This window comes from Polypterus senegalus, chromosome 2 (assembly GCF_016835505.1).
Source record: "Polypterus senegalus isolate Bchr_013 chromosome 2, ASM1683550v1, whole genome shotgun sequence".
NCBI lineage: Eukaryota > Metazoa > Chordata > Cladistia > Polypteriformes > Polypteridae > Polypterus > Polypterus senegalus.
This window is the reverse complement of record NC_053155.1, coordinates 123,205,443-123,277,531: the sequence shown is the minus strand read 5'-3', so window position 1 is coordinate 123,277,531 and position 72,089 is coordinate 123,205,443. Positions and strand designations below refer to the sequence as shown.

Below are 72,089 nucleotides of genomic sequence, written 5' to 3'. Positions count from 1 at the left end.
TAAGGGTCACATTAAGAGCAAGTTCCCTTTCTTTTAAAAAAGGTTCCAGCTTTTCTTTTTATTAGGCCATCTATGAAAAGTGCTGTAATTCTTCCATAGCATTCGGGTTTATCAGTGGTGTCATATTTAAAGTGTGCTAGCTACACCGCCAGTTTAATGTACCAAAGAGGCATCCTCAATAGGTGCCCAAATCTTGAATAGCTTCTCTTAACCCCTCTCATCTTTACTTAGTGATTTCTCAGTTCCTTGCTGACCAGAAAACTTTTAGAATATCATCATTGTTGACAAATGACCTAGCAATCTTCATTTAATATAGAAAAGTTTGTTAATTACCACCCCATGCTTATAATTGAACTCCTTGTTTTATTGGCTAGACATTTTGCTGTCAATTTGTAGACATAAAGACACTGAGATGTGTGATTTGTATTTTTGTCATACATTGTAAGTTAATTAATCACCAAGTATAACAGCATAACATTTTCAATATCATCCGAATTAATTTAAAACCTCAGCATTTCTGCAACAATGGATGCAGGGCAGTGCTGGAATGGTCTTCTTGGAATTTTGTAAACTGCAATACACTAAGAATTGATTGAATTAGGAAGGAGGGGATTTCCCCTTGGGGTTTCGGGCGTCAAAATACAATAACAGTTGATCAATCAATAGATGAGGAGGGGAGGCTTGGATATATGTGATGTGAACAGAACACTCAAAAATACTGATGGTACACAACAAACATGTCTTCTTTCAGCTGCTCCCTTTAGGGGTTGCCACAGCGGATCATCTTCTTCCATATCTTTCTGTCCTCTGCATCTTGTTCTGTTATACCCATCACCTGCATGTCCTGCTCCATAAACCTTCTCTTAGGTCTTTTCCTCTTCACTGGCAGCTCTATCCTTAGCATCCTTCTCCCAATATGCGTAGCATCTCTCCTCTGCTCATGTCCAAACCAACACAATCTCACCTCTCTGACTATGTCTCCCAACTGTCCAACTTGAGCTGACCCTCTAATGTACTCATTTCTATTCCTATCCATCCTTGTCACATCCAAATGCTAAAAAAATGAGAAGTGCTGGTACTCCATACAGATGCATACAACCTACAGTACATTCAAGCCCTGATGCAGAACAAAAACAAACAGTAGCTGAATTTCCAGGACATCACAGAACCTACTCATCTTCATGGAGCAAATTTACAATTGAATTGTGAAAGAATAACAAGAGCACCAGGCCCACACACACTGGGAGAATGTGCAAACTTGACACAAACATCTGGGCACAGAATTTGAACCCAGGGCACTAAATCAGTAAGCAGCACTACATCTCCCAAGACATAGAAAGAGTGTCTCAAATTATCTCATGTTTGACATAAATATAATTTGTGTTTTTACTTAAATAATTTGGTCTCAGTCATAACATTTCAAAATCATTTCTAAATCCATGAACAGTTTTATTTAGCACTGCACAGTATATTCCAAAGACTTTGATGAGTTTAACAAAAAAAAAATTAATTCAAAAACAAATTAATTCAGTAATTTCTTCAACTCTGAATGATTTTGTTGTGAAAGTTATTTCACATTATAAAATATGAAATTAGAAATGTCGAGTCGTTACTTTTCAAATTTGCATCGCTGAATTTGTTCATTGTAACTGGAAGAAAAATGGAATAAGCGAACCAAATGAAGTTAGGAATGTGCTGTGTAGGTGCTTGTTGTCCCTGGGACAATGCAGCCGAATTAAGTTAAATGCAAAACCAGGATTAATTATACTGATTTAGACAGACACACAAGTGATATTTACTGTGCATACTGGTAAATGCCTTCAGGAGGTCTGGTTTACTTATATTATTTTAATGTGGGTAGGTTTTTCCCTGCAAACAATACTATGACCATTTTTAATCCTAACCGTCCATCATTCTTGCACATAAGCAATAACATTAAACTACTCTCCTTTCAGACACTCACTCATTTGCCAAACTCTTAGTGCAATGCAGCGACGTGAGGGACTGCCAGTGTGTGTGAATGTGCATGCAAGTGATTTTACGCCCTATTCAGAGCTGGGTGTTTGCATTCAAAGCTACCCCTATTAGAAAATAAGAACAGAAAATACACAAATGGGTGGAGGTGCAGTTCTTGTATTTGATATTTACTGAAGTCAGCAAATGCAAAAGGTAAAATGATTACAGCTGTCTACAAATAAATAACGACAAAGAAAGTGAGAGGGGTTCAGTGATGGAAGGGGACTGTTGTGGTTTATCTAATTATTTAATATATGATTTTCACATTTAAAATTTCGTTGACTATATTTGATAAGAATGAAGACTTTTTCGCTAGAAAGTAGTAAAATCTGGTATAATCAGAGCATGAATCACACTAATTATGAGCTTGCACAAGAAGAAAGAGCTTACAAAGTACAGCATAATTGTAAATGCAGGTATATCCTAAGCTGATAACGAGAATATTATATGTATTTCCTTCTGCCAGAAGTATTAAAGAACTCCTGACCTCTTAATATTTAAAGCGAGATCCAGATGTTCCAAGAGGAAACTGTTAAATTAGCCATAAGGGCAAAGGGTGGGAAAGACAGAAAGACTGTGAAGTGATATGGAGTGAGGTTTTGAGAGTATGTAATTTTATAAAAAGTTGAAACAGTGTCCTTGTAATGCTTCCAAGGCTATACCCAGCCTATAGCGCAAGCATAAGAAATCACAAAACCCAATAATTCAATATGAAAAAACATATAAACCTTCAATTACTGCCCTCTCTATTGAGCAGACAAGCCACAGATTTCTCACCCCAATCCCTTGGCCACACTATACACCACTATAAACCAGTATGGACAAGATCACAGAATGTCTGTGACATTGATGAATATGTTTGGCCACCAAGAAATAGTTACATTGCACCCCTGACTTCCAAACTGACATGCCTAGAAGACAGGTCTCAAAGAAATAATAGTGACATATTATATGTTATTGTGACTTTACAAAATACAGGCATATGGTATTCCAATAGAAAGTTATTGAAGAAAGAAACTGTAATCTATACTAATAAAAGGCAAAGCCCTCACTGACTCACTCAGTCATCGCTAATTCTCCAACTTCCCGTGTAGGTAGTAGGCTGAAATTTGGCAGGCTCATTCCTTACAGCTTACTTACAAAAGTTGGGCAGGTTTCATTTAGAAATTCTACGCGTAATGGTCATAACTGGAACCTATTTTTCTCCATATACTGTAAAGGACTTCAGCTCGATGGCCGTGGGGGGCGGAGTTGCGCGTCACATCATCACGCCTCCCACATAATCACGTGAACTGACTGTGAACGCAGTACGTAGAAAACAAGGAAGAGCTCCAAAGAGCGCTGAAGAAAAACGCATACAAGCTTATTCATAAGTGCAGCTACTGTGGAAACAAAGCACGGTGTAAACCGTAAGTTTAAATTAAGTTTATGGACACGCTTCTGCTGCCGTTTGTCATGCCTTCGTCGAATACTTTATTCGCGAGATACAAGTTTAATGAGAAGACACGAGGTATAAACGAGACTTTGGATCACTTTGTAACGGAGTTAAAATTGCTGTAGCAAGAAACTTTTAAGTGCCGGGTCTTAGCTATCATTAAATAAAGCTGTGGACATCGCAACATCACACAAGAGAGCAGCTCACATGAACCGACTGAACGCAGTATGAATGATCACTTTCATGCATCAAACCTGTTCAAAAAACACATTACACAATTGACAAGGTAGAAAAAGAATATGCTCCGAGCTGAGCTCCACAGCTAAAGCTGTCTTGCAGAAGCAACTTCGTCACGCTGCCACCAAATACTCACAGAAAAATCCTCAAGTTAATGCACATGCTGTCTATAGAGTTTCTCCACACTCAATGTATTCCTCGCATCCCAGTCACACCCTCTGATCTCCCATTTCAATTCAGATGCCTCCAATTTCCAGTAAGGCTCTGCTTCGCGATGACAATTAATAAGTCTCAGGGACAGACCCTACAAAAGGTTGCCATTGATTTCAGGCAAGATTGCTTTTCTCCTGGACAACTATACGTTGCATTCTCAAGAGTGAGCTCGCACAGCTTGGTCATATTACAACCGGAGTGCTGAACTGACAACGTGCTATATAAAGAGAACTATAACAATCGTAATAAACGAACAATAAAACAGCGGAGAACCCGTGGATTAAATAAAAAGGCAGCTTCTTTGGCGAAGCAAGAAAAAAGGATGGCCTTATATGTCGTTCATTTTTAAAACAGCGGAGAAGCTGTATAAATTCTGCTTCACAAAAAACCAGAGGAGCGCCTTATATGAGCAGGCAGTCAGCTAAAGAAGGGAATCAATAAATATCTATAATCAAATTAAACAAACAAAAAATAGCGTACAAGCCGCGGATTAAATAAAGGAAATGGGTACCTGAACAGTAAGGTAAGTCTCGAATAGCTACACAATAACTATAACAATCGTAATAAACGAACAATAAAACAGTACAGAACCGCGATGCAAGGAGAAACGACGGCCTTATATGGTGTTCGTTTATAAAGCAGCGGAGAAGCTGTGTGAAGGCAGCTACACAAAAAAACAGCAGAGCGCCACACTCTGAATGTATTCCTCGCATAAACCGTTATACCCTCTGATCTCCCATTTCAATTCAAATGCCAATTTCCAGTAAGGCTCTGCTTCGCGATGACAATTAATAAATCTCAGGGACAGACCCTACAAAAGGTTGCCATTGATTTGAGGCAACATTGCTTTTCTCCTGGACAACTATACGTTGCATTCTCAAGAGTAAGCTCAGTGCGCAGCTTGGTCATATTACAACCGGAGTGCTGAACTGACAACGTGGTATACAAAGAGATCCTTAAAAAATAGTTATTGGTATATTTTCCCTCAGTTTAAAAAGGTTTTCTTTTCTTGTTAATAAAAATTTAAAAGCAGTACTTTGTCGCTGCGAAGCTCAGGGATTTTACTATATACATAATATATATATACGAGTATGTAGATATGTATATATATATATATAAAATATGTACAGTATGTATGTATGTGTATATATATATATATGTAGATATGTATATATATGTGTGTATATATGTAGATATGTACAGTATATATATAGATCTGTATACAGTGGTGTAAAAAACTATTTGCCCCCTTCCTGATTTCTTATTCTTTTGCATGTCTGTCACACAAAATGTTTCTGATCATCAAACACATTTAACCATTAGTCAAATATAACACAAGTAAACACAAAATGCAGTTTTTAAATGATGGTTTTATTATTTAGGGAAAAAAAATCCAAACCTACATGGCCCTGTGTGAAAAAGTAATTGCCCCTTGTTAAAAATAACCTAACTGTGGTGTATCACACCTGAGTTCAATTTCCGTAGCCACCCCCAGGCCTGATTACTGCCACACCTGTTTCAATCAAGATATCACTTAAATAGGAGCTGCCTGACACAGAGAAGTAGACCAAAAGCACCTCAAAAGCTAGACATCATGCCAAGATCCAAAGAAATTCAGGAACAAATGAGAACAGAAGTAATTGAGATCTATCAGTCTGGTAAAGGTTATAAAGCCATTTCTAAAGCTTTGGGACTCCAGCGAACCACAGTGAGAGCCATTATCCACAAATGGCAAAAACATGGAACAGTGGTGAACCTTCCCAGGAGTGGCCGGCCGACCAAAATTACCCCAAGAGCGCAGAGACGACTCATCCGAGAGGTCACAAAAGACCCCAGGACAACGTCTAAAGAACTGCAGGCCTCACTTGCCTCAATTAAGGTCAGTGTTCACGACTCCACCATAAGAAAGAGACTGGGCAAAAACGGCCTGCATGGCAGATTTCCAAGACGCAAACCACTGTTAAGCAAAAGAACATTAGGGCTCGTCTCAGTTTTGCTAAGAAACATCTCAATGATTGCCAAGACTTTTGGGAAAATACCTTGTGGACTGATGAGACAAAAGTTGAACTTTTGGAAGGCAAATGTCCCATTACATCTGGCGTAAAAGGAACACAGCATTTCAGAAAAGAACATCATACCAACAGCAAAATATGGTGGTGGTAGTGTGATGGTCTGGGGTTGTTTTGCTGCTTCAGGACCTGGAAGGCTTGCTGTGATAGATGGAACCATGAATTCTACTGTCTACCAAAAATCCTGAAGGAGAATGTCCGGCCATCTGTTCGTCAACTCAAGCTGAAGCGATCTTGGGTGCTGCAACAGGACAATGACCCAAAACACACCAGCAAATCCACCTCTGAATGGCTGAAGAAAAACAAATTGAAGACTTTGGAGTGGCCTAGTCAAAGTCCTGACCTGAATCCAATTGAGATGCTATGGCATGACCTTAAAAAGGCGGTTCATGCTAGAAAACCCTCAAATAAAGCTGAATTACAACAATTCTGCAAAGATGAGTGGGCCAAAATTCCTCCAGAGCGCTGTAAAAGACTCATTGCAAGTTATCGCAAACGCTTGATTGCAGTTATTGCTGTTAAGGGTGGCCCAACCAGTTATTAGGTTCAGGGGGCAATTACTTTTTCACACAGGGCCATGTAGGTTATTTTTTTTCTCCCTAAATAATAAAACCATCATTTAAAAACTGCATTTTGTGTTTACTTGTGTTATATTTGACTAATGGTTAAATGTGTTTGATGATCAGAAACATTTTGTGTGACAAACATGCAAAAGAATAAGAAATCAGGAAGGGGGCAAATAGTTTTTCACACCATTGTATATGTATATATATATGTAGATGTGTATATGTATATATATACACTCACCTCAAGGATTATTAGAAACACCTGTTCAATTTCTCATTAATGCAATTATCTAATCAACAAATCACATGGCAGTTACTTCAATGCATTTAGGGGTGCGGTCCTGGTCAAGACAATCTCCTGAACTCCAAACTGAATGTCAGAATGGGAAAGAAAGGTGATTTAAGCAATTTTGAGCGTGGCATGGTTGTTGGTGCCAGACGGGCCGGTCTGAGTATTTCACAATCTGCTCAGTTACTGGGATTTTCACGCACAACCATTTCTAGGGATTACAAAGAATGGTGTGAAAAGGGAAAAACATCCAGTATCGGCAATCCTGTGGGCGAAAATGCCTTGTTGATGCTAGAGGTCAGAGGAGAATGGGCCGACTGATTCAAGCTGATAGAAGAGCAACTTTGACTGAAATAACCACTCGTTACAACCGAGGTATGCAGCAAAGCATTTGTGAAGCCACAACACGCACAACCTTGAGGCAGACGGGCTACAACAGCAGAAGACCCCACCGGGTACCACTCATCTCCACTACAAATAGGAAAAAGAGGCTACAATTTGCACAAGCTCACCAAAATTGGACAGTTGAAGACTGGAAAAATGTTGCCTGGTCTGATGAGTCTTGATTTCTGTTGAGACATTCAAATGGTAGAGTCAGAATTTGGCGTAAACAGAATGAGAACATGGATCCATCATGCCTTGTTACTACTGTGCAGGCTGGTGGTGGTGGTGTACTGGTGTGGGGGATGTTTTCTTGGCACACTTTAGGCCCCTTAGTGGCAATTGGGCATCGTTTAAATGCCACGGGCTACCTGAGCATTGTTTCTGACCATGTCCATCCCTTCATGACCACCATGTACCCATCCTCTGATGGCTACTTCCAGCAGGATAATGCACCATGTCACAAAGCTCGAATCATTTCAAATTGGTTTCTTGAACATGACAATGAGTTCACTGTACTAAAATGGCCCCCACAGTCACCAGATCTCAACCCAATAGAGCATCTTTGGGATGTGGTGGAACGGGAGCTTTGTGCCCTGGATGTGCATCCCACAAATCTCCATCAACTGCAAGATGCTATCCTATCAATATGGGCCAACATTTCTAAAGAATGCTTTCAGCACCTTGTTGAATCAATGCCACGTAAAATTAAGGCAGTTCTGAAGGCGAAAGGGGGTCAAACACCGTATTAGTATGGTGTTCCTAATAATCCTATATGAGTGTATATAGATATGTGTATATGTAGATATGTAGATATGTATATGTATATATGTTTATATGTGTGTGTGTCTGTGTGTATATATATATATATATACAGTATGACAGCAAAACTCATAACAGTGACAAAACAATTACATTGACAATCATGTTACGTTATTTTTAAAATGTTTCCTTTTCTTTTTCATAACTTCTTTAACACATTACTTCTCCGCTGCGAAGCGCGGGTATTTTGCTAGTTATCTATATTTATCAGTCTGTATGATTTCTTCTGGTGAATAAAAGATGTCAAATAAAACACACAAACACACATATACAGGTCTGAATCGCAATTACTTCCAGGTAACAGTTGTGGTAGGGCAGCCAGTTGGCAAACATGTCCCCTCAGTTGAGGTCATAGATATGCGACATACTACCTGGGAGGACATCGTCAATGTTTGCCAAGTGGCCGACTAATCACAAGTGTTACCTGATAGGTAACCATCCAAATAATCAGATTGAGATTCAGACCTATGAATATAATACTCCGATCTTCACCCTGTCAAGGAAGTGAACCAGCTGCCATGGTGCAACATTAAAGGCTTCGCCTCAGGTGCTGACATCTGAAGTTTGATCCCTGTTAGGGGAAGCAAAGGTTCACACACCTGATGAGCCTCAATTAGGGTGAAACACGTGTCATGCAATCTTTGTATTATTTTCCAGGTACTGTATCACATATATTACCTCTAATAATAAGATTTCTCAATTATACTGCCTAGCACACTGTTTTTATGAGGCCTAGAAAATACCTAATGTGTCACTAGATTAATCTATTGGGTGACTTCAACCCAATAATCACTGAAACCAGGAATCCAGTGACTCTTCTAATGATATGAACCTAAGGAGTGGGGTTGCAGCCATATCTTCGTATCTGGCATGTTTCAAGTTATCCTTCACCACAGGAAATGTTGTTATTGATGACCAGATACAAGCTATTGAGGCAATTGACAACATCTGTTCCACTGGTATATTCTGCTTATAATAGCTATTTATGTGCTGTTTTTCCCATAAGTCACTTTGACCTTTTTGCTTCTTTTAGCATCCATGATTCCTCTTCAGGCCTTTTGTCCTGGTTCTCTACTGATAGACATACTTAAAAATGTATGGCTGAGATCAAAGTCTAATTCCCTTGTCTCTCCTTTGCATCAGGCCTATGCTAAGGATCCATTATAATTTCCCTGGTCTTGTTTCAAATACAACTCCTCATTTACACTTGCTTGAATATATGTTCACCCATACCATTGGGCTGGAGTTCTTTTTTTCTTTTTATATATTGATCAATACCACCATTTTATCTTGGGAAGTTTAATGGTGTTTTGATTCTTCTTTCTCCTCACTTTCACACTAAAAAGCTTTCATGCTTTTTGTGCTGAATTTGTCCATGTTTGATGTTGCATCACTTCATTTACTTATCTTGTTGTATGGTTCCTAGATGGTTACTGCTTCAGACTTCATCTCACATTTTTAACAATGTGGTCAGGAGATGAGGAGTGAGAAATTTGTGGATTGTCTGTCCTATAAAGAAGACATCTTTTGAATGTTTATATGTGTATTCAGGTTGAATTATTGGTTTCGGCAGGGTGTTAGAAGGTGGTAGAAGAACGTTTGTCACAGTCTGATATTGCATTTCAGTTTTGTATATGTTGGTTCATGATAGGAGCCCTGTGCACGATTTCTTATGTGCCTATCCTTCTTTATACCTTCATAGGATATAGCCGTACTAGACTTGCCAGCATTTTCTTCTGAAGCTGCCTTGGCATACAAAGCAGTTCACTTGTCTAGCAACCTCTGGCTTGTGAAGACAGCAAAAATGTCTGATGAATCCTGAATTAAATAATTTATGTTCGCATTTGGGAGGAGATATATGAAAAGCAGAGGGAAAACTGAGTCATATGGTGTCTTCACACCTTTATTTTTTCATTATGCATGAAGATACTGAACTTTTGCAATCAAAGTTGCAATGTAATATTTAACCAACATGCAAGTAGTCGATTATATATATTAAAGAACAGAAGAGTTGATTTATATTTTTATTTGGTCATCATATTATGACATTATCATGTTGACATACCTCCCTCTCCTTTTATTGTATGCCTTGGCTGTGCATTTATGAGCAGGAACTGCAGTTCTTGGAAGAAGCAGTAGCTCGGATCTAATAAAGGCTGAGTTTGTGTGATTATCTTGTTATTGAAGTGAGTGCAGCATTTGTTGCAGTGCTGAATCATTACTTGTTTTGCAGCACTGTGTTTTTCTTAGTACCTCTGTGGTATCTCTGGCCTTGGCCTGATCTGATTTCCGTTTGATTTCTTTCCATTTTCCAGGAACATGGCTTTTGAACTGACTTCATTTTAAAGTCTAAAGTGATACTCATCTCTCCATGTCAAGAAATGATTATTGCATAGTCTAAGGCAAACAGTTTAAAGGTTGGATCTTGCCCTAAAAATATTTTGGACAATTTTAAATGAGATTTTTATACAGTATATATTTTTATATTTATATGTATATATCTGGAGGGGGGAGTTGATATCTTTCTAACCTGAGGTATCAACCAAATTTCCCTGGGAACAAATAAAGCTTTTTCTGTCTATCTAATCTTCACTGCTCATGTAGATATTTCAGGACTATCCTGCAGGCTACCAAATTCTAATATTCCTGAGTATCTTACATTAGTTTTGACCCAACTGACATTACATCCATTTCCTTAATGTTCGCATGGTGAGGAGATTAGTGTCGAGTTTACCTGGGGCCTCATGTATAACGCCGTGCGTAGAACTCACACTATAACATGGCGTAAGCACAAAAGCGGGAATGTGAGTATGCACAGAAAAATCCAGATGCAGGAATCTGTGCGTAAGCAGACTTGAAAGTTCTTCCGCTACACAAATCCCGTTCAGTGTGAAAAGTAACGCACATGCATGCGCCTGCTGTGCTGCCCCAACTCCTCCCAGAAGTATGCCTCTTTGAATATGTAAATCCAATATTAATAGCCCTTAAGCTCAGCGTTCTGTGAAAAGACAATGGCAAAACCACAACGAAAAATAGAACATACCAAGTGGAAGCAAGGAAAAACATACTATTTGTTGGTTTAAACAGTGGTATAAACAAGAAAAGGAAGCTGATTGAGAGACATAGCATGTCGGAAAAACTCGAAAGCTCAAGTTCACAAACTCGCACAGTGCCTGAAATAAAAAGGAGTTACATATAAAAGTCGCCGTGAAATGGCGAGTCGTAGCCCACCATTTGTATGTCATATGAAAGCTTATTAGGGTACAAAGAAAAAAAAGGCACGCAGTGGGGGAAAAGCACGAAATGTCAACTTTAATCTCGAAATTTCCACTTTAATCACGTAGTTTATTTAGTCATTAAAGTAGAACATCATATACTTAATCTTAAAATCATTAGTTTCTCAAATCCCATCGTAACTAAAGTAGTACGTTAAATGCTTTGTTTTGTATTTAATGTTTTATGTGATCTATGTGTGTGACTTACTACATGCTTCTTAAACCGACTTTCTCTACCTCCGATAGGACACAGAATCCATTACATTCATGATATTACAGCTCTCTGAATAACTAAAATACTGAGATGTATACATAATATCATTTTCATGATTATAGGAGTTAAAGCATGTTATTAAACATGGGAACACGGTGGCACAGTGATTGTTCATGCCTCACACAAGATTCTTGCTGCGCTGTGGGTGACCTTCGAAAAAATAATTTATTGCAGCAGTACTCTCTCTTTCAAACATACTAACCTCCAATTCCTGTCCTTCCTTTTCTTTTTCCAAATACCCAATCACCACACAATCAGCTCTGTAATAGACATTAAGCCATCTGTAAGCATATAATGCCGATTCTTCAAAACTTTTAAGGAACATTGAAATAACTTCATAGTACATGTTTAATTATTCTGTCCTTCACACCAGTCCCAGTGAAGCATACAGGAACAATCCGTGAACGGAGCACCAGATCCTTGCTAGAGTAGCGACGCCGTGTCCTTTAATTATTATATTGTGAATTTCCCCTTGGGATTAATAAAGTATCTATCTATCTATCTATCTATCTATCTATCTATCTATCTATCTATCTATCTATCTATCTATCTATCTATCTATCTATCTATCTATCTATTAACAATATAGATTATTTAAATGAAGTTTAAATGAAGTTTACAGATAAGTTTTATCTGTATAATATAATAAACATATTTTGCTGCATTTCATCTTAAAAATGACATTGTCATCATATATAAATACCAGCTTTATAAAGTGACTCAGGTTGTGCAATATTATAACTGAATCACAAGTTTACAGTGAGGTAATTGTACTTATAAGTATAAACAGTTCTACAAGGAGCAGTTGATGGACTGATTGAGTGCATTTAGAGCTCTTGGGATGAAACTGTTTCTGAACCGCGAGGTCCGTACAGTAAAGGTTTTAAAGTGTTTGCAATGTGAGAAGCAGTTCAAATAGGAAGCATGGCTGAGGCAGAGTGTGCTTGATGCTGTATACCTTTAATTCTCTTTCCGATCAGCTGCTCCGAGTGGTGCAGTGAGAGTAACATGGAAAAAGATGATCTGCTGTGGCAACCCCTAACGGGAGCAGCTGAAAGAAGAAGAAGAAGGTGCAGTGACAATAACAACGCTAAAGCAGCTATGGTATTTAGAATAGTTTGACCATTCTGTGGACCATTATATTGTTGCAGGTTAATTACAATCACATGCATTAAACTATTAAACAATATGTGCTTAATTTAAGTGTATTTATAAAGCCGTTATCAGTAATGTGGATCTTAAAAAGAAAGATAAACCACACAGGAACAGTAGTATTGCTTTGACGCTGGGTGCCGCCAGTCTGCAAAACCGAGCAGAGAACTTGTGTACGACAGGGTATGAGGTACTGTGGAAATGTGCTTGGCTTTACGCTAAGTTTAGGTTTTATACATCGCGATTTGAACGTGGAAACGTTCTTACGCAACATTTATTTGCGTACGTACCGTTTATACATGATGCCCCTGGTTACCAGTTGCCAACTCACCAGTTATCATCACTACCAGTCTTGAGACTAGCAGTGGGTCATGGTATGTCTTTTCCAGGCGAGGTTCTCTTTGATTTAATTAGAACATTATTGAGGTTTGGTAATGGATTATTCTTTGTCTGACCCTGCCGTTCTGATCAGCTTGTATGGGTAATGGTAAAAGGAGCATATACCACCAGGAAGCATAGGTCTTAGGGTCAATGAGGTGCACATTAGTCTCTACACCATGCGAAGAATACAATTTTAGGAAGGAAGTGTTTCAGCTAGATGGTTAAAAGAGCAGTATCATGGCCTTCTGCTGGCAGTCTGTCTGTCTGTCACAATGGTTCAAAAATTGAGTACTGTCTTGTAAGAATCCATTAAGCCACCAAGCCTTTGGATCATTTCTCCAAACTTAGTCAGATCTGGTGAGCCAAGAATTCAACATTAGACAAGAATTTTGTACTGTGATTCTGTTTTTCCAGATGCACCAGGGACTTTTGTTGTAATGATAATAACGATGAGCTGTGTACCTTTGCCTTCGCTCTTATTTATACCAAGAAGTTAAATGAACATTAAAAGTCAAGTTAAGTGCTATTTGTCTCTGAGGTTTTAGTGTTTCGTCATATGTCATCCATTTCGAGGTGTGTGTGTGTTCTATGGGAGGACAATGAAATTAGCAAAAGCTGTGTGATAAAATGACATTTCAGAGAGACTGTGCCACCTCCAATTTAAACCTTCATTATGCATTATATTTTGCTTTGATTCCTAAATGGTACATTCGAAAATTAATTCATATAATAAAAAAGAGAACAAAATTAAATGAATATAGAACAATATATGATATATGTGCAAATGCACTGTCACATTAAATTGCAAAAGTTCTGTTTGTCTGAGGTGGTCTTGAGTCTTCCTGTTTTGAATTTTTTTAAGTTTCTAATTTTGCGTGTTCACTTTATGGTAGAATACAGAAAAGAGGCAGTTGTAGCTCTGAGCTCCAAAGAAACCACAAGTAGAGGATTTGGTTAAAAGTACACATTACTGAGGTAGGTAGTGATATTTAATTTTACTTTTGTGGTACTGCATGTTGATAATGGCACTGTAATAGAGAAACAACAAACAGACTTCTTCTGGTTGTGCAGGAATAGTTGGCATTCGTAGTAGAGTGTCCATAAAAACACTTGGAAGGTAGATTTCAAATCCAAACCTTTAATTAGCAGATATACAGTACCTGTACATATGACAGTGTGGGTGTGTGGTCTACAATAAAAATAAAGTAGATCTATTCTTAGTTCTCAGATTACACATAAAGGAAAATCATGTTACAAATCTTACACAAATATTACTCATACAGTTGCAATACTGAAGTTGTTATAAGTTAAGATATAACTAAAGGCACTAATGAGAAACGTTTTAGTGTTAATGATGAAATTACAAGTGCAACTATTATTATACATACCAAAAAACAAACAAACAGAACTTATGTTGCTTCGCTTGACGCACACTATTTCTAAGGAACTCTCTAACTTCATGAAGTGCAAATACTTAGACAGTGAAAACAACCATGCTTTCTCTTTCTTCCTGCTACCCACAGTACTTTGCTCAGCGGAAGGCAGCATCTAAGTCCGTCCTCCTGCTGACTGAACTCTGCCTCTCCGACACTGCATATTTGCTCCTCAAAGGGTGGAATTCTTAGTGTTCGGTAGTCATATCGTTGGAGTCATTGTCTTGAATTTCAGGCAGAGGAATCAGACGCGCTACAGGGCTTGTTAATATTCAGTCCTTGATTTTAACGTCTGCCGATCTGACCTGTCCATCTGGCCCAAGAAACACCTTGATGACTCTACCGATTAGCCAGCATGCTCTAGGGCAGGGGTGTCAAACTCCAGGCCTGGAGGGCCACAGTGGCTGCAGGTTTTCATTCTGACCCTTTTCGTAATCATTGACCAGTTTTCGCTGCTATTTGACTCCTTTTCCCATCATTTTAATAGCCCTGTTTTTAAGGAGTCAATCCTCTGAATTGATTCGTATCTTCATGAATTGGCAGCCAAACAAAAATGAGACAAAAAAACGCACTTCTTCATATTGGCTTTTAATTCTTAACCTGTTTCATTTTCCACTTGCCTTTTGCTATTTTCTCTATTTTATTTGGTCCCCTGACCTGTTTTTAGTATCTCTGTTTTAATTCTCTCTTAATGTTTGTTTTTAATATTTTGCTTTTAGTCCTGCTTGTTGTAACTGTAGAGCGCTTTGGTCAGTTGTAATGCTGTGTTTTAAAGCGCTCAACAAATAAATATGATATGGTATGGTATGGTATGGGAGATGTGAAACGAGCCAACAGATGAGCAGCTAAACTGGGGTTTCATACTCCAATCAATTTCACTAAAACCAATGTACTAACGAGAAGCTGATTCTTGCTGTTAATTAATTAAGCCCGTTATTTAATTTTATGGTCTGTTGCTGCTCTCATTCTGCCACAGCAGACATTTCCAAAACTGTTGATTTTCTGTTCGTCAAAATGTTTTGGTGACCTGAGAGATCAACTTTACTGAGACCTTCACTTTTCTTTATTTTCAGATATTGCACAGGTGAGCTGATCATGTGGCAGCTCGTTTTGTGTCTCATTATTGTTTGGCTTCTAATTAAAAAAAGAGACAACTAAGGGGCCTGAGTCAAGTTAATTAAAACTAAAGTAAAAGAAGTTAATTAGCAGCAAAAACTGGTCACTAATGAAGAAGATGGTTAGAATGAAAACCTGCAGCCACTGCGGCACTCCTGGCCTGGAGTTCGACACCTGTGCTCTAGGGATTTGGTGGTCAGCCAGCAACACTACATTACCTACTGATGTTTGAAGCATGCCACCTATCCCTTCTCTAAAGGTCTGGTAAATAATAGTGTACAAATTTAGACCAAAACTTCGTGTACAGTTTACATCCCATATAAATATTCAAAATGGGTGGCACGGTGGCACAGTGGGTAGCGCTGCTGCCTCATAGTTAGGAGACCGGGTTCACTTCCCAGGTCCTCCCTGCGTGGAGTTTGCATGTTCTCCCCGTGTCTGCATGGGTTTCCTCCGGGTGCTCCGGTTTCCATGCAGGTTAGGTGCATTGGCGATTTCAAATTGTCCTTGGTGTGTGTGTGCGCCCTGCGGTGGGCTGCCGCCCTGCCCAGGGTTTGTTTCCTGCCTTGCGCCCTGTGTTGGCTGGGATTGGCTCCAGCAGACCCTGTGACCCTGTAGTTAGGATATAGCGGGTTGCATAATGGATGGATGGATGGATGTCTATAACAACCCTCATATTTGTCTTCTTAAGGCTGTTCTACTGACATTATTTTTGTGCATGGTACTGCAGGCCTTTTTCTGGCAGAGGTGCTTGAAGAATTAGCTGTGTAATGTTCTTTATACCACTGGGTGTGTGAGTGTGCATATTCAAACCAATTTTTCAGTTTTTTGGTGGCATCTGAAGGTTATTACCCATATTAAAATGAGGACCAATTGCTTTTGTTGTATTTATTGACATATTTGCACTTACTTGAGGATAAGGCAGCTGGCAAGACATACAAAAAGTTCAATACCATTTGCTTCCTTAAAGGTAGTCAGAGTTGTTTAAAAAAAAGAAAGGATATCGATATTAAGAATGAATTGCTTGCAAGATAAGGGCCACACTAAATTTGATAAGCTACCAAGAAAGTCTGAAAAAAGAAAGGATATCGATATTAAGAATGCATTGCTTGCAAAATAAGGGCCACACTAAATTTGATAAGCTACCAAGAAAGGCACGTCTTGAAAAAGAAGACATTAGCATGGCACTCCTGTTTCAAACAAGCATAAAGTCCTGGGGCCTCATGCATAACACTGTGTGTAGAATTCACACTAAAACATGAACAGAAATGTTCATATGCACAAAAAAATCCAGATGCATAAATCTGTGCGAACGCCAACTTCCACATTCTTCCGCTGCATAAATCCTGGTCAGTGTGAAAAGCAACGCACGTTCACGCGCCTGCTGCCACTCCTAAACTCCTCCCAGAATTACACTTCTTTGAATATGCAAATCAATATAAATAGCCCCTAAGCTCAGCATTCTGTGAAAAGACAATGGCAAAAGCACAGGGGGAAATAGAAAAATTTTAGCAAATACCAAGTGGAGGCAAGGAAAAACATACTACCGTATTTGTTGGTTAAACCAGGGGTGCCCAATGCGTCGATCGGGGTCGACCGGTAGATCGCAAAGGTAGTGCAGGTAGATCGCGTTGCATTCCCAAAAATATTTTTTAAACGTTAGTCTATCATATATCCTCCCCTATGGCATTTGCCACTTGATTGACATACAGGGCGGCCAGTCTGAGATCTCTTTTCTTCTAATACATTGGTCATCCTGCACACACGATCAAACGCGCGAGCTACTGCAAAACTCCGGCTGTGATCTAGTTAGCCTTCCAATTTATATCGACTAAAGAAGGGATTTAAAAAAAAAATTGTTTGGGGAGTGTATGGGCTGGATGTGGAATTGGAAGAGGCTTTTTTTTCTCACAATGTCACAATCGAAGTGCGTTTGTCTGACCTGTCACTATCATTGCTATTCCAAAGAAGGAAAATGTGGAAAGGCACTTTTGAACTGTTAATAAAAACTACGAAACTGACTTCCTTCTGAAAAGCGATTTGAGAAAGAGAGAGGGAATTTAAATCACAGTTATTCAGACAGCCGTCATTTTTCACTCGGCTGAATTCAAAAGCTCCGTGACTGCATTATTCGGTTCTACTTATTTATGTGAGTCAGCCTTTTCCCACATGAAGATTATTAAATCCAAATACTCTAGTGACCATAAATGTATTGAATTGTTATTGTGCCATAAAGGTTATTCAGTGATGCAAGGTACAACAACATATATTTTATGTATAAAGTATACTCAGTGTATATACAGTATATATATATATATATATATATATATATATATATATACTAGCAGAATACCAGCTCAGTAGCGGAGAAGTAGTGTGTTAAAGAAGTTATGAAAAGAAAAGGAAAAATTTTAAAAATAATGTAACATGATTGTTAATGTAAGTGGTTTGTCATTGATATGAGTGTTGTTCTCATATCTATATATATATCTATATCTATATCTATATCTATATCTATATCTATATCTATATATATATATATATATAGCAAAATATCCGCTTGGCAGTGGAGAAGTAAAAGAAAAGGAAACATTTTAATAATAACGTAACATGATTGACAATGTTATTGTTTTGTCATTGTCATGAGTGTTGCTGGCATATATACAGTACATACATGTGTACATATATACACACACACACAGATACTATGGGGTGCCAAACAGGCAAATACATTGATTTTGTGAATATATAAAGTTGGCGTCAGAATATATAACGTCAAAACTTGAATATATAAAGTCATTCCCGAATATATAACATCAAAACTTGAATATATAAAGTCAGCATCGGTATACATAAAGTCAAAACGTTTTTCTGAATATATAAAGTGAAAACTTGAATATATAAAGTCAGCGTCAGAATATATAAAGCGCTGACTTTATATATTCCGACGCTGACTTTATATAATTAAGTTTTGACTTTATATATTCCAGTGCTTACTTTATATATTCAGAAATATTCCAACGCCGTCTTTATATACTCAGGTTTTGACTTTATATATTTGGGAATGACTTTATATATTCAAGTTTTGACTTTATATATACCAAAGCTGACTTTATATACTGCGGTGGGTTGGCACCCTGCCCAGGATTGGTTCCTTCCTTGTGCCCTGTGTTGGCTGGGATTGGTTCCAGCAGACTCCCGTGACCCTGTATTCGGATTCAGCGGGTTGGAAAATGGATGACTTTATATATTCAAGTTTTGACTTTATTTATTCCGACAGTGACTTTATATAATCAAGGTTTGACTTTATATATTCGGGAATGACTTTATATATAAAAGTTTTGACTTTATATAGTTAAATTTAGTCATCATTGCATAACTTTTTCTTTACCATAGAAATTTAAAGACTAAATTCAACTTCCATTCCTAACAAAGATATTTCTGGCGACTAAATAGAACCTAATTATATCCAAATTCAAGCTATTGATCTGTCGCCTGCCTGCCTGCCTGAATAAGTCACCCTTGCTTCGCTCTTACTTTTTTACCGTTCATTTAATCACGGCTAGTGGCGGAAAAATTATAAAATGGAAGGAAGATTACACTGAGTATGGCTTTACCAAAACAATTATTGATGGCGAATCGATTATTCATAAAGCTTCAATTGGTGATCTGTTTTTCGGTGTTAACCTCATATTTTTTCATACTTCTTCTCAAACCAAGGGGGTGCGAGGGTAAAATGAATCAGGAAGCACTGATCAATGTAATCGGTGTACCATGAAATCATGCATTGACAGAAGTTCCCCTTTGCTTGTATTGCAAAGTGTGATTAAATGCGTGATTTTTTAACGCGTTATGGAGCATATGCATCGAAGCTTGTGTTTGTGCTAAGAAAAGGAAACATTTTAAAAATAACATAACACGATTGTCAATGTAACCTTTTGTAAGTAGTGCCTGGAGGATTCAGTGTGGAGAAACTGTAGAGACAGCATGTGTATTAACTTGTGGATTTTTTTGTGAGTATTTGGTGGCAGCATCACAAAGTCGCTTCCGTAACACTGCGTTATAGTGATGGGTCATTCTTGAACGATTCGTTGATTTTGAACGAATCTTTAATGTGACTCGGGAAGAACGAGTCGTCTTGTGGGAGTGATTCCTTCAGTCGCGCGTGCACATTTGCACAACCTCCTATAGTTTCTGGATTGGAATTGATTCACCTGTTTCGAGTCCTCGGGTTTTTCGAGTCGTTCGTTCATCACGTGACAGCCCCATAAGCTTAACCAACTCAGTCTGAGCCGGAAACAGAATTGATTAGTTCATTGCTCGAGTCTTCGGGTTTGAGTCATTCGATCATTACGTGACAGCCCCATAAGCTTAACCTATGCAGTCTGAGCCGGAAAGAGAATTGAACGAATTGACTCAAAGGTCCGAGTCGGTAAAATGATCCGAACTTCCCATCACTACTGCGTTAGCTGCGGAGCTCAGCTCAGAGCGAAATAAGGTGAATGGGAGGGGAGATGATGATGTGACTCCCCCACCCGCCTTAACTGTCAATCCCCCACAAATACCGTCTCTCGGAATTTGCATAAACACACAGCCCTTCACGTGCAATTTTAACTTAGTTACAAAGTGATCAAAACTCTCGTTTATATCCTGCGTCCTCTCATTAAACTTGTATCCCGCATTACCTGTGGGCATGACAAACACCAGCGGCAGCCTGTCTATGAACTTAATTTAAACTTTAGGTTTACACCTTGCTTTGTTTCCGAAGTAGCAGCACTCATGAATATGGTTGTATATGTCACTCGCTCGCTTCTTATTGTTTCGCTGCCTTCTCAATTATATAATGCATGTTTTCTTCAGTGGTTTTTGGAGCTCTTCCTGGTTTTCTACGCACTGCATTGACAGTCAGTTCACGTGATTGCGTGGGAGGAGTGATGATGTTACATGAAACTCCGCTCCCCACGGCTTTCGAGCTCAACTCCATTACAGTAAATGGAGAAAAATAGCTTCCAGTTATGACCATTACGCGTAGAATTTCGAAATTAAACCTGCTAATTTTTTGTAAGGAAGCTGTAAGGAATGAGCCTGCCAAATTTCAGCCTTCTACCTACACGGGAACTTGGAGAATTAGTGATGAGTCAGTGAGTGAGTGAGTGAGTGAGTGAGTGAGTGAGTCAGTCAGTGAGGGCTTTGCCTTTTATTAGTATAGATATATATATATATAGGATATATTGGAAAGTCCCCGACTTGGACAATGTTACTCCTCAGCCACAAGAGGGCAGCTGCCCGGGGCTATTTGGGGGCCACAGGGACGGAGCTGGGACGCTCTTTATGAGAGGACGTGGCCACCACCAGGGGGCGCCCGGACAGTTAGAGAAGCCTGGATGGCAGCACTTCCGCCACACCAGGAAGTGCTGCCGGAAGTAATTCTGAGGACACCCAGAGTGCTTCCAGGTGCTTTCCTGACACTTCCGCCACACCAGGAAGTGATGTCAGGGAGAGCACCTGGGGCTCATCCGGGTCATAATAAAAGGGGCTGCCTCCTTCCAGTACACGAGCCAGAGTTGGGAGGAAGGAACGAAGCTTGTGAGGAGGAAGAGGAAGGAGGTCAAGAAAGTGAGAGAGAAAGAGAAAAAGAAGAAGAAGACGACAGTGGAGAGAGTTGAGGACATTGTGGTGCAGAAACATTTAGAAAATAAAGAAATGTGTTTTGGACATCTTGGTGTCGGTCTGTCTGTGTCTGGGGGTACACTTTCCACAATGGCGCCCAACATGGGGCCCACCTCCTGCTAAAAGGGGGGACCCCGTTTTCAAAAATATTTTGTGGAGGCAACCCCTCACAGTAGACGAAGGCGCATTTCCATCGCGGTACGCAAGCCTGCGCCAACGCCTCTGAAAATGCTCGCAGAGGACCACGCCTAATGGACATTTTATATTATGGGGAAAAAGAAGGGCAAACGCGCCCTGAAGATAGCGACGCCTCTACCCGGTGTCGTCATTGCGGATGCATGGGCCGGCGGGGCGGCGGAAGAGGCCACCCAGCGACAGCGTATTCAAGAAGACGGGATTCGGGAGGTAAGTCTCACGTGTGATGGTGATACGCTTGGCGGGGCTTACCCTGCGGTCCCCTGGTCTTGTTTTATAGTCGGGGACTGCCCGAATCCACATCTGTGGCCGAAGCACGCCAACCCGTGAAGTGACAACGAGACGGCGACGGGAGACGAAGAGGAGCCGCTGTTGACTGCAGAATGGCTACGGGGCGGAAGCTGCCCGGAAGACTCTTCCCCAAATGAGTCCTCTCATAGGGTGGAGGGAGCGTCGGACGACCGGAAGTTCCTCCCAAAAACAAGCACAGGATTGGACGGAGTGTGTTGTGTACCCACCGATGAGTACTTGAAGGCAGGACCTACGAACGTCAATCCTGGGACGCTCGAAGACCCAATGGAGCATGCGCAGGAGTTCCATGGCTCCCAGCCTGCAGGTGAGTACGAAAAAAATATGAATTCGCCGCCGGCTGGCTTAAGTGACTTGTTGTTGGCTGTACAGGAGTTAGAGAAAGTCTTTCGTCCTGTACAGCCTCTTTTACAGGTACTCGTGATCTGAAGGGTGTGATCAAGACGCTGGAGGAGACTGCGGACGCGCCCCTGAGAGCCGTACTGGGGTGGTTAACGTGGCGCGACGTGGGATTCTCCAGCCAGTCTGATGCTTCGGTACAGGTAAGTGATACCGGTACCGAACATGATTATGGAATACCTAGCGAAAAGAACCCGGATGTACCGAATGGGATCCAAGTAGCAGGGGTTCCGACAGTAGATCGGGGGACGAGTACTGAGCCCGCAGTACAAGCGGAGATGGGGGGGCGGTGCCGGCTTGTATGTGCCGGCACCCAGACCGCCCCACGCCAGGAAACTGCGGCGCTCGTAACCCGGTCGAGAGGTGTGCAAACAGCACAGGGTCCCTCTTTAATTCATAAGGGGATCCAAGCTGTTACAGCACTCCAGAGGAACGGGAGGCCCCAGAGAAAAACGGAGGGGTCTCCCGACAGGTGGAAACGAGGGTACGAGAGCTCGCGTATAGAGAGAGCTCTCACCGAGACAATGGAGAGCTGCCCCGAACCAAGCCATAGAGATATAGGCATGGGCGTTCCCGTCTTGTTTTCAGGTCCGGAGGGCACCAGAAAGACAGAAGGTGCGCAGGTGTTATACGTGCCATGGAGTTGGGCATCTGTGGAGACGTTGTCCATATGCCTGGAGTAAAGATGCCGTTAGGTGGCGTCGGGACGACGTCTCCACACCTGTTTCCTGTTTTGCAAGTCCAGGCCATAGAAGATGGTATGCTGGGATCCCGCCTTGGGAGACTCTTAACCCTCGCGGGACGGGCCCCTTTGCCGGATGGGCTTCAGCTGGTGAGGGGGCAGTGTCACAGATGTCCGGGGACACTGCCCGGCTGGGAAGCCTGGATAGTCCCCGACTTGGACAATGTTACTCCTCGGCCACGAGAGGGCAGCCGCCCGGGGCTATTTGGGGGCCACAGGGACGGAGCTGGGACGCTCTTTATGAGAGGACATGGCCACCGCCGGGGGCTCCCGGACAGTTAGAGAAGCCTGGATGGCAGCATATCCACCACACCTGGAAGTGCTGCTGGAATTAATTCCGAGGACACCCGGAGTACTTCCAGGTGCTTTCCTGACACTTCCGCCACACCAGGAAGTGACATCAGGGAGAGCACCTGGGGCTCATCCGGGTCATAATAAAAGGGGCCGCCTCCTTCCAGTAGATGAGCCAGAGTTGGGAGGAAGGAGACGAAGCTTGTGAGGAGGAGAAGGAAGAGGAAGGATGTCGAGAGAGACAGAGAAAGAGAAAGAAAAAGAAGAAGAAGACGGCAGTGGAGAGAGTTGGTGTGAGGACATTGTGGTGCAGAAACATTTAGAAAATAAAGAAGTGTGTTTTGGACATCTTGGTGTCGGTCTGTCTGTGTCTGGGGGTATGCTTTCCACATAGGGTACAAAGAAAAGAAAAAAATATAGACACAGTGGGAAAAAAAGCAAGTAACTTTAATCTCAAAATTTCCACTTTAATCACGTAGTTTATTTTGTCATTAAAGTAGAACATCATAAACTTCATCTTAAAATCTTTAATTTACTAGTTTCTCAAATACCATCGTAAATAAAGTAGCACATTAAATGCTTTGTATTGTATTTGTTCTATGTGCTCTTTGTGTGTGAATCACTATGTGATTCTTAAATGGGCTTTCTCTTCCTCTGACAGGACACAGATTCCATTACATTAGTGATACTCGAGCTCTCTGAATAATTTAAATACCGAGATGTATACTTGTTATCATTTTCATGATGATAGGAATTAAAGCATGTTATTAAACATGTGAATATGGTGGCGCAGTGATAATGACGAGCTGGCACCTCGTCCAGAGATTGTTTCTGCCTCCCGCAAAATGCTTGCTGCAAAATAACTTGTTACAGCAGTACTGTCTCTTTCAAACATACTAACCTCCAATTCCTGTCCTTCCTTTTCTTTCACCAATGGCCACACGATCAGCTCTGTAATAGATGTCAAGCCATCTGTAGGCTTAGAACGTAGATTGTTCAAAACGTTTAAGGTACATTGAAATATCTTCATAGTACATGTTTAATTATTCTATCCATCTATCCATCTATTGGCGTGCCAGTCCCAGCAAGAATACAGTGCGAGGCAGGAACAATCCCTGAATGGGCGCCAGCTCGTCGCTAGCGCTGTGACACCGTGTCCTCACATGTTTAATTATTAACAATATAGATTATTTAAATAATGTTAACATTTTATCTGTATAATGTAATAAACATATTTTGTATTTCATCTTAAAAATGATATCTTCATCATATGTAAATACACCCTTTATAAAGTGGCTCAGGTTGTGCAATATTATAACTGTATCGCAAGGTTACAGTGAGGTAATTGTAATTTTAAGTACAAACAGATCTGCAAGGAGCACTTGATGGACTGATTGATTGCGTTTATAGTTCTTGGGATGAAACTGTTTCTGAACTGCAAGGTCAGTACAGGAAAGGCTCTGGAGCGTTTGCCGTATGGGGGCAGTTCAATAGACAGCATAGCTCAGGCAGCGTGTGCTTGATGCTGTATACCGATAATTCTCTTTCCGATCAGCTGCTGTAGAGCTGTGATTAAACACTCAGATACAGTGATATAAATACTCTGAGTGCATTGCAGAGTCTGCAAGTTGGCTTTAATGAATTACACTTATTAATTAATCACATAAGTATAACTGCTCTAGTTCAAATAGGTTTCATTGGGACTGCAAGTGAACAGCCACAAGTTCTCATTCTCTGACACAGCTACTCCAGGACATCAACTCTGTAGTTTTTAAGCATTCCTGTGTATCTTAGGCTTTATAGTTAGGGTTTTTGTCTTGTTGTCCGCGAGATGAGACTTTGGGCCAAAAGATTTAACCACGCCCAGAGCTGGAAATAAAAGACAAAGTGTAAATGACAAAGTAGAACGTCATAAAGAATTCAAAAACTTTGCCGTGATACACATGTTGAGCAGGTTAGAGATAATGAAAGTACTAAAATTTGAAAGTCTCGATAAACTAATAGTAAAGATTGCATTAGCACTATCAAATGGAAATTATTACTCAGTAAAATAATGGAACAGCGAATAAAATAACGGAACAGCGAAAAGAGATCAAATATATTGTTCAGATATAAACTTTAAGTCAGAGACTCTTAAATCATCTATTTCACGTTGCCATCAGGGAAAAGTAGTGTTTATTCCCAATAAAGACAAGTGAAATCCACATACGCAAGCGGCAGGCTTGGGAGCGGGAGGTGTTGGTGGGTCGGCAAGCGAAGTAAGCAGGGGGCAAAGCCCCCTAGTTTCTTAAAAAATAGTCTTGTATTTTTTACCAGACTAATTTGCCTGACAATACTAGTTTTAACTGATAATCCATTCATTATCCAACCCACTATATCCTAACTACAGAGTCACGGGGGTGTGCTGAAACCAATCCCAGCCAACACAGGGCGCAAGGCAGGAAACAAACCCAGGGCAGGGCGCCCACACACACACACGCCAAGCATACACTAGGGACAATTTAGGATTGCCAATGCACCTAACCTTCATGTCTTTGGACTGTGGGAGGAAAATGGAGCACCTGGAAGAAACCCGGGGAGAACATGCAAACTCCACACAGGGAGGACCCGGGAACCAAATCCGGGTCTCCTAACTGCAAGGCAGCAGCGCCACCATGCCACCCTTTAACTGATAATGAAGTTTAGAATAGACTTATTGTGCATACAACATTGCAGCCTTGCCTCAATCTCTTGCTAATATTTTATAATGCTCCTTACAAAGTTAGACACTCTTAAAATGAAAACTGTACAATAATACATTTCTTTCTTGACATAACTGTTAGGTTTTTCTGTTTTCAGTTAACTGTAGTTATTTCTAAGTTAAACATAGTATGCAGTATATAACAAATAAAATGTAAGATTACTCTACGCAATGCCGGAATATGAGGAACTGCAGTTTCAAGAACTAAAATGAATCAAAGAATGGGCATGCTACTATATTATCCAAACGATCATTAGAAATTACAAAATAAAAATGACTAAGGACACTACTACTGTGTAATTTAGTGGCTAAGACTTTAGACATTGATGTCCAGGCTGCTGTTTCAGTTCACAACCTTCACTTATTGTTAGGTTTACCAATTAACAAGTTTACTAATCTTCTGTTCTTGTAAAAAGTCATAGGTTGGTGTTCACTTTAAAAACTAAAGCTTGACTAAAATAAATTGTATATATTACATTAGGATTATTTCTAGAACAACAATTTCTCCCAACAATACTATAATGAGTCAAATTCTGGCTGATGTTATGCTCTTTAACTGTTATAACTATAGCTTAAAAGAGGGAGAAGCTGTACATGCCAATCTAGAAAAGCAGGGCTATTACTTGTTTGACCAACCTAGGCCTCTAATATGATTTTACCAGTGGACGAAAGGGCTGACTCATCCAGAGTGACAAAAAGGACAGAGTTAGCTTGGCGGGTATTACACAACTTCCTGGGCATTACAGGGAATATGATCCCATATGTAAATACAAGGAAGTATGGTGTGCATTTAAATGCAAAGAAAGTTGCTATGGAATCCTGTATAAGAACAACTGAGGACTCAGTAGTCCAGTAGTGATACCAAGATCTGCTAGGAGGTGCTCTAGTTTGTTGTCCTTGTAGCTAGAAGTGATTCCTGGCCCTAGCCAGAAGTGAAGTCCAGAAGATATTTCATGCTACCTGAAGGCAGATAACAGACTGAGTTTAACATCAGAAGGCGAAAAGAAGAGGCTATTAGCGGTCATGACAGAGATAGAGACACACAGATGGCAGATGACAAGAGGAGTGAATTGTGGTACTGGAATGGTAAGCAAGTGAACACATCATCCCATGGGGTTGACCAGGGTGCAAGAACAATAACAGTCACACTGTTTTGACTACGACTTTGTCTTCTGATCCTGGTGTTGTGTATTCCCTTGTATTATTGACACAAAAAACACATCATTCTTAGTACAGAAACTGATTTTTTACTCTTGCAAAGAATTTTCTGCCAAACCTTTTTTAATGTCAATGTCTTCTATTTCAAATCATTTGCACTCCGCACCCCCCATTTCCTTTCAATGTTTTTCAAAGTAATAATAACACTAATGGACAGCCATATAGATATGCATGCAATATAGAAATATACAGTAGTTCATTTATCATTTTGAAGAATATATGTTTTGTAGTTTTTCTCTGCTAGTTTAACAGCCATTTCCTGAGTTCACCTGGGTTTTCCGGTTGCCCTCTTAAAGAAGGTATTGGAGGATATATTTTTACAGCCAGATGCTCTTTCTGACTTTATCCTTTCTTAGTCAAGGACAGTATTCTTATTCTAATCCCAGGCCTCAAGTATGAAATATATTATACTGTTATGTTGAAATCAATAACTCGTATAAAAGACCAATAAGTATGTTTTATAAAGAATAATTTAAATACTTACTATTCATAAATAATTTAGTAAATCCAAAAGACAAGTTATGTTTAAATTTATTTTGCCTTAAAGAAAAAAATGTTTTTTGAAGATCTATTGTATGTCCTGAAGTTTACTTCTAAAATGTACTTCTACAGAAAAGTTAGATGCGCCTCTTTTCCTAAAACGCTTGTATGTTGTTTTTTTTTTTAATGCATAATGAAACACAAAAATACATAATTATTTTGTTTCTAGGAACTTAAGATTGTTTTCATCCTTTTTAAAAGTTGCTACAATTTTGTTTTGATTGCATTTCATTTTTACATTATAAAGATCTAACTTTTCCTTAAAGTCTGTTAACAACTGCTACACCCATTCATCTAAAAATTGAGCTGTGTAATTAGAATTTGAGACATGATTCATCCTGGCATTCATTACATAGACTTGCCTATCTGTATAAAAAGAACAGGAGGCCTAGGCAGACAACATTTTGACATTTAAAGTTGGTGGGTTAAAATTCTTAATTTGCAGAAATCATGAAGATTCATAGCTTTCCATTAATTTTTTTCTTTGTGTTTTTGGGGAACTCAATGCTTTCTTCATCTGTTCCATGGAAGATGAACAAAAACTTAAACAGCTACAGGCGAGACTTTAATATTGCAGAGGTTTGTACATTTTCATACTTGTGGCAATGAGGAGTTTTGTAGCCATCATCTATGACACAACAAAGGATATTCATTTTAAGAATTTTCATGGTGCAACACATTTGTCACCTGCTGGTAACTTTTTCCTTCCTTTTTTTCCTTTTGGAAGTTTTAAAATGTCATTGTTGCAAGTCAATTAACAGTTAATGACAAAAGTTAATCAGACAGCTAAATATAATGTATAATATGAATTTTTATCGAAATGTTTAGGAATTTGGCGATTAGTGTATAATCCTGAACTAGTAATAGTCAGATACTTCGGAAATAAAAATTATTCTCACTAAAAACAAAATAGTGCCCGAATAACAGAAAAAGAAGCAAGAACCAAAATATAATTTATTATTTTTTTATTTTTTGGTTGTCTAATGCCACTTTTTTATTTGCACCTGCTATGTCAGACTGTAAGGTTTTATGTGCATATTGTATTTTTATATCTACATACTTGCATATCTATATTTCTTTCACATATGTGTGTGTGTGAATATCAGCATAAGCGGGTTTGAAAATGAATGGATGGATGGGTGTGTGTATATATATAATATATATATATATATATATATATATATATATATATATATATATATATATATATACCTATGTATATAGCTGTACATATACACATACAGTATGAGTATGTGCAATATATATTAGGTTTGTGAATGAATGAATATTCTTGTATTACACATTTTGATTCTTTTGGTCTGTATTTATTTATTTTTTTCGTTTTGATTATTTTAATGTTCTTAAAATTTTGAACCTGTGAGCAAATAGCTAAACTTAATTAAGAAGTTTCCTTGTTTGCTTGTGTTAAAAAACAGTATACATATATATATATATATACACACACAATATACATATACAGAAGTGTGTGTAAATATATATATAATATACATATACAGTTATATGTGTGTGTGTGTGTAAATATTTATATATATATAATATATATATATATATTAGTATACAGTACATATACAAACCCTATTAATTTATTTTAATAGTTACATTTCTTTTTAGAATCTCATTTGAGATTAAAATCTCTACATACTGAAATACAATATTTTACATTCATTTCAGGTAATTTATTTTGCTTAATAGGCAGATTAATTTTACTAAAATACTCATTGGAATTACAGGGAGATAATACATGAAGATTCCATAATGGAGCTATTTTCAATTTCTTCTTGCTTAAGTAAACTTTGTTACTGGTTGTCAGTTTCTTATATAAAAAAAGATTTGCATTAAACACTTTTTGTGGTAGATCATGTGAAGCTCTTAAGTATTGTGAGTTTAATGTTTAATGGTTAATGAATGGCACATGCTGACTGCTGTGTTGTGATATATCCATCAATCAAACCATTCATTATCGTTGTTTGAGGTTAAGAGGGATAGAGTTAATATAAAGTGATGGGAAAGAGAGTGCAAGGCATTAGGGGACTAATAAGGTAGTACAGAACAAGATAATGCTGCTTATAAAACCTCCACTGAGAAGGGAATATAACACCAGCAAAAAAATACTTCCTTGATATGCGAGTATAAAAGGTGTGATATACCCTGCCAATGCATGGTGTCTCGGTAAAGCCACAGGAGACAGTTCTTATCTGGGTGAAAACAGGCAATATTCATTTAGGACTCTAGTGGGCATGCAGCCTAGCAGATTCCAGAGATACTCAGCTTGAAAGACACCGTATTTAAGAGACTGTCTGAGAGACCTAACTGTTTAAAAGCTCAAGAAGTTCAAGAATAATAGAGGGATGTCTTTCCTGGTGTCTATTAGGCACAAGTAAACCCATCCCTTACCCTAGCGATTCGAAAATGATCGTGTCAGGGAGGCTTAATCCTGCTCAGAGCTCAGTGCAAGGTTAACTCATAGGAGAAATAGGTCTTAAAACATAGACAGAGAGGGGATGAGAGGGAGCTGTAAAGCAAGAAAGAAAGAGCTCGGGAGTACATTTGAGATCAGCACCCCTCCGATTCCACACCCATTTACGTCTAGTGAGGCAGAAGGGTTTTTCTTCTGTTTACTTGCAGTTTTCATCCTGTGTTAATATGTATCTCTTCCTTGTGAGTACTGTTCAATGAACACACCTTTTTAACTTTTTTATCCTTATTAAAAATATAGCTGTATAGCCATTACAAAATTACCACATGTCTTAAACAGACCACTAATACGTTTTTGAAAGTAACTTACTCAAAGAATCAGTGTATGAGAAAGGAATTGAAAGTTCACATGTCCACAGTGCTCTCTACACTACCTACAAGGCCACGCACTTTCATATTGATTAACCTGCATACTGTTGCCTTGTTATGATTCTACAGTCATGAAGTTTCAACAACACTGCAGAAGACATATTGCACACAAAACTAATTAGATTCATGCCTGTAAACACAGATTTTCCACACTTGAGGATAAATTCTTATTACTGATAAAAATATACAATTTACAAAACTGAAAATAATAGAAAAATTCAATTAATTGCACTTAATCATAAAGTCTCAGAATATACCAAAATCGATGTAATTAGTATTTACTTGTCCCAACAGTTTAAATTCTTTCAAGTAAAATTAAGTGTTATTATGAAATACTGCATATTTTTCCTTCTTCTGCTTTATATATTACTAAAAAGTTCTGTACATTTTCAGTTTTTAAAAATATCACTGTCAGACAAAGAGCAACAGTAACAAAGCAATACATATCCTAACAGAACATTTTAATCCAGAAATCAAGAAAGTGAAGCATTAATATCATCATACCTTGCATCTGTGCACACAATTTGCCAAGCTCTCTGTGAACTTGTTTCCTTATCCCTGACTGAGGTAATAATGGCTCAATCACCTGAAACCCCATTATTATAACAGCAGAATATACTGCATATGGTGAGGTCATGCTTGTGTTTTAAGCTAGCGGTAGAGTGAACGACATTCAGTTAAACGCTCTGACTGCAGTTGCTGGATTTTGTTACCTTGAGGATATAAGATTGCTTGACTAGGAATTACATGGAATTATGGATTAGGACAGGTGTACACTACTCACTTTTCTTAAATGTTACAACATTAGACCATGTACATTCCCACACTTACAAACTCATTTGTAGTGAGTGCAGATTGGAAGCAGCCATAGAACAAGCAATTTTACAGGTTCAAGATAAGCTTGCGGTCTTTTAAACAATCCTGCACCACTGCATAATAAGATCACTGGGCAGTACCTGAGCAGTTTGACACTGAATAATATATTCACAGAAATAAGTAGTAGTTTCTCTTGCAGCAATTCTAAGTGAATCCAAAACAAAAAAAAAAGACACAAAAAAGACAAACATGTTCATCTGGTAAAAGTGCAAACATTTTGAGGCATGTGTAGCTGCTAGTCAATGTATCTTGATATTTCTTCTTTTAAGTACTGATCATAATATTATTCTCAGAAGAAATATCACACAGTGGACAGATCTCTTGCCTCTAGTTGATCAGGTTGCTCTTGTTCTCATGCATCCATAAATGTTTTTGCAGTCATGATTTCAAACGATTAAACACTTCCTGATCAGTCAATGGGAACAGAATTGGCTTGTATAACCTCTCATACCTGGCAAACTAATGCCGACAGCGTCAAATCCATCCATCCATCCATTATCCAACCCGCTATATCCCAACTACAGGGTCACAGGGGTCTACTGGAGCCAATCCCAGCCAACACAGGGCGCAAGGCAGGAAACAAACCCCAGGCAGGGCACCAGCCCACCACAGCAGTGTCAAATCTTTTTAGTGACTGTACAACCGTCAACAACTTCCGCACGACTTGGTGGCAGTTTGAAAAACGATTCAAAAGTACTCACAAGTTAAACTAACATTGCATATTGTATGCTGGCCCTTACACAACTTCCACCTGACTTTTCAGCACAGTTTCAATTTTCCAAAGTATCACAAATTTGCCTCTTTTTAGCAGGTAATTAATGTGATGTCTAACAGCGCCAGAGGCTGTGCAAATGTTTTTCCAGGTATGATTAGTTCAGTGGCAGGCTAATTACTTAGTTCACTTATACTCACATCATGAGCCAATTTAGATTTTTACTGATGTAATTCACGTGATCAGCTGCAAATTTGTGACATCTGAAATTACAAGGACCCTCAGAAGCAGTTTCCATTATCAACATAAGCTAAAGGTAAACTCCATTAACTGTTCACGCAGAGACAGGCTGTAAACAGGACTTCCAGGTGATGCTGACTGAGGTGTTTTTCTCACTCATTTACCCATTCATATTGTGTTGTACCGCTAATTCAGTTTGCTTCATCCACAATAAACACTTTCCTTCTGTTTCTTGCAGTCATATTATAGTCACTGTACTTCCAGCTGAGTGTTCACAGCTTGGCAGTTCTTGCGGGCACGAGAGCCCACCTCTTTGACTTAAGACAAAGGATAGATTTTGTTTTGGCAATTTACAGACAATTATGACTATGACTGAGTTTCTGATGATGTCACAAATTAAGACTAGTGGTCACAGTGCTCCATGACTCACTAAGATTACGTAAATTAATTCTATGAATGAAAATCGTGGAAAAGTCATGAAGTGTGACAATGGCTTTACTTTTTTATTAGTGCTAATCTGTTATCAAATGCTGATCTTGGTCACTCTGATGATGTTTCAGTTCTACCCTACTATCTTTCTTTCTAATACTAATTTATCTTTAAATTCTTACCGCTGTTGACATACTTTGGCGATTGTTTTCATAATTCAAATAAATACAGTCTATAAACTTTGAAAAAGTGTATCTCAGAATGAGCCCAAGAAGCAAGCCTTTGTGGTGATTATTGGTTTTCTTCACCTACATCATTGACTTATAAATCTGTGTTACAGTAAAGATCCCTATGAGGTAGGTGTGTAATGGTTTAGAATTTTTTTCAGTGTAGATTAGTTAGGTGTAATTTTTTATTCTAGCTGTATCAAAAAATATGAATATCTGGTAAGATAGGGTGTTCATTCCCTATGGTTCCTTCAAAAACATTTATTATCCCTTGTGATCTATCAGCTTATACTGGTTAGACGACAACTAATGTGAACCCAGCTAGAGTTGGTCGCCACAATAATTTCTTCACTGACACAAAACCTGGAGTTGAGTTTCGGCCAACAACATCAAAGATATGACCAGAGAAGGTAACTCAAAATGTAAGGCAGGAAAGTATTTGGTCTTCATAGGGTCAATTTCGAAACTCATTCAACAGATAGAATATTACAAATGAATGTGTAAAAAATATATGAAAAGCAAATGAAAGTAAATGCAACCAATGGCACAGTACACTTGGTTGATTAATGCAACCTTCCTTTTGTCTCGTTACTGTAAAATCCTGTGGCATTGTGTTGTGCAAAATGAAATTCAAAATGTGCACTCCCAAGCACATTTGTTGTGAATCAAAAAAAAAAATGAAGTGTGTTGGTTTCCTGTGCTAAGGAGCTCAAGTGCTTCTCGGTGCCACTTTACACATCTGATCAAAACAACCTGCACTTGGCTTGTTGCAGTGTGATCCTATGGCATTGGGTGGCTCAGAATGAAGTTTGCTTTGCTGTAATTTGTTGCTTATATGTTCTCAGACATAAGAGACATGAATCGAAAATAATGTGGGCTTATTTGTATTGTAATTATGAATCAGCTCCCCATAAAAATCCAGAGGCCCCCTGTTAAATTTGTCATGGCATCAACCTTACTTCTCAGTCATAATGCTATACACATTGTCATTTTATCAAACCTCAGTAGATGGTGTTCAGATGCTAAAAGACTCCTGTTTGCCGTGTATTTTTATTTTATTAATTAACTTAATGATATTAATGCAATTCAGCTTCTGATACTTTTCTGCACTGATTCAGATAGTACGGTTTTCAAATAACAGTATTTAAAGGTCTGATTAAATATAAATAGGCACATTTACCATTAAAATTACGGTACATCACTTAGCATTTCAGTGTATAGTATATATGTAAGATTATTTTTTAAATTCTGTTACGATGGATGACCCACCACAGATATTTGTTTTTGATAAAACCGTTGCTTTGTGTATTATGTGTTTGCAATATTCATTTAAATAAATTCAAGCAAATGCGTTTAACAGATTAAATATTCTACAATACAACTTGGATTTCCTTTTTGAAGGTAAAAAAAATCATTTTAACTGCAAAGAAGAATGAGTATCTTATTATACCATTTCTTTTGTTTTATGAATTTTCATCAGGAATACCTCTCCAAATACTTTAGCAAAGAGGCAGACCACATAGGCATGCTAAAAGCATCAGACACCTCCCTAGTACAAAAACTCCGAGAGATGCAGTCATTCTTTGGTTTGAGAGTTACTGGGAGATTGGACCGTAAAACTCTACAAATCATGCAGACACCTCGATGCGGAGTCCCTGATGTGGGTAGCTATCGGCTCTTTCCTGGAATTCCCAAATGGAAAAAGAATACTTTAACCTATAGGTAAGCCATTTATGATGCAATTTGTTATTGATATTGTGATTGTTAATTTGAGTATCATAGCAACAATGTAATTTGCAATTTTCAAGATATATTTTATCTGTAAGGATGCCATGTTGGCACAGTAGTTAGTGTTACTGGGTTTGAATCCTGTGATCACTTGTTGTCCTTATATATGTTTTCCCCTCGGTACTCTGATTTTCCTGCAGCTTCAATAATGTTACTTTGGAATTCTAAGGTGGACTTGTGTAGGTTTAAGCGTTGGTGTGTGTGTGTAGATCCTTTGATTCCTGCCGTGTGTCCATTGCTGCCCAGATAGGCTCCAGCACTGACAGAACTGTGAACTGATTAAGGAGGCTTGTGAATGTTGTATACTGCTTTGTCTGTAACAAAACTGCATACTGTCAGGTGTCAAAAGCATATGCCTTGTGAAGTACTCTTTGAAGGAATAAGATTTGTTATAAAGCCATTATGCTAAATTAGGAAATATTAAACCAAACATAATCTGTTATCATATGGCTTATGCAACAATAAATGCTGGGGGTTATGATCAGGCTTTTTTAAAGACTTAATATGGAACATCTACACGGTTTCCTTAACAGGGATGGACGTTTCAAACCTTCAATAACATTTTACCACCAGTATGAAATATTTGCTCAAAAACAACTTTTACTTGTACTGTCTTCATTATTGTTTTCTTCTTGAAGAATAGCAAAATATACATCAAAACTAAGTCAAGCTGAAGTAGATACTGCTATTGACTTGGGCCTGAAAGCATGGAGCAGTGTCACTCCACTGCATTTTCAGAAGATCCATAGTGGTGAAGCGGACATCATGATATCCTTTGAAGTTGGAGGTGTGTTTTTTCATCCGATTTCTATTTAAGTTCTTCAGGTATATCCTGTTTGATGTTTCAATTATGTTTTCTCTACCCATTTTGTTCGTTTACCTTTTCATTTTATTACAGATAAGAATTCCAATACGACAAAAAGAACTTCAACTTAAACTGTTCACCATATCAGTGCAGGTGTATTTCATTCTTACTAATGCAAGCATGTTCATTGAGACCTACCCAATGACCATAAAACATATTAAAACTTAAGCAGATACAGTCTGTTTTATCCTGAATTTACAGTAATCCACAGCCTCCATTTGTCCAAAATTATCTCAGTTATAAAAAATTATTATTCAAACATTGCAAAATGATTATTGGAAAACAAGAGAAAGTGCATTAATGATGTATTGTGTGGGGAGAAACTTGCTTGTAGTGGGAATTCATAGTTTTCACATTTACATGGATGGGCACATTTTTTGTTGCATTGCAATGGTTTCATTCACCATAAGCTTCACACTTCAAAATGTGATATGCTTCAGTTAAATATTTCCTCAAATATGCAGTAGGTGGCTCCATATTCCAATATTAAATTCAGATGTTGTTTTTTTTTGCATTTTAAAGACATCTTTATATATATATACATATATATACTGTATATATAATTATATATCTATTTAGAAAGATATACATACATTCATATATACACACATATATATAATTCATGAACGTAGACACATCAAGCTGCATTAAAGAAACTTTACATATTTCTGATTTAATATAAACAAACTACAAGATGGCATTATCCTGTTTGACTGGTTTCTTGATGCAACTTGCACATTGTTTCGATAGAAGAGTTACTGTATGTTACATTGTAATAGTCCTCAATAATTGTCAGTGTGAAATTCCATGTAAAATAAGGACATCTTTAAACTTTAACTTTACAATTACTTATTACTTGTATAAAGTTTAAACAATGCTTTAACTTTAGATTTGAATAGATACTAACACATTTTAAGTCTTCTTGCTGGATTTTCTCTCCAGCAAAACTCCTGGTACCCATTCTTTCACTGTTCTGGCTCATTATCTAAGGTACATTGCAGACATCTCTTGGTTTAGCTTTCTTAAACAGTTACAGTAAATCAGGCTTAAAGACCCACATCTTGAATGTTGTTGCCTACAACAGGATTTCAAGCATCACCTCTTTAATAGTGAATCAGTTATATCTTAATATGCCAAAACTTTTTACACAGCTCAATATTCTCCATTCTTGACCTCTGCAGATAATCCCAGTGATTGACCATAGGTATATTTTGGAGTTAGGTGTTTACATGGTTCAGTGGTGGGCTGGCGCCCTGCCTGGGGTTTGTTTCCTGCCTTGCACCCTGTGTTAGCTGGGATTGGCTCCAACAGACCCCCGTGACCCTGTAGTTAGGATGTGGCGGGTTGGAAAATGGCTGGATGGATGTTTACATGGTTGGGGTTTTTTTGAACAATGGTATATAATTTCATTCTAAATCTTTATGCTTTCAAACTGGTAACTTGTGATAGTGTGTGCTGTGACTGGTGCTTTATAAACTAAAGAGTGATTGACTCATTAATTGACAATTTACTAAATTAATATTTTTCAAAAATGTATTTAAATGGCCACTATATATATATATATATTCTTGGTTTTGCCTAAACTAGCTCATGGTGATGCATACCCCTTTGATGGACCTCGAGGGACCCTGGCACATGCATTTGCTCCAGCAGAAGGCCTCGGTGGCGACACACATTTCGACGATGAAGAAAAATGGACAATGGGAACTAATGGTAACAATTCTGTTTGCAGAATGCTTATGCTGTGAACTGTTTTCATTAATTCTGCATAGTAAATAAAAAACTAATAAAACCAATGGTTGTTTTTAATTTTACTAATGATAACTATAGTGGTAGAGTCGTTAGCACTGCTGTCTCTAAGGGACTGGATTCATATCCCATCTTAGTCATTGCCTGTATGGAGTCTGCAAGTTCTATGAGATTTTCTCCATGCTTTTCAGTTTTCCTCCATGTTACAAAATTGTGGTGTGTTTGGTTCCTATCTTGTGACGACAACAGCTTGTGCCTTCAACTGAACAAGTGGGAGTTTTTTTATGCTGCTTCCTAGCAATACTAAATATATTCTTGCAGTGTGTATTATATAGATTGGAGTTAACTAGTCTGATAAAATAATATTTCAGAGACTGAACACTTCATAAAACAAATTAGATTTTTTAATTGTAAAGGTTTAATTAAAAAAATGTATTAATGGTGATAACTTCAGTAACCAGCATGACTTAAAAAGCAATGGTTCATTACAATGGATTCTTTTTATTATTATAGTGGAAGAGAACCAGATGAATTCAAATGATTTTATCAAGAACAAGGGGACACAGTTGGAAACAGTTACATTTCACATAAACATGAAATAATTTTTCTTCATATTGAGAACCATAGGCACATTGAATAACCTACCAAGTAGTGTGGTAGACAGTAGGACTTTAGAGACTTTCAAAATTAGACTTGATGTTATTTTGGAAGAATTAAGTGGAAAGGACTGGCGAGCTTTGTTGAGCTGAATGGCCTGTTCTCGTCTAGATTATTCAAATGTTCACCTAATTTAATCTCTGTTTATCCATTCTCTGTATGCAGTTATCTTACTGCATGATCATGGGGATCCACTTGTCAGTCTTTGAATGGGACACTCATATCGGCACAATTTAAGATTAGTGCTAATCTAACCTTCATCTTTGGCATGCCAAAAGACATGGAGACAATCCAAGTATATGGAGTGCTCTGGAGCCATGGGGCAGCCACAGTGCCAATGTTATGCCCTTAATTAATTTCATAATTATCGAATGCTATTGCATAAAAGTTATACATTTCTGTAATATTCAGGCCACCATTTTAATTATTCCACATTTATAATATAATTGTATATTTTATATTACAGTGTATCATGCCACTACATGTTATAGTTCTGTTGCATCAGTGTAAGTGTTTAGCAAAACTAGATGCCCACAAATCCCCATCTATTTATTTTTTAAAGCCACTTTCTGTATTACTGAGTTAGGGAAAAGCAATGCATATCCCAGCACTGCTAGAGACAAAGTGTTAACCAGAGTTGTACAGGTGCACGCTCACTCATATCAGGCCATTTTAACTTGTATATTTTAGGTTGCAGAAGGAAACTTGAGAACCTGGAGAAAACTCTCATAAATGTTAAGGAACATGCAAACACTGCAGAAACAAATCTAGGTTAACAGAGCTATGATGAAGCAGTGCTGAGCCACCCTTTATATGGCATACTTCATATTGAACAGTCTAAGAACCCATTTCTTTTCATCTCTTTTATAGGGTTTAATTTATTCACAGTTGCTGCCCATGAGTTTGGACATGCTCTTGGGCTTGCACACTCCAGTGACCCATCTGCTCTCATGTATCCAACGTACAAATATCAAAATCCAAAAGGATTTAAACTAGCAAGTGATGATGTACGAGGAATTCAGTTCTTGTATGGTAAGTTCAAATATAATTTTAAAAGCAAAGTAAAGTATGTTAATGGGCAATAATAATAATAATAATAATGGTCAGTACTACAGACATCTGGCAAAGTATCAATACTTGAAGTATGGCAGGGGAAAAGTTTATAACATGTTTTTTTTTTCTGTAAAGAAAGAAAATAATTGTTGAAAACAAAACAAAACATAAGCTTTGGCACATTACATGCAGCTTTATGGCCTAGTGGTTTAGTGGCACTATCTATCTACTGTACTTGTAAAAGAGTGTTTAGAGTTTGTATCCCAATGAGGTACCATTTAATATCTGGATAAGATGTTGGGGCCACCTAGCTGTTATTGTAGATGATTAAATTCAACAGCATTACCACAAAGCTCCCTGTAGCTGCATTTTCCCAAAATTACCAAGGTTCAGCGGCTCTAGTATGCAAAATGGGATTCAGGCAAAGCTTGACATGTTGAAATGGTTCCACAGACAAAATAACTTAGTTTTAAAAACTTTAGTAAAAATTCAAAGTAAAAAAGAAAATAGGGAAAAATCATGTAGCAAAGAAAACAAAAGTTCTTGTTAATTAAAGCTTGAAATTATTGTTTCATTTCTTTAAGTTAGCTTATACAGTTGAACCATTTCTTTAGACGACTGTAAACTTATCCCATTTTCATGCTGTAAATTGGTCTTTCATGCCCTTCTAGCACTGGGACCTGTTCTAAACAACAACTGAGTCAATTAACACACTGTATCTTAGTTCTAGCAAGAACATTCTATCTCTTATTTACTACCTGGAGTAAAGGCTATAGCATTGTCAATGACTATGAAAGAAAATCATAATCTATTCAAATTAAGCAAACACTAATATAAGTTTAACTCAAAGCATTAACTTTCTAAGATTGGCTCTTACATCCCATCCATTATCCAACGTGCTATATCCGCAGGGTGCACACACACACACGCACAGCACACACTAGGGACAATTTAGAATCACCAATGCACCTAAACCTCATGTCTTTGGACTGTGGGAGGAAACCCACGCAGACACGGGAAGAACATGCAAAATCCACACAGGGAGGACTCGGGAAGCAAACCTGGGTCTCCTAACTGCGAGGCAGCAGCACTACCCACTGCGCCACCGTGCCACCCCTCTTACATCCCCATTTGCATAAAATAACCTTTACATCCTACACTGATCCCTTATAAGAGGTAAAGGCACACCCACCTCCTGTGCCTTTTTGAAAGCAGTTTTTGTCGGTCAGGAAAACTGTGAAAACAGGGCAACAGAAACAGGTTCAAGATTCTCTCAGCTCAATAAAACACTCATTAAATTGATTAAGTGTATTCGAACTATGGGAGAAGTAACAAGTGAGCAATGGCAAATGATGCATAAATCCCACCAACTTCCTGTTTCAGTGGCAGACGTGGTATCTACTATGCAATTGTGCCATCTGGATGTGGTAACAGAGTACTACTGCAAGAGAACAATGCAGAAAAGTCATCCTGAATCTTATAGACCAAGTATTTGTCTTCCTAAAACATACTATATTTTGTCAGGTGATCGTAAAAGAAAAAATACAACTTTCTAAACAATATACTGGATGTTCTTCACTATACAACATAACAAAGTTGAATACTGAAGAGCATAACTGGTCTTTGTATGTTTAAAACTAACAGTTAATAAATTCAAGGTGTTGTGTACGTCAGGAAGCCATAGTTCTGTAGCTGAAGAAATAGCATTAACCCTGTTGGGGTGCAGATTAAGACGGCATAATATTGTCTCCTTCCCTCATTTTTTCAAATGATTAAGGATAAACAACTAATTAAGGATAATAAATAAGGATAAACAAAGATGTCAGGAACACACAGGTAACGTATCGGCATTGTTTGCAGGTGTTTCCATGGGCTAGTGATTTTTTACTTCTTTTTGGTCTTTATCATTACCTTGATGGCATCATTTTGTCATTATTTGTTGAGTTTTGTGTTACTAGTGAATTTCTACTCTACCATGCCATCCATTTGCTCTGCCTACTGCTTAATGCAATTGTGAAAAACTTACATGGGCTTTCTTCCAATATCCCAAAGATAGGTGTTATGATATTCACTATCTGCTGATCATAATTTGGCACTGTATAAGTAAGTATGGATTTATGTGTGAATATGTCATACAATCATGCAGGACTGGGTTCCAAAACAAGGTGAAACTTCCAGCCTTAAATTGGATTACGAGACTTTAAAAATGAATGAATGAATCAGTAAGCATCTGGAAAGGAAAAATATGTAAAAGCTAGTTCTAATTTCACTGCAGTGATGTCAAACGTATCTGTAAATTTATCAAGTAAAGTTTCACTTAGTCATTTTCCAAATAAAGAGTTTTTAATATAAACTTACAGGTAATTAACAGTTGCAGTTATAAAGGTCTGCATTACATCAAATAGGCACACTATCAAATTTAATAAGTAAAAACTCAACTACTTTATGGTAGATGTTTTAGGTATATGGATAATTATTTATTGATCCAATTGCTGACACCCCTTACCGCACCCATTCAGTTCTGGCATGATTAATGCATGGCCTTAAATCAGAATGCAATACATTCTCCTGTTCTTTGCAGTTAGTTATGATTATCTTCCATACAAGCAGGTATATCTACTGTATATTGCTTTGCATTACTGAATATTGAATCTCTTGAAATTCCAGGTAAAGCATCAAAGAATCCTGAAAAGCCACAGCCACCAGTTATTAATCCATCACCACCTCAACCTCCATTACAACCTGCACCACCCCAACATCCAGGACTTCGAGGCCCGGAAAAGTGTGACCCAAATTTGTCCTTTGATGCAGTCACTGTTGTTGGCAAAGAAATGCTTTTTTTTAAAGAAAGGTAAGAACAATAATTCTTAAAAGGAAATATAATACTGTATATAATGTGTAAAATAATAATACATTTTAACATGTGTACATAGAGTATATTTCTCATTGTATCAAGATTTTCTGAAGTTTTCATGATACCTTTTAAAGACTATAATGACATGACTTGGTTGGTAATCATTAGTGACAATGAACCTTGACCTATAATAAGCATTTTAAACTGAGGATGAAATAAGTTGTGAGTCACAGACACTTGCTATAATCCCTAACTAGTCACGGAAGCTGTTATAAGTAGATAAACAATTCTTACATTCTCATTTTATTAGATAAAATATAATGTAATATGCAAATTTAACATCAGATTGAGTTGTCTTTAAATTCTACAATATTTAGGAGTTTGCATACCTAAAAGGCAGAGATTGTGGTATACTTATTTGAAGAAAGAAAACATGAAACAAAATAACAAAAGGTCTAAAACAGGAACTCTGAACAGTGTTACTCAACTCAGAAACATATACAAAGTCAAAATGTTGGAATTGGCCAAAAACACATACATTACATATATAGTGCAGTACATAGGTGTTTAGAGTCATTATTATATGTGCAGAATACAGTGAAATTCTTAGGTGCATGTGTTAATCAACACGAAACCTGGTGCCATGCTTAGCTTGAAACTTCTGTCCTCCTAACCTGAAAAATCTCAGGGTTTACGACAGTATATACCATACGCAGACATATTCAATTTCATTTAAATGCTGATGATACTAAGCTGTATTTATCAAAATGATTAATAAATGAAATAATGATTAATGAAGAAGTTGCAAATTATGCTTTATATACAGTACTAGATAGTATATTCAGTATCTATTCTGTGCATATATTTTCCTATTTTTCGCTGTTTTTATTGGTAAAGCAATAGATTATTTAGAATGTTATGTCCTAATACACTTCTTGGGGACAAATAAAGTCTATCTATCTATCTATCTATCTGTAAATTTCCAGAAGGCTTCTTGCTTGTCTTTACTCTTGTGAATTTCCCCTTGGGATTAATAAAGTATCTATCTATCTATCTATCTATCTATCTATCTATCTATCTATCTACTCAAGAAAGAAAGGATAAAGAGGAAAGGATAAACTTCTTTGGAATTCACCGCATACAACACTGCCAGTATTAACAGAAGAAACTACATTGTTCCAATATAGTTATTCTTTCAAAATAAAGCTATTATCTTTAGACTTGGTGGAGTGGAATGCATGCTAATAAGATATATATACACTGCTCACAAAAATTAAAGGAACACTTTAAAGAAACACATTAGATACATCAGATCTCAATATGAAGCTGGATATCTATACAAATAACGACAGGGCAATGTCTTAGGAACAAAAGGATGCCAAGTCTTTTAATGGAAATAAAAGTTTTCTGCCTACAGAGGGCTCAATTGTGTAGACACCCTAAAATCAGAGTGAAATGAAGATGTGGCAGGCTAGTCCATTTTTTCAAAAACTTAATTTCTGCTACTCAAAATGCTTTTCAGTATCTTGTGTGGCCCCCACGAGCTTGTATGCATGCTTGACAACGTCGGGGCATGCTCCTAAAGAGACGGCGGATGGTGTCTTGTGGCATTTCCTCCCAGATCTGTGTGAGGGCATCCCTGAGCTGTTGTACAGTCTGAGGAGCAACCTGGCGGCGCCTAATGGACCGAAACATAATGTCCCACAGATGTTCTATTGGGTTTAAGTCAGGGAATCGTGAAGGCCATTCAATTGTTTCAATTCCTTCATCCTCCAGGTACTGCCTGCATACTCTTGCCACATGAGGCCGGGCATTGTCGTGCATTAGAGGAAACCAGGACCTACTGCACCAGCGTAGGGTCTGACAATGGGTCCAAGGATTTCATCCTGATACCTAATGGCAGTCAAGGTGTCTTTGTCTAGCTTGTAGAAGTCTGTGCGTCCCTCCATGGATATGCCCCCCCAGACCATCACTGACCCACCACCAAACTGGTCATGCCGAATGATGTTACAGACAGCATAACATTCTCCATGGCTTCTGCAGACCCTTCAATGTCTGTCACATGTGCTCAGGGTGAACCTGCTCTCATCTGTGAAAACCACAGGGTGCCATTGGTGGACCTGACAATTCTGGTATTCTATGGTAAATGCCGATCGAGCTCCACTGCGCTGGGTTGTGAGCACAGGGCCCACTAGAGGACGTTGGGCCCTCAGACCACCCTCAAGAAGTCTGTTTCTGATTGTTTGGTCAGAGACATTCACACCAGTGGCCTGCTGGAGGTCATTTTGTAGAGCTCTGGAAATGCTCATCCTGTTTGTCCTTGTCCAAAGGAGCAGATACCAGTCCTGCTGATGGATTAAGGAGTAAGTAGTCACACTGACCATAGCAAAATGCAAAACTAGTGAAAAAAACAGTCAGAAAAGATGAGGAGGGAAAAATGTCAGTGGCCTCCACCTGTTAAACCATTCCTGTTTTGGGGGTCATCTCATTGTTGCCCCTCTAGTACATCTGTTGTTAATTTCATTAACAGCAAAGCAGCTGAAACTGATTAACAACCCCCTGTGCTACTTAACTGACCAGATTAATATCCCAGAAGTTTAATTGACTTGATGCTATACTGTACTCTGATTAAAAAGTGTTCCTTTATTTTTTGAGCAGTATATATTACTTTTATCTGTTTTATTTAACAGTCTTTGTATGTGAACAAATCCAGGGATGATCACTAAAGTGCAGGCTGCATCAAACTCAAAAAGAAAAATACAGTTTTCCTAGCTAAATGTCAGCAAAGGCAACTTTACTTTCAAAACAAGCCTACACAGCACTTCGGCCCAAGGCTTGCTTGACATCATAGCCTGCAATTACTCGTAATAAATATTTACGTGTTAAACTGCATTACCGAATTTATAATTGCATATTTAAGTCCCTGTAGTTTGCATTTTCTTTAATTTGGCCTCATCCTTTGAAATTCAGACTTTATTTTTAGGGGCACTGTACTAGAACGCAGAAAGAAACTATAATGAGATTATGCAAACATGAGCTGTAAGTGGGAATGATTTCTAGGATCAGAAATATTAAGAACAACTTGTGTGTACTGTATAATAATACTTTCAAATGTCTTTTGAAATTGTAAATGTTAAAAACCGCTTTTAATCTATGTACTTCATGTACATGTAAACATAACAATAAATGTACAGTAAACAATATCTTTCACAGTCATGTAAAATTAGACTATAATCTGCAAGGTAAATACAACATAAAACATGTTTTGGGATAAAATTAATATAATATCAAGTTGTCACTCATTTTGGTTGGTTGACCTCAAATGGAAAATTGAAGTGCATAAACTGAGATTTTCAATATATTTACAATTAATCCTAATAGATAGGAGATTGGTTCCAGAGTCCAAGCTGTGTGTCGAGGTGAGTCCAACTATATCTAGCCGGAACCTCTCGACCTCGCGCACTAGCTCACTACCTTCCCCTTCAGAGAGGTGACATTCCGCTAAACTGAGAACAACAGCTTTAATTGTAGAACTATACATCAAAGTAATAAATACGGTAACTTTGAGAGAGTGAAAAAGTCTAAAGTACCTGAAAGGTTCCTTGAAAAAACACTCGTACCTGGTTTGCTTTATCACACAATACGTGTTATTTAATATAACATAACATTCTCAAACCTACTTAATCCAGTTCAGGATGATGGGAAGCTGGAACCTATCCATGAAGCACTGGACAAAAGGCAGGAATCAGCTCTATATGGGGCAACAACCTATGGCTCACTCACTCACACAGCCATATGGGGCAATTTGGAACTTTTATGTAACCTAATGTCTTTTGTGACTTGGGACACAAATACTCACATTTCGCACACACATATACTCACACACACACACACACCCGGGTAGAATGTGCAACCTCCAACTGGGTGTGTGATACGAACTGTGAGGCAGCAGAGCTAACCACTGCTTCACTGTGCTCTCTAAGTATTAAGCAGTTCCTCAACAATTTAACTTGGTAGATTTTAGGGCATTGGGTTCAGGAGACAGGACTTGAATCCTGTTCTGTTCACTCTCTAGGTGGAATTTGTACATTCAGTTTTCCACCAACATTCCCAAGCTGTGGAGATTTACCCTGTGAGAGTGAGTGTGTGTGTGTTTGCATTACATGTACCCTGTGGTGAACTTATGTCCTGTCCTTGCATCCAATGCTGCTAGAATAAACTCCATCCTCAAAATTAAAATCAAATTAAGTGGATTTGAAAAAGAACAGATGGATTTTTTTTTTGTAGGTTCCTCTGGCGAAGACAGTCACAAATGAATAGTGCTGTCCCTGGCTACATCAGAAGTGCATTTCCTAATATTCTGACAAACATTGATGCAGCTTATGATATTCCAGAGAAAGGAACAGCATACTTTTTTAAAGGTATGGGTTAACATTGAGGAAGCAAATTTGTCTTTAGCTTCTAGAAAATAATGAATAACTGATGGGGCAATGAAATTTAAAGCATGTGCTTTTATTTCTTTCATTTTAAATTACATTATACTTCTCTAGCTGTGATTTAGAGTTACTAGCAGGATTTACTTTGTCTAATACATGTATATAAATATGGACCTTAGATCTATTGCATTTTGTTTCTATTGATACACTTACCAAATTTATCTAATCGAATGTACAAGTACACATGGGAGTTTGGCAATATGTTGCTTATACATAAGTATCTGTATTTTTAACCAGATCCCAGTGCTTCATAGGTTCTTCATGTATTTGCCTAGTTTATTAATTATGATGTGTGAACATTAATTAATTTCAAACCTTGAATGAATGAATATAAATGTTTTAAATTATCCCATATTGTACTGTTGCTTCTAAAATGTTTTACTATTTTAGGCAGATATTATTGGCCATCAAGAGGGCTTCAGCTCATGGGAAGCCCAAGATCCATCTCTGATTTTGGACTGCCCAGTTCTGTGTCTCAGGTTGATGCTGCAGTATATCTAAAGGACACTCGGCAGACTCTTTTCTTTGTAGGAAACCAGGTCTATAGGTAGGTGGAGTTAAAGCTATCAATGAAAATGAACAGTTACAAGTTCACCATGAAACAAACTAAAAAGTTTGTCAGAAAATGTGTAAATTCTATTTTCTACTGTCTTTGAATTAAGGATATATACAATCAGCGCTAAACTTCTGCCCATCTTTACTTTGATTGTACATGTCTGGAATGCACCAATGAGGTCCTGTGGTTTGGAGAAAGAACTACAGTGCGTGACCCCAGGGGCCAAATGCAGTGCAAAGCATAAGTATGAGATCAAGTGAGAACATGAGTTTAGGGAAAGGAAGATTCAGCCCTCCCCAAAAAATGATTAGTGTTTCATATCTCCCACTATGTTGTAAGCAGTAACTGGTTCTAACAAGTTTATCTATAGTTTAGTTTTAGTTTACATTATAATGGCAATATTAATAATCACATTACTACAAAATAATTTGAAAAGGAAACAAGCGTTTGAGATTAATAAAATCCATTGTCTTCCTGTTGACAGTAAATATAGACACTCTAGACAAAAGCCGTATGTCTTCAAATACTGTAGATCATAAAAACACCATAGATTTCGAGCATAGTAAGACTACAATACAAAGTAAAAACACATTACAATGAACATGTTGTATGACTGGTGACTACTTTATGTGGCCGGTATAATACGGGAATAAGGAAAACTAAGAATTAACACTTGAATAAATCCTTCTATATAAAAGCGGTCGGAATTGTCCTTCCCTCCCGTGAATGCTACGCAGGCGCGGAGTTTCACACACGCCCCGTCCATTTTGCAGTGCATGATGGGATTTCTAGTTTTGTTTTTCCAGGTAACAGATGATTTTCTACTCCAGACTGTGCGATATCTTCTTCTTCTTTCTTACTATATAAAAACGGTCGGGATTGTCCTTCCATCCCGTGAGTGGAAAGCGTAGCGGTATTCACTTATCACAGACTTACTACTTGCAGCTTGCAGTACGAAGCGACATGATGTGAGCAGAGTCCCATCGTTCCCTTGCTTTTGTGCGCGATGCGCTGGATAAATAGACAAAATGATGTCTCTGGAAATAATTAATGTTGATGGAGTACAATTGCCTCACCGCGTAGTAAATATCAGGGAGGTTCAAAAGGGCGACCTCAATATAGAAAAAAGTTTAAATTTCATCACAAAAATAACAGAAACTACGAGTATTAAAGTAATACAGCTCAAATGCAATATAACCAAATTAATGAGTTTGTATAAAATATAAAATTGATCTACATATTGAATTGCCTTAAGAAGTGGTCAACTTAAAAGTCGGTCGCCTTAAAAGGCGGGTCAGCCTAGTATTATATAATTTCTGGAAAAGAAAAAAACACCAAGAGTTTAAGATACTTACAATATCAAGAACTTCATAGTAAGTCTGCCACCTGACCACCTACTGCGTCCAACATTATACAAGCAATTGTCCCATATTGCAATGATGAGGTGTGAAGTGAAGCAGTACAATTGACTGCAGTGGCATTGCCTTTCCCATAATGCCATATTCCATTATTAGCTGGCTTTGCTGGGCTAAAAATTAAACCATCAACTAGAATCCTTACTATTATAATTGGGTCAATTTTTATATAAATACAGAGAGAGAAGGAGGATGCATCTGGAAAAGAAAAAAAAATATAAAGATTATTTCCACTGTGAAAAAATAGAAAAGGTGAGATAAGCAAATAAGTAATTGTGACAGATTGTCAGGGTCATTGTCTGGTCAGGACACCCTTTTGAGGAGAGCACTAGGGGAGAGGACATGTCAACAGTAGTACCTCCCCCGGGGGCACCAATAGGGGGCGCCTGGACATCTCCGGATCCTTGGCATGCAGCACTTCTGCCACACCCGGAAGTGCTGCTGGAAGTTGATCAGGGAACAACTGGAGCACTTCCGCATGCAGTATAAAAGAGGAGTAAAGGACGGAGCCTTGTTGGGGATTTTGGCACTGTTTGTGCTGTGCAGGAAAAAGAATAATAAACCTGTGTGTTCTTGGACTTGTGAGTCTGTCTGGGTCGGGCTGATTTTCCACACAGTAAACAACAACACTGCACACACAGTTCTAGCAGGCATACGTTTAGCCTCAGGTTGTTCATTATTCTGAGCTAAATTGTTTTATAGGGAACTAGAATATCAGGACTCTCAAGTGTATATAATGCTTATTTTTTCAGTCCTGAATGAATTGCTAACTAACAGTTAATGATAGATTTATTAATGCAAAAAATATGTGCATGCACACCCTGCAATGGTCTGGGGCCTCATGTATAGACGGTGTGTACGCAGAAAAATGTTACGTAAGAACGTTTCCACGTTCAAATCACGATGTATAAAACCTAAACTTGGTGTAAAGCCACGCAAATTTCCATGGTACCTCATACCCTGTCATATGCAAGTTCTCCGCTCGGTTTTGGAGACCTGCAGCACCCAGCGTCAAAGCAGTGCTACTGTTCCTGTGTGGTTACCCTTTCTTTTTCAGATCCACGTCCCTGATGTGGCTTTATAAATACACTGAAATTAACCGTACATTGTTTATTAGTTTAATGCATCTGATTGTAATTAACCAGTAACAATATACTGTAATGGTCCATGGAATGGTCAAACTATTCCAAATACCATAACTGCTTTAACATTGTTACTCTCACTGCACCTTCTTTTTCTTCTTTTAGTTGCTCCCATTAGGGGTTGCCACAGCAGATCATCTTTTTCCATATTGCTCTCACTGCACCACTCGGAGCAGCAGATCAGAAAGAGAATTAAAGGTATACAGCATCAAGCACACGCTGCCTCAGCCATGCTTCCTATTTGAACTGCTCTCATACGGCAAACACTTCAAAACCTTTCCTGTTCAGACCTCGCAGTTCAGAAAGAGTTTCATCCCAAGCGCTCTAAACGCACTCAATTAGTCCATCAACTGTTCCTTGTAAAACTGTTTGGACTTATGAGTACAATCACCTCACTGTAAACTTGCACTACGGTTATAATATTGCACAACCTGAGCCACTTTATAAAGCGCGTATTTACATATTTAATTTTTAAGATGAAATGCAGCAAAATAAGTTTATTATATTATACAGATAAAACTTTAACTTCATTAAAATAATCTATATTGTTAATAATTAAAGGACACGGTGTTGCTACGCTAGCAAGGATCTGGCGCTCTGCTCACGGATTGTTCCTGCACTGCACTGTATGCTTCACTGGGACTGGCATGAAGGATAGAATAATTAAACACATACTACAAAGATATTTCAATTTTCCTTAAAAGATTTGAAGAATTGCCGTTATAAGCTTACAGATGGATTAACGTCTATTACAGAGCTGATTGTGTGGAGATCGTTTACTTGGAGAAAGAAAAGGAAGGACAGGAATTGGAGGTTAGTTTGTTTGAAAGAGACAGTACTGCAGGGGCGGCCTTAGGCATGTGCAAACTGTGCACCTGCACAGGGCCGCCAAATCCCAGAGGCTGCCACGCCAATCTATATTGAATATAAAACAGAAAGAGAAAATAATGACAGGGGCCTCCGATTCTTTCTCTGCCAAGGGCTGCCACGAGCCTAGAGCCGCCCCTGAGTACTGCTGCAATAAATTATTTCATCGAAGGTCGCGCAAAATCACTGCGCCACCGTGTTCCCATGTTTAATAACGTGCTTTAACTCCTATCATCATGAAAATTATATCACATATACATCTCAGTATTTTAGTTTTTCAGAGAGCTGTAATATCACAATTGTAATGGATTCTGTGTCCTGTCAGAGGAAGAGAGTCAGTTTAAGAAGCACGTAGTGATTCACACACACAGAGCACACAGACGAACACATACACAACAAAGCATTTAACGTGCTACTTTAATTACGATTTGATTTGAGAAACTGGTTAATTAAACAATTTTAAGATGAAGTTTATGATGTTTTACTTTAATGACAAAATAAACTACATGATTAAAGTGGAAATTTTGAGATTGAAGTTGACATTTCGTGCTTTTTCCCCACTGTGTGCCTTTTTTTTCTCTGTACCCTAATAAGCTTTCATATGACACTCAGACAGTGGGTTACGACTCGCCTTTTCATGGCGACTTTGATATCTGACAACTTCTTTTTTATTTTGGGTACTGTGCGACTTTGTGAACTTAAGCTTTCGAGTTTCTCCGACACACTATGTCAGTCGATCAGCTTCCTTTTGTTGTTTATACCACTGTTTAAACCAACAAATAGTACGTTTTCCCTTGCTTTCACTTGGTATTCGCTGAAATTCTTCCATTTTCCCTCTTGCTTTTCCCATTGTCTTTTCACAGAACACTGAGCTTAAGGGCTATTTATATTGATTTGCATATTCAAAGAGACGTAATTCTGGGAGGAGTTGGGCTGGGACAGCAGGCGCGTGCACGAGCGTTAGTTTTCACACTGACCGGGATTTATGTAGTGGAAGAACGCGGAAGTGGGCGAACACACAGATTGATGCATCTGGATTTTTTTGTGCGTAAGCACATTTCGGCTTTTGTGCTTACGCCATGTTATAGTGTGAGTTCTACGCACGGCGTTATGCATGAGGCCCCTGGTCTCCATCTTCCCCGTAACTCTGCCCTGCAGAAGCAGGCTAGAGAAACAGATAAATTGATGGAAAAATAAAATTCAGGTTAGGAAAATGGATGGCTAGATGGAAAAATAAAATTATCTCACATATATTTATGTACTGTATTGGGTAGTTCCACATTAAGAGCAGTACCTGCTAAATGCCAGAGAATGCCAGGATAATTTTCACCTGTCAAAAAGCAATACCAATGGAAATCATGAAAAATACTTCCAAGGCAATAGATTTGATACTTGCAGTCATTAGTATTACATCTATGGGGAATATTAATAGTTTTTAATGTTTATGAAAGTCTTTCAGATTAGATGTTTTGCCCTGCTCACTTTTAAAATGGAATTAAGTTAAAAAGAACTGGATGTAGAAACTACTTATCATTAAAACCATGTTTGCATTCACCCTCATCAGCTCTCCTCCCCAGTAATCAACTGGAAAAATCTGCAGATGATGAAACAACTAAACACAAATGAAGAAAGCCACTCTGTGACAATTTAAAGAGATGGTTTAACCAGTCTCTTTCCAAGCCTTGGTGTCATCAGATCAGGCTTTTACTTTCTCAAAGGACATTGCCGTTATTGAGGTTCATCACACATTTAGATTAATGCTGTCAATGGTGATATATCTGAAGTTGTCTCCATATTATTAGACATCAAATCTTGGTTATTTTTGAGCTGTTTTGAGCTGCAAGTTCATGAAATTGAAATCAGCACCACCCTAGTTCAGACGGAATGGATCACTGTGAGATTTTTCATGGTGGCTGGAGTGACAATTCTGCCACCAACCCCTAGGTTTTTTCCTGCAGGTTGAAGGGCTTATTTGCTGGGCTGGATGGAGATTGACATAATACCCAGGAGTAAATGTCTGGTATTTACCTTCCAATTGCCAGTACAGATCCCTAGCCTCAGAGCCACCACTCCCTTGTGGTAGGGGAAACTGTTAAAATCCCCTGATCCAAGAACAAAACAAAAACAAAAACAGAAGAAAAGACACTTGAGTGATTGATGAAGCCCTGGTTGTACCATAATATTATCTGTTTATCTGTGTTCACTCCTCTGACATCAACTTCAATCAAGGTCTGAGTGAACATGGCAATAATGTTCAAAAAGCAGTCCTTTTTCTGCTTTAACCATCCATAATATACATTGAAACAAAAAGTGATGCCTTTCCAGAAGACCTCAATTAATGACATTCCATACAACACAACTGAAATGCTTACTTATTCTTTTTCTTATTTAGGATGTATGACTGCAGGTCACCCCGTCACAGAACAGACACATGGGAGCAGGGTTTACTTCCAACCTGTATCCCGGGCTGCGCCCCATCTCCCTACTCCATTTATGTGTAGTCTAGTATTTGTAATTTATCGGCGCAGTGGTAGTGCTGTATCTTTGCAGTGAGGAGACTGTGGCAGATTGTGGGTTTGCTTCCCGGTTCCTCCCTGTGTGGATAGCGCTTTGAATACTGAGAAAAGTGCTATATAAATGTAATGAATTATTATTATTTCAGCTCTATTTACTGGTTAACTGTAATTGGACCTGGCATACCAGTTCCTAATGCTACATGGAAAGTTCTCCTCCTCCATAAGGCAAATGGATGAATGAAGAAATCGTGGAAGAGTATAGCATTCATTCTAAATACCGTACTTTTACAAAATTCGATTTGACAGTTTTTGAATTTTTTTGAATACTTAAAAATATTGACAGCTAATTTTGTTTTTTCAGTTACAATGAGGTTAATGGTCGAATAGATGAGGGTTACCCTAAAAATATTGAAGAGGAATTCTCTGGACTTACTGGCAAAGTTGATGCAGCTGTTGAAGTAAATGGTGAGTGTGTTTTGGAAAGGTTTATTTTTTTTAAATCACAACTTTCATTTCAAAATATACACCTCAGAACAGGTATTAAAGGACAAAACACTGAAACACTAGAGAAAAAGCACACTTTTCACATCTTGAACTTTAAGACTGTCTTAGCTGAATGCATATGTACATGACTCTGTACAGGCAAGTTTCATATTATCATCATAATCAAAAAAAGACTCCCTGGTCCAGAAGTGAAACCAGAAAGACAGAATAGTTTGTGAGCTTTTAACTTTTCAGCTATTTTTGTCTCCAAGTAAATTAGCTTAAAGTTCTCAAAGGCTGGATGGCACTACTGCTTTGTAATGTGTAAGTAGTCAGATATTAAACCATTGTGGCAGTATCAACAGATGAATATAGTAGCGTCACTTACTGTTTAATCGAATAAACAGTGTGGGTATCCTACACACAATGTATATTTCTAATTATTTTTTAACTCGAAAAGTCTAATAAGTTTTCGGGTATGGTATATGAAAACATTTGTCCTTGTCTAAGACCTTTATCTGTTTTTTTACATCCAATGTCTGTTTCAATGTTTATACTTCAATATTACTATGTTGTTTTGCAGGTTAAAATCAGGCCTCACCTATATATATAAATAATGCAAAGCTAACGGACATTCATCAACAAAAACACTATTCCTCGTTCAGTTAAAAAGCTGAAATTTGGCTGAATGGTATATCTAAGGTGGTAGGCATCTGCTAAGAAAGAACATATCAATTTTTAAACGTAGCCCTGCCCCACAATACTAACACTAAACACCCCAAAATCTCAAAAATGTCCTAACATATTTAATTGAAATTTGTTTATAGAATAAAGAAAATTAACTGACAATTTTTTTTATTTGTTAATATTTATTATTATGCAAACTTACGTACTGTCAGTTGAGAGCATGCTTTATGTAAATGAAGAATGCAGCAGACATTACTGACAAGCCATGAAAAAAGCACCAATAAGCAATAGGGTGGACTGATAACTGAAGACAGGACAGTGCCCTGGACTGTAAAAAAGAGACATGATCATGTTGTAAAATGGAAAGAGAAAGTTTGGCAAAGCTCGAGGAAGATGTAAAGTTCAATGGTTAATAAGTGCTGTTTTTTGTGTACCAGCTCACCCTTAGTCGAGGCACAGAAAACCAAACCTCCTCCCACTTTCACTCTTTGAATGCAGTGCTTAAAACATTAGGGGCTTAAGGGAAGAACACCCCCACTCTTCAGTCATGGTGCAGCAAACGCCAAGGAAGAAACATCAACCTTAGATAGTGGCACTTGAATTTCTAATAAGGATACCATTTCAAGCACTACTACTAATAATAATTATATACAGTATAGTCTAATTTCACATTATTCCTGCTGATTACCCATTTCAGTTCAAAAGAATACACTTTAATGTAAAACTGTGTTTTGCAATGACCATCAACAAAAGTCAAACCACTAGGAAAAGCAAATTTGATGTAATGTGTGAGTGCTTTACTTATGGATAATTGTGTATAGTATGTTCAATCATAAGCAGCTCTTGTGACCTAATAACATTATTATATGACTGATGCCTTTTTCTGAGGTGACGTACAACATCTGAGATATAATTTGTTGTGTTTAATTTGTTTTTTTCAATTGGAGCACAGGTAGGTGAATTGACTTCTCATGGCCACAAAGGGTCAGAAGATCATTTGAACCTATAATGTCAGGGTTTGAAGACCAAAGCCTTGACCACTAAAACACACTGCCTGCCAATAACATTAACCCTTGATAGAAAAAGAAAAACACAACTGTTGTATACAGAAAAGTATTTAGTTAGTTACATAATAATAATAATAATAATAATAATTCATTGTAATTATATATCGCTCTTTCCCTAGTACTTCTGATGCACCCGATTAACTAACTACAACTAACAACAATTTATTTATATAGCACATTTAAAACAACACAGTAATGCTGCGGCCAAAGTGCTTTACAATAATAGAATAAAAGAAAAAAACAAATAAACAATAAAACATAAATAGTAATAAAATATATGAACATAAAATAAGATACATAATAAATAGAAATAGTGTTATATGATCACAAAGAGGAATCCATCAGTATTACTGAAGGTTACGGAAATGCAAGTGAGTAGAAATGAGTCTTTAATCTTGTTTTGAACAGTTCAGTTGTAGTCGACTCCTTTATGTGATGAGGTAAAGAGTTCCACAGTTGAGGGGCAGCAGCTGCAAACGCTCTGTCCCCCTTAGTTTTACACTTGGTACGAGGGACAACAAGAGACAACTGACCAGAAGATCTAAGCACTCTGGATGGCTGGTGTAAAACACATAATTCAGATAATTTGGCAGGAGCAACCCCATGTAAAGATTTAAAAACTAGCAGCAAGTTTTTAAAATCAATTCGAAAACTGACAGGCAGCCAGTGTAAAGAAGCTAAATTAAGAGAAACAGAGTCATACTTTCTTGCCCCAACCAGAAAGTGAGTGGCAGCATTTTGGACCAGCTGTAACCTGTGTATCAGAGATTTGTTAATCCCAGAATACAGCAAGTTGCAGTAATCGAGATAAGAAAAAATAAAAGCATGAGTAGCTTTCTCAAGATCTTTAGAAGATAAAAAAGGCTTGATCTTACCTAATAGACGAAGTTGGAAAAAGCAACTCTTGACTACAGAATTTACTTGTTTCTCAAAAGAGAGGTTACTATCAAAGGTAACACCAAGATTGCGGACTTGAGGTTTGGAAAAGACAGAGAAAGAGCTGAGAAGTTCAAGACCAATTTGGGCTTTAGCTGATGGTCCCACTATAAGCACCTCCGTTTTATTTTGATTCAGATCAAGAAAATTATTAGCCATCCAGGATCTTAGTTCAGACAGACAGTTCTGGAGTTGATTTGTTGCAGACGGGAATATAAACCTGAGTATCATCAGCATAGCAGTGAAAAGAAATGTTAAATTTCCTAAAAATCGCTCCAATAGGGTGAAGGTATATAGAGAATAAGATAGGACCCAAAATGGATCCCTGAGGAACACCATATTTAAGAGGAGCAGTAGATGAAAAAGAGGAATTTAAAGTCACTGAAAAGTGTCTACCAGTTAAATATCACCTGAACCAGTTAAGAGCAGTCCCTTTAAGCCCAACATGATGTTAGAGCCGCATCAGCAATATTTCATGGTCAATGGTGTCAAAGGCAGCTGACAAGTCAAGGAGGACAAGGACTGCAGCACCACCTGAGTCAGTAATAAGAGAGATGTCGATGAACACTTTCAGGAGTGCCGTTTCAACACCATGATAACACCTAAAACCAGATTGGTAGATCTCAAATAAATTATTGGAGTAAAGGTGATTGATCAATTGATTATAAATAAATTTTTCTAGAATTTTAGCCAGAAATGGCAGTTGGGAAATTGGATGAAAGTTGGTTAAAACTCCAGGATCTAATCCTGCCTTTTTTAGATGGGGACAGACTGCAGCATGTTTAAAAAATGAGGGCACAACCCCCAAACTAATAGAATCATTTATAATGGTTAGTAAGGATGGGCCCAAAACATCAAAGGCTTCCACTCAGAGACGTGGTGGTACAATATCGAGGGCTGGAAGCTGGTTTAAGGGTGTCAATAGTTCTTTTTAGCATTGAAAGTGAGACTTGATCAAAGGAATCTAGAACAATGTCATGATTAACAGTAGGAAGTTCATAACCAGTTTGAACAATGCCACGGCGGATAGTATCAATTTTGCTGACAAAGAATGATAGAAACTGCTCACATGAATGAACAGTGCTATTTAATCCCATCACAGAATGAGGATGAATGGCCGCATTAATCAAATTAAATAAAACCCTAGGATTGTTCGAATGACAGGATACTAAATAGGCAAAGAAGTCATGTTTCGATTTCTTAACTTCAGCCTGGAAATTGAAAAGAGAAGTCCTGAAAATCTGTTTAGAGACAGTCAGTCCATCTTTTTTTCAACGCCGTTCAGCAGTTCGACAGGCGCAGCGCAGTGATCGTGTATTTTCATTTAGCCAGGGAGCCAGTCTTACCTTATTACTGCGTATCTTGGGCAGAGCAATTGCGTCTAAAACCGTTTTACAGGAGGAATTAAATTTTACGACAGAAACATCAATATTATTATTTTGGTCATGCATATAAAGACTAGAGAAAATGGTTTTAAAATCAGATATAATGGAAGAAAGCGCGAGCAGCGTAGTGGACAGCTATTAGTCGGGACATCAACAGTAATATGCAGATCCATCATTACATTAAAGAGATCAGTGAAAGAAACATCATATAAATCAATACTATTCACTGAAATATCACGAGTAAGAACGAGATCAAGGGTGTGACCGAGAGAATGAGTTGGCGTATTAATATGCTGTATAAAATCAAATGAGTCCAATAGTGATAAAAAGTCATTGACCAAAGGTTTCGATTGATAACAAACGTGAATGTTGAAATCACAGACAATAAATACTTTGTCATGGGAGAGGGTGATATCAGCCAGGAGATCAGAGAATTCAGAAATGAAAGTATCATTAATTACAGGAGGTCTATAAACCACTGCAAACAACAAAGAAGGGGAGCTGCACACTTTAAAAAGTTCAAAGCTGCTAAACGGAACCCTTGTAAGGCTCCGACACAAGAACATACTTTTAAAAACAGTGGCAATGCCCCCCCACCCACGCCCCCTTTCCCACGACGAGTCAAACAAGGAGAGTTTAAAAATTAATAACCTGATGGAACCAAGTCAGTAACACATGAAAAGTCTCCATTTAAAATCCAAGTCTCAGTGATGAAGAAGAAATCCAGATTATCTGATATAATAAAGTCTTGCAGAATAAAAGTTTTATTAGACACTGATCTCACGTTCAGGAGAGCAGCCTTGATAGAAGTAGAAGAGCTTGTTGCTGGATGAGCACGGGTGAGTGTGCGAAGACTAGCTGCGTTTAATGCCCGATTGCACACCGAGGAAAAATGATGCTGTCTTGAAATGGAGAAATTAAATCCGATGTCCAGCACCCATGAATCAGTGATGGATTCCTGAGCAGGAGAAGATGGGTCATAGACAACTCGCAGGCATCAGGAAACAAAGTTCTGGGACTTGAGTTGGCGTTGTTTAACAGCAATTCCGGCTCTTTTCCCATGATGGCGGCGGGTGCGTTTGCGTCTCCGAGGGGTATTCAACTCACAGTTGAACACCGGCATCCAGCTAAAGAAGTCAGGAGATGAATAAAACAAAGGTGGAGGTTCACAAAAAATCCAATTAGGAGATGAAAATTGAGAAGAAAGTAGGCCAGAAAATATGTTTAGTAGGACAGTGATCGTTGGGATAAACTAAAACATAAAAACAGAGTTAAAACATAGACTAGGGAGACGAACAGACGGCCAGCCACACCAGTTGCCGCCATCTTAACGCCTGTCTATAATTGACACCTATTGCATTATGGAATCTCCCAGGCAAAAGTGGGTAACACAGCCAGTTATTTCATATAGTGTCTGATCTTAACTGGGATGCCAACTAAAGGTCTTCAGTGCCCGTGGGTTTTCATTCCACTATCTTCATTAGTTACTATCAGGGGCAGATCTACTATGAAAGTAATGAAGTTTAAGCTTTAGGTCCCCTAATCCCAGAGGGGTCCAGAAGAAACTCTAATTTTCAATCCCCCATAATTTGAAAACTATAAGGCATGAGAAATTTGTATTCGCATCAGTGACTTTGACATGTCAGATAATCCAGTATAGCAATTGTAATCAAAATCTAAGATGTAGTGGTTACATTTTTAAAAATAATTGTGGTTATTTGTTGTGGAACAACCCCATTGAAGACGATAACAGTGGTTACACAGACCTCACTCCTGAGTACAAGGGGGCCCCCATAAATGCAAAGCTTCAATGCCCCAAAATTGTAGGCCCTCCACTGGTAACCACTAATATTACTAATATATTTTAAAAATAGTTAATTGGCTTGCTTTTTGACATTCAAGGTCTTTCATTTTTTCTTTTCCCATAACTTGCTGCCAAACAATAATCATATACCGTATACACTTGCGTATAAGTCGGGTGTTGAAACCCAAAAAATTATAATCATAAAATCAGCAGCTTGTTGATGCTCTCTGAAATGATCAGTAAGCCGCCTCCCTGTTTTACCTACACAGAGTTTATATGTTTAAAAAAACATTTTCAATTCACAGCGACATCAATTACAAATACTTTTTTAATAAATACTTTTATTGCTTACTCAATTAAGAATTTAATCTGCAACTCTGGCAAATAAGTTCTTAACTTTACTGCTACACTTTTGAGATGTACATGCAAATGTAGCATTTGTCAAACATTTTTAGGTTTATGCATTTCATTAATTAGGCCTTTTAATGACATAGACTATTTTTCTTTCCTCTTGCTGTAGTTTATTTATATAATGGAAAAAAGTACTGAATTTCTTTTTTTTTTTTCAGGATCTGTTTATTTGTTCTCTGGACCAAACGCATACAAGTATGACGGCGAACGTGAAGATGTTGTCCGTGTTGTGAAAGCCAATTCCTGGCTCGGATGTTAATGTACAGTAGCATTTCACAGAAGTACAATTTATGAGCATTTAATGGGACATTTTAAATGCACTATTCCATATAAAATGAGAAAACAACAGCACTAAGTACTGTACTAGATTCTTTAACTTTGTGCAATATTTCCTCTCACTTGTGTCCGATAAATCTCTTAGCCTGTGACTGAGCTTAGAGAGTGAAGAACACTATAATTTATTTTTATGTACAAAAACAATACCACCATGTTTCTTCATCATATTATCTATTTTTTTGTATGTGTGGAATAAATGGGAAATTTTAAAAACAGTCTAAAAAGCGGTCAGTTCAGAAAGTATGTACTTTGTCTTTTCTCGAATATTGCATTGAATGTGTTTCTTGGTAATACTTAATATGACAAATTCCATTACTTTCATCTTTCATACTTTCATCACAATTCAGAGACTCACTACTGAATATTGCTCTTTACAGTAGAAGTAACTTAAAAGCATGGTTAGGAATGTCTGCATTGATTTTTTGATATACAATTGTAGCATGATCAGTTCAACCCTGAATGTTACTGTTTGATTAAGAACAAAATAAGTGACATAGATATTAACATATGAACATATGAAGGTACACATGCAAAAAAGTGTGTCTCTGCATGTATGTAGATGTTTCTCTAGGTTTAAAATATGCTAGGCTCTACTGTGTAGGGTAGTTTTAATAAAGAAGTGGACAGCAGTGGGAATATACCTTATATTTATATGAGATCTAAGTTCAGACAGGCGCACTAATACTTAAAAACACACTTAATAGAGTCGTCATTTTTAAAAGGCATGCCAATGAAAATATCACAGATTAGTCATCAAAGTCTTTACAAACTGTTTAATACTTTTTTCCTACTTTACCGACTAAACTTTTACAAGCAATGCTCTGGGAGAACATATTACATTTTTTTCTCCAGTTTACATTTCTTATCAGTTGTTTTAATTACAACTAGCTGAAATACCCAGCTTTGCCTGGGAGGAAAATAAAGTTTTTTTTAATTGTTTGAGAAAAACATAATTAAAAAAACACAACTTTAAAAATAAAAATAAATTAACAAACAATAAACCTGGGTTCACTTTCCGGGTCCTCCCTGCGTGGAGTTTGCATGTTCTCACCGTGTCTGCGTGGGTTTTCTGCAGTGGGCTGGTGCCCTGCCTGGGGTTTGTTTCCTGCCTTGTACCCTGTGTTGGCTGGGATTAGCTCCCTAGTGACCCTGTAGTTAGGATATAGTAGGTTGGATAATGGATGGATAGATAAAGACTCACTAATGTGCTTGCCTTGCGGTGTTGTATGTATGTTATCATCCAGTTGACGCTCGGAACTGGCCAACTGTATTTAATTTGAAAAGCAACAGGGTCGCGGTGGTGCTCAAACATAAAGAATGTCCAGTTGGCCCTCGTGTTTTTTTTAATTGTTTGAGAAAAGCATCATTAAAAAAAACACAACGTTAAAAATAAAAATAAATTAAGAAACAAAGACTCACTAATGTCCTTGTCATGCGTTCTTGTATGTATGTTATCATCTAGTTGATGCTCGGAACCAGCCAACTCTATTTAATTTGAAACGCAACAGGGGCGCGATGCTGCTCAAACATAAAGAATGCTGGCAGTCACCTGGTATTTACTAACTATGTAAGCCCGTGTTGTTAAAAGTACAGGATCCTAGGAAGTATTTAAATCATCAGAACTACTCTGGGCATCTCTGTGCTAGAAGGATTCATGTTGCCAAAGTGCTTGCATTGTTTGTGCATTAGCAGCTAAGCTACTGTCTTTCTTAGGAGATTTAATTTTGCCGGTGTACTGGCCTTGCTTGCGTATCCTCGGAGCTGGAGCCCTCACCCCGACTCTACGTCTCACTTCTGGGCCGGACAGACACACACACTTCCACGTGTAGAACTCTATTTAATTTCAAAAGCAACAGGGGCGCCATGGCGCTCAAACATAAAGAATGCTGGCAGTCACCTGGTATATACTAACTATGTAAGCCCGTGCTGTTAAAAGTACAGGATCCTAGAAAGTATTTAAATCATCAGAACTACTCTGGGCATCTCTGTGCTAGAAGGATTCATGTTGCCGAAGTGCTTACATCGTTTGTGCATTACCAGCTAAGCAACTGTCTTTCTAAGGAGGTTTCCTTTTGCCGGTGTACTGGCCTCGCTTGCGTATCCTCGGAGCTGGAGCCCTCACCCCGACTCTACGTCTCACTTCTGGGCCGGGCAGACACACACTCTTCACACGTAGAACTCTATTTAATTTCAAAAGCAACACTGGTGCCATGGTGCTCAAACATAAAGAATGCTGGCAGTCACCTGCAGTTCGCCCTCTGATGGTCGATCCAAGTGTCAACTGGATGATAATATGCATACAAGACCACAAGATCACCCCCCACTCTACCCAGAAGTGGGTGGGTTACGGCTGATTTCACCCTACAGTATTTTTAGTCGACCAATGAGGAACATGTGCACCAAGTTTCATGAAAATTGCTCCAGCCGTTCACACGTGATGCTGGAACATACATACACACATTGACTTTTATATATATAGGTAGATGACAAGCACTGTTACCTCACAGAGTTTAGACTGTGGGTTATTTCCCAGAAGGAAGACTAGCAAATTGTTTGTTCTCCCAGGAGATTTCCTGCACTCCAAGCGCTAGTTTTGGCAATTAAGAGACAGAATTTTAAATTCACACTTAAATGTCATTTTCTAAAATATGTATTTTTTCCTGTCTTTGTCTGCTTGAGTACATTATTTCTCCTTATTTTATATATACTGTATGTCTTTTGGTTTACCTTCCTACTTTCTGTACATAATCCATTTCAGAATCACAAGGGTATCTGGGGACAAAAGTGACAACATCAAATGCAAGGCAATGCATACACTCAGGGACAGTCACACTGAATCAAATAGCGGGGAACATCAACGGGACAGGTCTTTGGGCAGCAGAACGAAACTGGCTTCTCTAAAATAAACCAAAGTGATCAACTGCATTATATCCCCAACCCAAATTCCAGAAAGAGGCAGTGTCATCTGCAGCGCTACCACCCTTCAAAATATTTATTTTTGTACTGGAGCTCAAATTTGGACATATTAAATTATTTCCCGCCTGATATTTGCTGCAAAATGAGGGGACAAAGTGTCTGCAATAATATATGTAATGTTACATAAAGGAAGAGGATTTTTTTTTTATTATTATTGTTATTACTAGAAATATAGTGTATGCCTGCAGCATTAATGAAATGGCTGGCACTGCACTTTTTATATACCTTTATAATCTTGAAAATGTTAGCAAGATGTAATTTGCATTTCTTTATTATCTACAGTATATTTTATGCTTATAATTAATGATTAATTAAAAATACAAGGCTGTTCTCACGTTTAATCCCTATTAAAACACAACAGAATTCCTTGATGTCATTATCAATTTGATTTCACATCTCTATATCTTTATCTTTTTTTTTTTTTTAGTTATAGCTATCTACGCAGTATATAGATGCACAGGCATTAGTAGCGGTACTGCAGTTAAGCAAATAGTGCATCTGATACATACTCATAAATACAACGGTTCTTTAATGGATTTTTTTGTTCTTTACAGGGTTGTGTGCTTCCTTGTTGAACCATTACTTAACAAAGCAGCATTTCTTTCTGGGAAAGGTTCTTTGCATATGAAGTAGATCCTTTCTGCTTTGAAAAACTTTCTAAAATGTCGAAATAAAACCCTGAAATCTGTATATACAGTATGTATGGTAGGCTACCTAGCAGGACACTAATAGACTAAGAAAACCTGGACTTAGCCTGGGGTATTGTATGTAAAATCATGACCCACTGGTATTTCACTAATCTGTTACCATCTATTCCTGGTTATTTACTGTACATATCTAAATAAATCAACATTCTTTCTGGAACCTTCATGTGGATGGGTCTTTTGGGAACCAAAAATGGTTCCCCTATGGCATCACTCTGAAGAACTACTCTGACACCTTTATTTTTAAAAGTCTACTTGTCATTTTTGAGAGGCCATCCACTGGGCATGCCAGTTAAATCATCAAGTAACAAAATGTCTCATACTTAATGAGCCACGATTGCAAGATCATGTTACATTACTCCCAAATGAGGTACTTTGTAAACCCTGATTGTGATTATTTAGCTGTCGACAACCTACTATGTACCATTTTGCTTAACATGGTAGAGTTTTTTTGTTTGCTTTAGTTGCTCTCTCTAGCATATCCAGAGTTGTACTACTGCATGACCTGTCTGCAGACAGCATGTAAAACATATCATATTCAGAACAACTTCTATTTTGCAAATAATGAAGTGATTTGTACACCCTGCTTTGCGCAAAATCTTTTCTGTTTCTTTTTCGAAAGAAAACCACAAAGGTTGTTTAATCACTTTCAAATTTTGATTGACATGATAAAAGGGACACTGATGAACATCTGACACATTTGTGCAGTTTTTATTTTTAGATACAAAGCGCTTTGACAAATTATTAGGAATTCATTAGAGCCTTATTTGTGTTCTTTTGGAATCATTTTGAATGCAAGATTAATTGGTATTTTTGTATAGCAGCTTTCACGGACATGGCCATTTTGTGTGTCACACACAGCAGCATGTGCCCGAAATGTGAAATAAAAAGGGAAGAAAACAAAACAAACGATTGAATTATTTAAAAAAATATTCTTCTAAGATTTGGAAATGGCTTCTGATTTTGAATTAATGTTTTCATTTTGGTATCTTGGAAAATCATTTCTGGTGCAACATCTACTCTATTGTCTCATTTCACCCTCAAAATGTAGTTGGTATCTCTGTCACTTTTATTCCCCCAAAATAAGATCACAATATAAAACTGGAAACACTGGCTAATGGTAAGGTGGCACGTGATATCAAGGGAGCCAAGCTATATAAGATAGCAAAGTTAAGAAAATGTTCAAAATCGGTTTAAAATAAAGAGAAAACTATGTAGATAGAATCAAATGTTTTAGTAGACATATTGTTCATAATGTTGTTTAGGACTATAAGTTCAGCTTTTTCCCAGTGCACTTTGGTTATTTATCTTAATTAATCTGTCTTTGTGTTCCAACCTCTGCTTTGTCCGACAATATTTCTGAAATACCCTTAAAAAGACTTCATGGACCTGACACATACACATGTTTCAACTTTATTTTTATGTTGAAAAGTGAATGGCAAATAAATAACACACAAAGAACACAGGAATTATGTTGCAATATGAAGTTAACGGTCACATATTTGAATCTCAATTACTAACAGTTGTGGGATGTCCAATAGATATGTTGTGACATTCTCAACTAGTGCAGTTCACGACAAACATTTGTCATGAACATCAGGCATATTGTTTTTCCTTAGAGTGCTGTACACTTGTTGACTCACAGAATTTAGCAGTTGTATGTCAAAAAGTGATGGACTTTAACCATCTTTTGTGAAAGCTATGGTTTCCAGGAGGGATTTTTCTATTGCATCTCAATTTGCATTAGTAGTATAGGAGCGTCACTATTATACATCATCAGATTTTGACAGGTGTATGTCCCGCCCCCTTGGCATTTCCGGTACCCACCTGCTGCCACCTGTTTAATGGGGCATTTCCCCCCGCGGTCTGATCTCTGCCTGTTGTCGGGTGCGCTGTTTAACCGGCATCGGACCTTTTGTCAGTCGTGCGCAAGGAAAAATGGTCGGCCGATCTTAGCCTTGATGCTAAAACTGGGGCTGATCATCTTTGTGATCCGAGACGGGCCTTTGGGAGCCTGTAAGGTGTCATAAAAGGTAAGTCATCAATGGGGCGGAGCAGACATCCTGCTCCTATCTGCTTGCAGCGCTCGGGGGTGTGTACAGAGAGTACAGAGAGCGTGATTGACAGACCCCGGCGAGAGGATGTACAAGAAAACTTTAGAGAGAATCTATGACACACCCAAGGAACCTGGCAGTACAGCCCAAAACACCCCTTGAGCATCCCGTTACCTCGCCCACCTTGTAAAACCATGCCCTTTATAAAGCAAGGCATATTTCAGATACCAAAAGTGTTTAAAACAATAACTTTCAGAGTGGATGTACAAGGAAAGGTTTAAGAGAGAATCTAGGACACATCCAGGGAAAAAACCTGGCAGTGCGTCCCAAACACACCCATGGGTATAGCGTTACTTTGCCCACCATGTAAAAAACCATGCCCTTTATAAAGCAAGGCATATGGTAGATGCCCAAGTGTTTAAAACAATAACTTTCAGAGTCGATGTACAAGGAAAAAGGTTTTAGAGAGAGTCTATGACACACCCAAGGAACCTGGCAGTACAGCCCAAAACACCTCTTGAGCATCCCGTTACCTTGCCCACCTTGTAAAACCATGCCCTTTATAAAGCAAGGCATATTTCAGATACCAAAAGTGATTTAAAACAACAAGTTTTATTCAATGATTCAAAAAAAGATGCCAAAGTGTCTTAAAAACAACAAATTTTATTGAAGCAAAATTCCAAACATAGCAAAATAAGATCTGGTCTTCACTTTGAGTTACAAATTGTTTGCTATACATTAAAATTGTTTAAACTATGACTAAAAGCAGGAGAAACAGCCGTAAAATAATCACACAAGCTTAATTGTATAAAGATTTGCAATTCACTTGAAAAGAAAAAAACACAAGAAAATGTATACATATAGGTACGCAAATGAAAATTCAAAACCTGGTCCAACAGTGAGTCGGTAATACACCTAAAATAAAAATGTTTAAGCCAGCAAATATACTTTATATATTTATATTTCACTAAATTATGCAAACCTATTTTCTGTTTGGAACAGAGCCGACCACATAAAGCTGGTCTTCACAGGCTGAATCAGTTTTGCATATCCATCAATGGGTCTCTCTCCTGCTCAAATTCAGCTATAACATCATCCACATCAATCTTGATAGCTTTACGAAAACAAGGGAGATTGTACATTTTAACAAAGCACGCACACAGGACACAAATCTATCTCTTCTAGCCCTTTTGAGCATAAATAAGCTATGTCTATATGCAATAATTGGTTATATTACAAAATGTGTCCATCTGGTATGCATTTTTTCTCTTGACATTCCATACATTTTTCCACTAAATGTTCAACAGAGCTAAACACATAAGCCCAAATGACTGAGCGACCAATATGGTCATAATGAATCTTTATTAGATATAATAAAAGGAGAAAACCTTCTATAGGTTGCATTACGTGTCACGCTGGGCAGGGACCTGGTTTTCCTTGTTCTAGCTGCCGAGTCTTGGTTCCTCTGACAACAGAAACAAAACACAAACAGTTAGCCGACAGAAAATATAACTCAAACAGATCTTGTTTAGCATGGATAATGCAATTTGCTTAGGTTTCTGTAAATTAATGTTGGTTTTAAAAAATAACAGTAATGGTGATTAGAGACAAGTTCAAAAGCTGCTGTCCGAATCTTGGACTTTGTTGCATGGTCTTTGTATAAGCCGAAAGTGTTTACTTCAGCAACAAACTGCTTCAGACAGTTTAGTATGAATTTTACTCGGTTTCACAATTCTTAAGCCACACAAGGCTTTAACCAAATAAAACACCGTGTGTATTAATCTTTAAATACTGATCTGTCGACAGATGCTGGAAACACAAGGGTGTATTTCCTCAGGATCACATTCTAGTAAAAGACAAGTGTGCCCATCCTGAGATTCGAAACCCAAACGGCATGCTAAACAAGACCCCGTTAATACATCTTACACAGGTGCAGACCACGTAAGCTACAACAGACTTTACATAATGCTTCATTAAAATCAATCCGGCTCTGTGACTGCGATGGCTGACAAGTGTTTGAGAAAATACACAGGTCTTGAGACTTCCGCCTTGAAGTTGAACAATCTTTCACACTGTGCTTAAATACGTCACTGGCCATCGTCACTCTAGGGGGGAAAAAGAAAAGAAATGTCAAGCAAAAAAACGTGTTGGAATGGATGAGTGAACAATACACTTACAGTATGCACAAACAAGCACAGCTGAGGTTCAAGAGAAACAGAACAATTGTTTCAATGATCAATTACCAGTAGCAAGTAGATTTAGCAGAGATGTCTTATTACTCAAAATTCAATGATGGATATAAAATTTATCCTCACTTGTATCAATGTGCTCTCAAAATATGCTTGGGCTGTGTAAATAAAAGGCCAAGACAGTTTCTCTGGGTTTTAGTTTGATCTTTAGACAGAGTCGAGTTCCTAAAAAGCTACATACAGGCCAAGGCAAAAAAATTTATAACACATTGGTACAAAAACTTCTAAGACAGAACAATATTGTACATTTGTACATTTGTCACGAACAGCGATGTAAAGGCCAGCATAGTAAAACGGTTCAAAAGCACCTTAAAATCCAAAATGTGGAAATATTTTACATATGCCAATACTTTTCGGTATATAGATGTCCCGTCAGACGTTCTGCAGAGTTATAACCACAGTTTACACACCACGATTAAAACAAGACCTGTAGATGTGACTCCTGAAAATGCCCCGAGTGTTTGGAAAACAATCTATGGTAGGGCCGGGCAAAGAAAATCTACTCCGTGCACTTTGAAAATAGGTGATCATGTCCGAGTTTCAAAATTAAAAAGTGTATTCGAAAAGGCTATGAGCAGTGGTTTATAGATGAGATATTTATTATCGTTGACTCTTTTAAAATGAATCAAACCTGTCTATAAACTAAGGTTACCCAGGTGATGAAATTAAAGAGAGATTTTATGCAGAAGAGTTACAAAAATAAAGCCCGATGCTAACCAGGTGTATACCGCATCCAGAAAATTCTAACCACTCACGGGCAGGCGTGGTAGAAACAAGCATGTGTTGGCAAAATGGCTTGGTTGGGACAAGAAATTTAACAGTTGGGTCAAGACTTCAGAAGTGAAAGACAAGGAGTTGAGAAACCAAGAAAAAATGTCTAAAGTCAGAAGTGCATTTTATATAACACTGCTGAGTAATTCATCGGCCAGAACTTTTCCCAACACAACAGCATCATTAACCATTCAGGTAGCCAAGACAATAAAACAGCCCAGAGACTGGAAAGTGGCACTGGTGGAACTGACTTACCCACAAATGTTCAATTCCATCACCCAGGAAGCACCATTTACACTAATGAATGAGGAAACAAGAGAGTATGAAGTGACAGACCCAGAGACAGGATGTACCAGAAGGTTTCAGAGAGAGAATCTATTACACACCCAAGGAAACTGGCAGTGCAGCCCAAACACACCATGGGCATCCCATTACCTCAGCCACCTTCCAAACCATACCCTTTATAAAGCAAATCATAAAGTAAACACCAAGGTGTCTTAAAAACAATAACTTTATTGTATATTTCAAGGACACACACAGTTTGCATCCTTTACCTCATGATCTAACCCAACCCATCTGTTATAACAGGATACATAAAGGGAGAGAAAAAAGGATATCAAAGTATCTTAAAACAACAAGTTTATTGAAGCAAAATTCCAAACATAGCAATTAACACGTAGTCTTTGCTTTCAGAGTTACACACTGTGTATAAATGTTTATGTTGGTGTAATGCACTCCTAGACAATAATGTTTTGTACTGTATGTTGCAAACTTCATTGAAAAGATTCCTTGAGCATTCTGTTCATAAATTTGTCAAAAGAGACTTTGGGTAAATTACAGTATGAAACTGCTTAGGAAAATTATACAAACAAGCTTGTGTGAATGAGATCAGTAACCCATTTGAAAAGAAACAAAAACACAATTGTATACAAGTATGAGAACACAATCTAATTGCAAACCAGGTCCAAACCTATCAGTGAACCAATAATACCCCTAAATAAAAGTGTTTAATTCAGCACATGTTTAATATATTTGTATTTCACCAAATTATGCAAGCCTATTTTCTCTGTTTGGAACAGAGCCGACCACTAAAAGATGGTCCTCACAGGCTGAATCAGTTGTGCATAAGCATCAACGGGTATCTCTCCTGCTCAAACACCGACAGAACATCATCCTGCACCTTTCTCTTGACAGATTTAAGAAAACAGGGGAGATTACACATTTTTAGCATAGCACAGACACAGGACACAAGTCTAGCCTTTCTACCCCTTTGGAGCATAAATAAGCTAGGTCTATAAGCCCAAGAACGTTTTTAGACAGGCATAGATCCAAATTACCTGTTTAGATTTCTCTGGTTCATGTTCTACCGACTGGTTATCTTCTATAATGATGACACCGGTCTCTGCTTTAGCGGTATGTTTTGTTGTTGCAGAATCCATGTTTTGCTTCTTTCTAGTAAAAGAAAACAGATAATGGTGTGTCTCGGGATGGACCAGCAAGCTCCAATGCCACGAGGGACCAGCGAGAACGCTCGACTGGCCAAGCGACACAGGGACACGGGTAAGCTGGGATCGGCAAGATCCGATGCCGCGACGGACCAGCGAGGGCACTCGCCTGTCCAAGCGACACAGGGACTATGGCTAGCGTAGCCAGTTAAAACCTTGCAAAAGTGGTGGACTCAGCCAACCAACTTAAGCTCGGTCAAAGGAATTGTTAGCTGTAAAACAAGCGTTGGTGTCTCCTTTCTGACTTGGACAGCGGTGGACTCAGCCGACCTGCTAGGTCTCTGTCATAAGGAGATGGCTACCAGTGCTTGGTTTTAATCAAAGGAGAGACAGAAAATAAGAAAGAAAGAAAGAAAGAAAGAAAGAAAGAAAGAAAGAAAGAAAGAAAGAAAGAAAGAAAGAAAGAAAACACAGCACAACTTACCCAATTCTTATTACTGAGGAGCCCGGGCCTTTGGGTCCAAATATCTGTACTTAAATATGCTTTTGGGCGAGGCTTTTACAACGCTGGGGCCAATCAAAACGTTTTAAGAAAAGATTTTTTAAGATAACCCGCCAACATATTTTTAACCAATCAACAAACACATGCCGCATGTTAAGCTAGCCAATGGAATTACACCATGCTGGTTCGGGCGTGTGCTGAGTGCATCCAGCGCTTCCCAAATTCAGAACCGACAATCAGGATACACACCAGGCAGCTGTGATGTGAATGGTCTCATATGGCTAAAAGGCAATATGGCGCGACTGAATAAATGTGTGAACTGGTCTGTCAATGAAAACGGTGTTAGCATATGAATTTAACAGTAACAGACAAAATCTTTGTAATACTGCACATGCAATGGTGGCGCACTCTAACCCAGGAGATCTGGTTTTGCGATTGGGGACGAGAGCAAAAATAAGACGGGTCTATCTATCTATCTATCTATCTATCTATCTATCTATATTATCATGATTAAAATATGAATGTGTGTTATTCTAACATAGCCCCATAAACAATTAGTAAAAAAAATGGAATGCTTTTCTTGTCATTCTTAATAAACACAATTTAATTTATAATACGCCTAGAAGTTGGTAAGACACGCTAGGGCTAATGGTTTTGTAAATAAATAAAAATCCGTAACGCTTTAATATTTATATATAAGTCATGAATGTGTGTACACGTTTAATTAGTCTTTTCATTCCTGGCATGATTAACTTGTACCTTTAAAAAGAAGAAAATGCATTATTTTGGTGCATAGCACCCATTTATTAAGTAACTAGGATATGTTAAGGAAAAAGAAGCAGCGTTGCTACTCTCTGTATTGGCCCGTGGCGCATGTATAGAGCTGTCGCTTTCTAAATCAGCACATCGGGGTTCGCACCTGGACAGTACAATATGACATTGACTCTTAAAATGTGTATGTTATTATGACCTTACATTAGGCCTACGGTGTGTCATTCTTTTATAGACACATAAATGAAAAGGTAAAATGGAATTCTTTTGTCGTTATTCTTAATACGCGCAATTTAATTTATGATAGGCCTAGAAGTTGGTAAGTCACGCTGGGGCAGACGGTCTTGTAAATAAATAAATAAATAAAACCCGGTAACGCGTTAATATTTATGTATATATAGGTCATGATGGTGTGCACGTGTAATTTGACTTTTTATC

At 38.1% G+C, this 72,089-nt stretch overlaps 1 protein-coding gene across 1 annotated transcript; it reads left to right on the top strand.

The window, feature by feature from the left end:
- Nucleotides 1–28,178: 28,178 nt before the first annotated feature.
- Nucleotides 28,179–61,021, top strand: LOC120523310 (matrix metalloproteinase-20-like). The gene is made up of 10 exons (XM_039744519.1): nucleotides 28,179–28,342; nucleotides 34,593–34,834; nucleotides 35,539–35,687; nucleotides 37,353–37,478; nucleotides 39,042–39,203; nucleotides 41,892–42,075; nucleotides 46,366–46,499; nucleotides 46,965–47,121; nucleotides 53,432–53,535; nucleotides 60,002–61,021. Exons 1-10 carry the CDS (start codon nucleotides 28,214–28,216, stop codon nucleotides 60,100–60,102), a joined length of 1,488 nt encoding a protein of 495 aa, XP_039600453.1. The 5' UTR covers nucleotides 28,179–28,213; the 3' UTR covers nucleotides 60,103–61,021.
- The last annotated feature ends 11,068 nt before the right edge of the window (nucleotides 61,022–72,089 follow it).

What these genes read in the sequence shown, in the direction of transcription:
- LOC120523310 (XM_039744519.1), top strand. Translation starts at nt 28,214, where the DNA reads ATGAAGATTCATAGCTTTCCATTAATTTTTTTCTTTGTGTTTTTGGGG. An exon ending in GATATCCTTTGAAGTTGGAG is followed by an intron (nt 35,688 to 37,352) that starts GTGTGTTTTTTC and finishes TGCCTAAACTAG; the next exon opens with CTCATGGTGATGCATACCCC. An exon ending in TGCAGCTGTTGAAGTAAATG is followed by an intron (nt 53,536 to 60,001) that starts GTGAGTGTGTTT and finishes TTTTTTTTTCAG; the next exon opens with GATCTGTTTATTTGTTCTCT.